The sequence below is a fragment of the Dipteris shenzhenensis genome, chromosome 21, assembly GCF_047967505.1.
Source record: "Dipteris shenzhenensis isolate YYH24624 ecotype China chromosome 21, Dip_SZ_1.0, whole genome shotgun sequence".
NCBI classification, from domain to species: domain Eukaryota; kingdom Viridiplantae; phylum Streptophyta; class Polypodiopsida; order Gleicheniales; family Dipteridaceae; genus Dipteris; species Dipteris shenzhenensis.
This window is the reverse complement of record NC_141616.1, coordinates 46,303,187-46,364,134: the sequence shown is the minus strand read 5'-3', so window position 1 is coordinate 46,364,134 and position 60,948 is coordinate 46,303,187. Positions and strand designations below refer to the sequence as shown.

At 42.9% G+C, this 60,948-nt stretch overlaps 1 protein-coding gene across 3 annotated transcripts; it reads left to right on the top strand.

Moving 5' to 3' along the window:
• The first annotated feature begins 6,820 nt into the window (after positions 1–6,820).
• Positions 6,821–41,371, top strand: LOC147888946 (complex 1 protein, LYR family protein). 3 transcript variants are annotated; one of them, XM_087392793.1, is made up of 5 exons: positions 6,821–6,864; positions 6,938–6,979; positions 33,132–33,366; positions 33,952–34,068; positions 40,705–41,371. In XM_087392793.1, exons 3-5 carry the CDS (start codon positions 33,163–33,165, stop codon positions 40,846–40,848), a joined length of 465 nt encoding a protein of 154 aa, XP_087248919.1. In that variant the 5' UTR covers positions 6,821–6,864; positions 6,938–6,979; positions 33,132–33,162; the 3' UTR covers positions 40,849–41,371. The 3 variants fall into 3 exon arrangements, with proteins under 3 accessions (XP_087248919.1, XP_087248920.1, XP_087248921.1); XM_087392794.1 differs by lacking the exon at positions 6,938–6,979; XM_087392795.1 differs by lacking the exons at positions 6,821–6,864; positions 33,952–34,068 and having other exon boundaries at positions 6,887–6,979.
• Positions 41,372–60,948: the final 19,577 nt, after the last annotated feature.

Below are 60,948 nucleotides of genomic sequence, written 5' to 3'. Positions count from 1 at the left end.
TCTATCCTAGGCAAGATGAAAGGTTAACATTTTTCATACAAACAAAGGTGTGATAGTGGACTTGTCAGAAGTAATTAATTAGCTTGTAGTTTCCACTACTAATGGAAGCTTTTAGTTAGCCAAGCAAGCTCTTCAACCACTTGTTAAAAGTAATTAATAAGCTTGTAGGTAGCCAAGCAAGCTCTTCCACCACTAGTGGACAATCCCATGATTGTGAAAGTAGATGTCCCTATATGTTATTCATTAAGCTTTTTAATCTATCAAAATGACTAAAATGTCCATTACCCCCCCATCTCTAAAAGTGAACCAGTTTTTATATAGAAGGGAGGTCAAGCTTGTCATTAGGGGCTATCAATAAATTTGTGAGAGGTCTTGTTAGAGAAAAGCATTGCAAGCAAGGATTGTCAAATTAGGCATGGATGAGAACCCCTTCAAATGTGAGGTGTTTTCCAAATAAAGAGTACCATTGGGGAGAGTTTGGTAGAGATTTCAAGGGGACATACATCCTTTGATCCTTCTAATGGTTTGATCTTTGATACGAGATGATGCACAATGTACGATGGATTCTAATATGCATCATCAATGTGATAAGTGCATTTAACTTTGGAATCAGTGACAAAGCAAATATACATTGTGTCAAGTCCATTGGCATCATGACTATGACTTTAATGTCTCCCATGATGCTTACCTCTTCCATGGAAATTTCCTCTCTTGTTGTTGCATTGACCTCATTGGTGAGATTGCTTCTTGTGACAATCTCCTTTATAATGTCAAAACTTATGATGATGCTTGGACTATACGTTTGACATGTTACTAGTTACAGTCCCTCTTCATTGAAATCTTCATATATTTGAATGATTTCCTCTTAGATGCACATGCTGATTATTCCCATGATTATGCTGCTAATGTTGATTCCATTGTTGATACTACTTTTGATGCTAATGTTGATGTCCAGTTCTTTGAGATGCTCTACCTCTACCTCTGCCTCTATTTGCGACTACAAATGCTGTATGGGCCTTTTCTTGCTTGAATGGCTTGCATCCTATGCTCCTCACTAAGCAACGTCGATTGTATTTCTTTAAGTGATGGAACTTGCTTTTCAATAGCAATACTCTAAAAAAGATTGTCATATGCATCACCCGACCCCTCGAGGATGACTTGAACCACATCTAATAGTTTCATAGTCTCTCTTGCCGACACATCTAGCATATTTCTTCATCGTAGGAGGGTCTTATAAAGTGGATTGTTAATGTCCTTGATGACAAGGATATAAGTGTGACCAGATCCATTACTATGCAAAAACTCTAATTGATTTGGTTTTTGAGTATCAAAATCCTAGAAGAGTCTTTGCCTAAATAAGAGTTGAGAACATCTCCCATGCTTCATTGGAGGTTGATTTGTTCAATTGTTTAGGCATGATATCTTGAATATTTTGCTTGATCAAGTGATAGGCATACTTGTCTTTCTTATCCCATTTTGCTTATGCTTGTCCAAGAATGGCATCTTGAATGTTTTGCTTGATCAAATGATATGCAACTTGTCTTTCTTATCCCATTTTGCCTATGCTCTAGCAATGGCAGGATCTACTTTACATGTAGGGTCATCAAATGGTATAGGTGTAGACCCATCTACATGCTCCCATTGTCTTTAGAACAAGTAAGGTCTCCATCAAAATACTTCCAAGCAACATACATGAAGTTTATAGCTTGGCACATGGCTCTAGATTGAGGTTTCTAGATGTAGACACGATACACAAAGTGCTCCAAGTGCTTGTGAAAATGTTACTTATGTAAATTGCAATTTGCTCTACTATGGAAAATTTTAACTATAATGTGATCCAATCCATTACAAGGCTTAATATGGGAGAAGATGCTAAGAATATACTAGAAGGCTTTACAAGGCTAAAAATTGTGCACAAAATGCCTAAAGAATAGCCAATAATGCTTAGTGCAAAATGAACAAGGTGCAATTTACCCACTAACATAATGCACTGTCTATAAATTCTTATTGGATCAATTATGGCTGCAAAACTTGATCAAGAAGAAGGGTCAAAATGGATGATGTGGTAATTGATTGCACATGCAGTGTCAACCTATGAAGGGGTGTGCCCATGCAGTATAGCGATGATGTAGCAGGTGTGCACATGTATGTTGCATAGCATGCTTAGCAAGTAGAACATGCATGGGTATCGCATTATATTATGGTAGTCATAATAGGGTCATAGGCTAAGCGTAGAATAATGGGGTACACCCAAGGGATGTGATCCCAAGTGGCATGAGAGGTTGTAACCTCTTGCATCATTTGTGGTATGTTGTGTGACAATTAGCATTCATATGGGATTGTGGCGCAAGGAGCATGTGGAGAAGAGTCTAGCAAAAATATACTCATATGGGTGCTCCTTCCACTCCATTTGTAGGGCCACTCTTTCTCAAATTCTATATCATTATCCACACATGAGCATCCTACGTGTATGGTTGTGACAAAGAGTCCAATAGTATGAACACAAAAATGAGGAAGATAAGCTTGATAATCCAATACCATGAATACAAAATTTGAGAGAGATAAAGTGCAAAACATGAAAGCAAATGTATTCTACATATCATGTTAATGCGACACTACAATCAGCATTGTCAACATCATATTCCATCTTGCACTCCAAAACATGAGATTTTGTGTGATCTATAAAAGTACGATTTGCACAAAGTCATTCATGGTGGTAGGAAACAAGTGTGGCTACTCATGAAGGTTGGGCTATCAATGATACCTAACAAACCTAATGTTGTATGTGTGATAGCAACAAGAGATTTTACTTCTTTATAATGTGACAAAAAACAATGATATCCATGCAAATCACATAGCTAACTTTATAGGTAAATTAGTTAATTCCACCAAGTCAAACTTCTCCACAAACACCTTTGATTTTCTCCACTCATAAAACTTGCATTGCTTCACCCACTTATCTTTTAGAGGGTGCAAGGTATCACCTTGAGAGCAAATGGTTTAGAAGCTATTGGGAATTAAACAACGAGCTCATGCAACATTGATGATCCCATAGTCCATAGCACATATGTACTTGACACCACCAACCTACTAAGTAATGTAAAATCAAGACTAACCTCAACACTAAGGACACCAAATTTTGTCATCATTGCCCATACCATTGACATGAAAGAGTAGACCACAGTCAAATTTAGGAACCACTCCACAAAGCACAGCATATCATGTTCACCAAAAGCTTGAACAACGGACCTTCAATCCCCTTCATCTTTGTATTGAAGCAAGGAGCAAGTCATGAAAACTAATAAAGTAACCTTACCATCTGGAAAGTATGCATATTACATCCCTAGCTAACCTTAGTTAGCTAGGGACTAGCCTATGCGTTGTAGTGGGTGGAGCCAAGCGTTTAGGATGGGTAACCCTAACTAGAGTGATGCATATGCATGATGCCTAACCAACAGGGAAGACATCATGTATGCTAATTATATCAATGGAATATGTCTATATATTGGCATAGGGGGTTCAATGTTAGGGAAAAGGAAATCGATTTAGTACCTAAGCAATGATTCCTACTCGAGACATTGTAGTACCTGACTATCTAGGTCAATGCATACTCAAGAATGGAGGTCAATTGACCTAGGGTTGGGTAGTGTGTTTTTCGTAACTCCTTTGGTGGTCAATAATGAATAAATTTCTTATGGTTCAATGGGATTATGTTTCTTATGGATGCAACATGGCCATTCGAGTAAAGATTGCTCTATGAAGGCCAGAAGACCAATTAGATGATGGAAGTCATCGGTGAGTCGTTGATTTTCTCAATTGAAATATTTAATTTAGAGTCTCCAATGGGACTGCCAAAATGAAGTTCAAAGGAATAAAATATCACCATTAGAAGATGCAATACATTTTGTAAATATTTATGATTATAAAATTGCAACCATCCACAAATCTTTAGATTCCCAATACAAAAAAATAGTAAAGGTTAAAGGAAAAATGAAAATTCTCATCCACATTAAAGAAAGGCAACTTGAACACTATGTGTTTGAAGAAAAAAGCCAATCCTACAAAAACCGACCAAGGCACACAAAGAGGCTTTATGTTTCTCATGTATGCAACTTGGCCATTTGAGTAAAGATGGTATGAAGACCAATAAGACCATTCACATTATGGAAGTCATAGGTGAGTCAATGATCTTGTCACTATAAAATTTTCATTGAGATTCTTCATAGTGTTGTGATCGTTAGCTCAGCTAGTTTCTATTTAAAGCTAATTATCTAATTAAGATGAATGGAGCCATTCTAGTTCATGATGTGTGTATCCTATTTGACCTAGGTCCTCGCATATCTTTATGGATCATAAACTAGTGCAAAGGCTCCAAGTCCTAACTACACCTAGCAATCACTTAGATCAAGTGCTGATGGTGTTGGGAGGAGGATAAATTTTGGATCAAAAGATTTTAAATATTCAGTTGTGATCCAAGATGGAGAAGTTGCCAATCCTTGTAATGATTTTGGATAGGGTAGATCTTATGCCAGGGATAGATAGGTTTCATGATACAACTGAAACTTTTAATATTAATTAGAATAGGCATGTCATTCATTTTCTTTAGAATGGCCATTATTTATTATCTTCAGAGTCATTTTGTTGAGCCATATTTGATTATTATAGATGTTTTATTAATATATAAGGCATGTCATGGTGTAGGTTTTGAAATATTTCAATGTATAGTCATTACCTTTTTAGCATTTTGTTACATCGCATACATAAATAATTATAGATTGTCATGAATGAAAATAATATAGAGTGATTACATGGATGTATCTTTGAATGAATTGCCTCATGGCCTACCACCTACTCAAGTTGTTGACCATAAGATTGAATTAGAAGGAAGAAGACAAGGAAGCTACACGGATTAAAGAATATTTTAGGATGGAATTAGGTAAGTCCACATCGATGTTATTGGTTAATTAAAAATATTGTGGGATAATCATGTGTGCTAATTATAGGAATTGAATAAGTTTACCATAAAGAATAAATATCACATTCCTAGATGATCTCATAGACTGACTATTTAATCCCTCTTAATCTTCTGAGTTAGTTTATAATTCATGAATATGAATTAACCAAGGTGAGATTAAAGTTTTAGTGCCTTGTCCTTCTTTCTTTCTTTTTTTTGGTCAGACCTTGTACTTCTTTCAAGTTGGAAATTGACATGGCATTGACATAATGGATTTGATGAACTTCGAATTATTAATAACTCCCCTACTGATGGTCGGATGATAGTGGGAGATGCTTAGTGGTGGATAGGCATTATTTTAATGACAATGATGGATTAGACAAAATTTGGATCATTACTGGGATATGGCCACAACGTTGCTTAATTGGATTCCTTTTATTCATCGTCTTATGATTTAGCTTGTTCCTAAGCATTGTACTTAATTCATATTTATTAACATTCCTTTACCTTTCCCTTATTGGACTCATGGCTCTACATGGATAATAATTGTGGGTAAGCCTACCTTTCCATTGTTCTAATTCTCATGTTTGGTGGGATGTCGACAGGGGAGTGGACCTACCTTCAAAATCAAGATGGATGAGATTTGCTACCGTAAGAAACTTGGGTTACGACCTGCCCTCATGAAGTGACAATCTTCAAAATGAAACTTGGCAAGTTGAAGTTTGTCGAGTAGCATAAGTAATAATAAACAAGACTTTAAGTTATGCCCCATTTGGTTTATCTGTTTGTTTGAGAGTTAGAGTGGTTGCAAAGAATGCTCTTTATTGAAACAAAGCTCCTTAAAAAAGTGTTTTTTAGGAGAAAGGTCTATAATGGGTTTGTAAGTAATGTTGCTATTAGTGTGATTTTGAGCTATGAAGTTTACACTCACCTAGCTTAGTAAGAGACATGAAGGGATTTGCTTGTGTTAGTGATTATAATAGATAGGCGAGAGAGAGAGAGAGAGAGAGAGAGAGAGAGAGAGAGAGAGAGAGAGAGAGATGGGAAGCCCATCTATTTATGAGGGTACAATTTTACTTTGCCTCTATCACAACATTTTGATGGTAAGACCTAATGGATGTCTTGAGTTCATGTCCCCTCTTTGCATTGAGCACCCCCCTTCATTCTTGATTAACCTTAGCTAAGGTCATCTAATTAATTTATTCGCCTAATTAACCTTCTACATCTGCACTTCGCCCTCCCTCCGCTCCTATCTTTTAGCTCTCCACCCTCCCCACTCTGCTCGGCTCTTGTACTCCCCTCTCTGCTCGGCTCTTCCTCCCCACCCTTCCCTCTCCCTCTCGCTTGACTCCTCCCCTTACCCTTCAACCCTCTCCCTCTCTCTCACTGCTCCCACTCCTTTCCCCTACCTTCCCTTTGTCCCAATGGATGTCTTGAGTTCATGTCCCCTCTTTGCAAATTCAAACTGGGGGGCCCTATTTCGAGATTAAGGGCCATAAGAATCTATGCACGCATCCACTCACACACCTATGGCCAAATGCGAGGGGCCAATGGTTCGTAGCGAAGGCAAAGTAGCACCCAAGGAGGATTTAAACACAGGAGGTGGGCATACTCCTAAATGTTGAGGAGGATTCGAACACAGGAGGTGGGCATACACCCAAACCGCATGAGCTGGCGCTGCTCCGCCAGCCTTTAAAATGAGAGTGTTCACAGACTATGTTCGCCCTTGTGCGTGCATGGTGCATTGCATGGATTTGGGCTGATGTAGGCGGGCGATCTTGCTTGTCCATGATCCCTGGGCAATGCCCATGGTCCATTAGTATGACGTGGATCTAGGCCTAGGGAGACAATACCTTTGCAAAGTTCTCCGAGGAGACCCTTTAGACCCATCCACGTGGCTATCGAGACAGGTATGTAGCATACCCCCGGTCCTTTTCTATACGGTGCTCTCATGTTCGAGCATTTAGCAATGTTACCTTACAGGTGAGAGGAAACGCGACGAGCTGCAGGGGCGGTGCGATAAGGGTTTGTCCCTCTTCCTTCACCCTTATTTCTGTAGGCTCGTGTATCAGATTTCTTGGATGGGCTAAGAGACCCTGTTCTCCGTCCGTTTTAGAAGTATCCGCATAGCTTAGAGCTGCACAGTCCTCTTAGACGTGCATTTCCTTTCGCGTTGCTCTGGGCGGTACAATAAGAGTTTCGCACTCTTTCCCTGAGCTCGTATTTCCATGTCTAAGGCTGTGAACCTTTAAATGATACACATGTCCAAATTGCTTGCATGTTACAACTACTCGAATCGTCACATGCTGCAGTTGGTGTTGGCGAAGTCCTGTTTCTTTTTTTGATTCATGCTCCTGCTTGTGCGCTGTACGCACGCATTGCATTTCCCCTTTGTCCCATTCCGGCGTAGCAAAAGGGCTAGTTTAGTTAGCTGTTTAAATGGCTTTGTAGTTAGTACTGGGCTAGTTTGTATGATTGGACTTATTCTAGTCTTACAAAGGTATATAGTTTAGTTAGCTGTTTAAATGGCTTTGTAGTTAGTACTGTGTACTCCAGGCTGTTTAGGAGATGCCACGTGACAATTTTGGGGTATAAGTTGTAAAACAGCCTGCCTTAATCCTATAAAAGACTCATTTGCACTCAGCGTTTGATCTAAACACTGTTATAATGCAAAATTGGACTTGTACAGTGCAGCTAAGCTGAAATTCAATAAGGAACTAGCATTGACTATCCTTGTGCAGGCCCTTACAAGTCAGTGTTGTAAGTCCAGCCCTTGATTTCTCCCCCAAATCTAAAGGGTACCTTCCTGTTCAATCTTATGAGTGACTATCGTGAGATTGAAATTGCACTATGTTGTGTTTTTAGAGGATGAGTTTGGGAATGTTCCTGGATCCATCTAGGTCTATAGGTACCTTCCTGTTCATTTCGGAACTGTGATTCTAAGTTAATGAATGGAATTGATCTAGCCTTAGGCAATGAACTCTCAGTCTGAATTATTCATTTCTGCTCTAAGAATCAATGAACTCCTAGTCTGAATTATTCATTTCTGCTCTTAAAATTGAAACGGTCTAGACTAGGACCGTACATCCAGCCAGAATTAGTTAGAGCTAGCTAGAGTTAGGGCTAGTTCTGTTTCAGTGGTATCATAGCAATTAATTCATGGGAAAAGGTGGGAAATTCAAAGTTATCAGATTTGAAATTTTATTACATCGTTGTGATCTCCATGATCTCCTACTTAAAAGCCCTAACTTCGATTTTCAAATTCGATTTTTTGGAGATCTGCCCCAAATTCATTTGTGGCGAGTTCGACTGAATTGCAATTGCATCTGGAAGGTTGTGCTAATTATTATTTTAGTTGAATTTGACATGCCCCAATTTTGGAGCACATTCTCTTTCTGCCAGGCACAATTGTCAGTTTCTCCAAATCCCTGCAAATCTCCTACAATATCGGGAATGTACTATTCTATTTTCTGATTATGCTCCACTGAATCCAGTAAATGTTCTAAGAGTGGGGAAATTTTTGAATTCTGGATCAGCACAATGATTTCTCCGCATTCCTAATGCCTTCAAAGAAGCTTGGAAATCAGTTCAGAAAGCAAGTAATGGTGGATTCAGACCCTAGGATGGAGGCAGAAACAATTGAGGACATTACAATTATGGAAATGGACTTAGTAGCAGGAGGGCAGGCTGAGAATTAAATTTGAACTCAAGATCTGTAGGCAAAAATCAAGTTTCTGTGCAGGCTATTCATCATAATCAGATGCAATCAATTCAGGAGCAGTTGATTCACAGTTGTTTGGGCCACATGCTTCAGGGATTCAGAGAATTGACTAATGAAATCAAGCTCAACAATCATCAAAGGCTGCAGAAGTTTATCTGCCACTATGAACAGAGAATTTGATCATCTAAAGAGAAGTCAAGTTCTAGAAGAAAGAGGCCCCTATAAACAGTTTCTGATGCAATCCTTGACTCCCTTGATGACCCTGATCATGTGACATATCGTGAAGGATTTATGGCATCTGCTAGAAAGCCGCACTATAGGTGTGAAGAGGCAGCTACTAGAGCAAAAGACCTTCGACAGGATGAAGCTTAGAATTGATCTCAGGTCAGTCCTTACATTCCAACAATGTGTTCCGACTGGAAGTACCAGTCCAAAAATTTTAGTTTCATGGGAGTGATTTAATGAATAAAAGACCTCCCTGTTGATCTCAGGTCAGTCCTTACATTCCAACAAGGTCTCCCATAAAATTATCCTTTCCAAATTCAAAAGGGAATCAGGTTCCCCCAGTGAGCTAGAAGAGTGGATGGGATGGTCTTTATATCAGATGGATGTAAAGAATGCCTTCTTGCATGGTGATTTGCAAGAAGAGGTCTTTACGGAGCAGCCACCAGGTTATGTTTATGATGTTCATCCTGAGTTTGTTTGCAGGTTGAAGAAACCTTTGTATGGCATATCTTGTCACTATTGGCTTTCAGATTTCCAAGGCAGATTTCTCACTTTATGTGAGAAAAACAGAGAAAGGTATTATGCTGCTTCTCATTTATGTTGATGATTTGATCATCACATGTGATAGTGATGAAGATATCATTCATGTGAAAATGCTATTGAAGCAGAAGTTTGAGATGAAGGATTTGGCAGAGCTGCGTTAGTAAATTGGAAGAGTATTTTTTACTATATCCAATCAGGTAAAAATAAGGTTTGCTGTGCTTTACCTTGAGATTTTGTTCACACGTGGTGGAGACATCTGTGTGGCAATAGAATAGTGGTCGATTACAACCTTTGAAATACAATTCTCACAAATCTTTCTACATTGTGAGTATTTACAGGGCTATTTTTTGCACAAGTCCGAGTACGTTGCTGCAATTTTTCGTCTGGCAGCATCGTGGCGGAGACTCTCACTCCATGATGCTCTCATCTCATCAAGCTCCTCCCCCTTAGCCTCCCCAGTAGCTGGCTTAGATGCATAGAAATCTGTAACACGTGTCTGTGCTTTGTTGATATCGGTGGCTTGTGGCATCGCCTCCTGCTGCTCTTTGGTCTGTTGCATTAATATATCTCTATGTCGTCTCATCTCAATCAGATAGAGTCCAACACAAACCTGGTCGAGAAAATGGATTAACTGTGTAAGCAGACCAAAGCCATGCACCTCCTGAAAGAGGCAATGATATCGCCCTCGGATGTCATAGTAGACTGGGCAGACACATAGAAAGTGTTTCTCTGTCTCGACCTCCCCCATCTGGCATAGTCTACAGATCCTCTGCTTCTTGGGTATGCATGCAGCTCTCCCTGCCTCAATGATCAACTGATGTGATGAGACACACAACCGTTCGATGGCGATCCTCAATGCATGTGAGACTCTCCTATCCTTGAGGTACCGAGGTCTGTTGACGAGACCATACTTCGAGACCCTCAAGAAGTGGTCATGGTAGAATTAGATAACTCCTCTCCCCCCCAAGCCCTAGACGTATGGAGCTGGAGGAGGTCCAACCGTATGATACGGTTGATCTCATCCCGCGGGATCATCTCGGGTGGTACCAATCCATGTGGATACCCGTGCGTACCATGCTGTATCGAGAGAGAGAGAGAGAGAGAGAGAGAGAGAGAGATTATCATCTTAGTGAGGCCTCGTGGGCTTATGAGACAAAGTACAATCACATAATAACTCATACAAGCCACTATGGGCTGAAGGAGAGGGCTCACTAGCCATTTGGTGAGTACTATACTAAACTCAAAGCTCAAGAGACAAAACTAATACTTAATCTCAGAATCAAAATACATGACTAAGTGCCACGGTTGCTCTCCTGTGAGCTGCGAAAATAATGTCTCGTATCTGTGTCTTCTGCGTCATCTCTCTCTGAAGAGGGGGTGTGGTCTCCGTGGTCTCTGTATCCGGTGGGCCATGTCGAGAGTGAAACCAGCCTTCACTAATTAAAGGGTGGTAAGATCTACTTTAACCACAACATACATTGTAAATAGTCAAATTATCAATCACAATAGATTAAATCACAGGGATATATACAATGCTCCTACTCAAAAACAAAGACACCGCCAACTACACCTGCACAGCCAAGTGCCCAACCAGCCAAACACGGCTAAACAGGACCAGCCAAACTTTGGCACAACTAACCAAGAAAACCCCTCCAAAACAGGTCACCCTATTTGTAGACACCCCGGCCATTGCCCAACAGCATGAATCAGCCTTCCTTTGCTTGGAAACAATACCAAACACAATAACCAGCCAACAACCAATCCGAACGCAGTAAAAGCAGGCAAAGACCAGCCTTCCTTTACCCAGAATCCATAGAAATCAGGTCGTTTGAACTGGAAAACCCTGAATCCAGTGAAGAACAGGTGTTTCAGCCTTGACGCAGCTCCAAAACAGGTCATCCCACCTAGAAAAGGTCCCGAAACCAACAGCAATTGAGAGGAATCAGCTAGAAAGCATTTCGCCCCACTTTCTGTGGGGGGTTGTCTACAGCCCGGGAAGCAGCAAGATGAATCGCCTCTCCTTCTGGAGCCGAGAAATTAGTGAAAACGGCATGTAAGAGAAATCACCACACTTGTGGGGCCTAGAAAGAGCAAAAACCAGCCAGTGAAGAAATCACAATTCTTCTTGGTGAGCTTCTAGCAGCAGAAACAACATCCATACCGATCGCCCACCAGCTTGGAGATCACCGACAGCAGCAGAAGTCCAAAATCCAGCCTGAAAACAGGTCTCTCAGCTCTAGGCGGGCTCCCGGGAAAATTGCGATGGATTTTCTCTCTCTTCCTGGCCTGATTTTGGGCTCCTACATGCGAAACAAGTGTCTTGTGCTGATTTTGGAGTCCCATGGTAAAATTAGCAAATTTTAATTGCACCATTCTTGTGCCCCTCTGTTGCACACACTGGTCCTAGGAAATAATTGCCTAGTAATTGCCCTGCACATCACAATTTCCAAGGGCCCATTAGGAATTTTAATTCCCCAAGTCTCGTGCACGTGGCCACAAACTTCCGTGCCCCAGAGACCCAAGGTAGTCACACGTAAATTACGGGAGTCGCAAATCAAAATTCCCATAACTTCACGTCCTCGTGACATACCCCTCTTGAAAGAATGCAAACGTCCTCGATTGCATGCAAACAAAAACAATAGAAAAATAGCAAAAATAAAAGCCAAATTTGAAAGGATAGCCAACAATTTTGCCAACAGATCAACTGAGTCTGAAAGGATAGCCATCCAACAGACCAACAAAATCTGAAAGGACAGCCAACCATGCTGCCTACAAATCAACCAACAATGTATACATATTTGTAGTACACCAATCATAGGGGCCCCATGGCAGAAATAGTGTCAGCAACTAGCTCCTCGGGTGAGAGATACTGTAACATCAAGTAGCTTCTAGATACTCGAGCGTGTCTGTATAGGTGGAGGTGCTACCCCCCCCCCTTGAGCATCAGGCAATGCTCCAGACGCCTGTCGCTCTGCTGAACCTGAATGAGTGCCAACTAAAGTTGGCTCTAATTGGAAAGCCTCAAGGTAAAGCTGCAACACTTGAGGAGTATCTACCAGTTCCTCCTCCAACCACTTCGCATGCAATGATGAATAATTCAGAAAATTTCACCAAGTAGCATCGGGTAACTTTACCTTTCACCTTTGTTTCCTCATGTGCTAGAATCTGCTCGGGTACAAGAATTTCGTCTAATTCTTCCACCTTTGGCTACATCTCCCAAGGCAGTGCCTCAGGCACATCACCCTGAAAAGGCTTGAGAAGACTCACATGGAAAGCATTGTGAATCCTCCAATGATCAGCCAACTGTAAGTGGAATGCTACATCATTAATCCTCTCAGTTACTTTAAAAGGCCCATAATGCCTCATACTCACCTTGGGAAAAAGTCGAGTACGGCCCCGTGTACTTTTCAGCCTTGTCGTCTCTAAACGCAGCAAGGCATAATCACCTTCTTTAATGTCAACTTCTCAACGGTGTTTGTGTGCTGCCCTCTTTTGCTTATCCTGTCACTGCTGAAGTGTTTGCTTCTCCTTTGATAAGCTATATCCAAGCTTTCCACATACTTATCAGCCTGAAAAATCTTATCTTTTGTTTGCAAGATGGGTGGAATCTTACGGCTGCCTTCCACTATCTCAAATGGAGCTTTACCTGTAGAAGAATGTACCGTGTTATTGTATGCATACTCAACCAACGGTAAAAATTTCTCCCATTGTGACTGGTGCTCTGAAACATAGCATTTAAGCAAATCCAAGTGTGTGGAATTAGCCTCCTCCGATTGCCCATCTGTCTGCGGATGAAAAGCAGAAGAAAACTGAAGACTAGTGCCCATATTCTCAAAAAGTCCCCGCCAAAACAAGCTGGTCATGTGAGGGTCTCTATCACTCACGATAGACTTAGGCATGGCATGATATTTAAAAATATTATGTATGAATAACTTCGCCATATGATCTGCCTCAATCTTTGTCCGTACAGGAATGAAACTTGCCTGCTTACTAAATCGATCAATGATCGTCCATATTCCATTATTACTTGCAGGAGTCTTGGGCAAATAAAAAATGAAGTCCATGGCTATGCTTTCCCACGGTCCATCTGGGATGGGCAAAGGATGTAACAATTCAGGAGTCTTCCGACGATCATACTTCACCTTCTGACAGGTCATGCATGTATGAACATATTCTTCAACATCACGACTCGACGTAGGCCAATAAAAGAAATGCTCCATCGCTTTAACTGTAGCATCAATACACGATGTCCTGCATACGGTGGATAATGGCATTCACTCATGACCTTTTGCCTTAACTGCTTATTGATACACAGCCTGCCATGCATCATTATATAACCATCCTTGAGCACATAATGCTCATGTCTCTGCCCATTCACAAGTTGATCATAAATTCCAGCAAATTGCTCATCATCTGAGTATTGATCTTTCATGGCATCAAGCTCATTGTGATAGGCAATTGTCACTGTTGAAACTTGTGGCTTTCGAGAAAAGGCCTCTGCAACCACATTCTTCTTGCCTTAAACAAGTACAATTTGAAAATGAAACATAGACAAGAAGTTTGCCGACCTCATGTGCTTCTCAGACAACTTAGATTGCGTCAAAAGGTAACGCAAAGACGATGATCCGTATGTACCATTAAATCAGCTCCTAGAAGATAATGTTTCGAAGTGGACAATGCATGAAGTACAATTAACATCTCCTTCTCATAAATCTGTGAATGCTTTTCAGTTGGCTGTAATATGCGACTCTCATAGGCTATAGGGTGCCCATCCTATGTCAGAACAGCTCCAATACCATTCTTACCACATGCATTCGCATGTACATGAAAAGATTTTCGCGAACCTCATGCAAGCTCTTAAGTTGTGGCCAACTGGGTATGGTCTCCACTTTAGCCGGATCCATCTGGACTCCTTCCTTGAATCAATATGTCCCATAAATTTTAGCCATGAAAAATTCACTCTTCTTGGGGTTAATGAACAGCCTCTGTTTCCTCAGCTCTTCAAACACAATCGCTTGATGCTCCCGATGCTCCTCTTCATCTTTCGAAAACACAATCATATCATCAAAGAACGTATCATCAAAGTCTTTGTGATTTTTAAAGATCCTGTCCATCATGCGATTGAATGTCGCCATCATGTGATTGAATGTCGTAGGAGCATTAGTGAGTCTGAAAGGTATGACCAAGAACTCATACAACCCAAATGAAGTCCCGAACGCTGTCTTATGTACATCTTCTGGGTAAATGCGAACTTGGTGATACCCATTCTTTAAATCAATGCGGGTGAATACAGCTCCCTCCTTCAACCTATCGAGAATATCATTTATCTTGGGTATTGGGAAGCGATTCTTAATAGTGATCTTGTTCATGGCGCGGTAGTCGATACACATACGCCAGGAACCATCTTTCTTCCGCACTAACAGGGCTGGAGAACAATAAGGTCACGAACTTGGCCAAATCAGCCCCTTCTCCAAAAGTTCATTAACCTGTCTCATGATCTCTTGTTGCGCCGCACTGACCCTGTAGGGTGGTTTATTAGGCGGGACTACTGCCAGGCACAATATCAATCCCATGGTCCTCTAGCCTTTCTGGTGGAAGCTCACTAGGCAATTCATTTGAAAAACAATCCGAAAACTGATTGAAAAAGACAGCTCTTTCTCTATCCAAACGAGAAACAGTATGCTCTTCATTCATTGGAGGAACTTCCCTAGCAAAAGCCATGTCTGAAATGTGACTTGTCATTATGGAATTAATGGTAGAAGCCGTTACAACTGGGGCAGATTCCCCTTTCAATTTAGTATCAAGTACATGGGTCTTCCCTTTATGACAAACTGTAAATTTTCTCCTTTTGGCTTCTATCAGTGCATCCAAGTGGTGCATCAATGGAATTCCTAGCAAAACATCATAATTGGAGAGAGGTATGATATAGAAGTCTTCACTGTCCACCAAAGACTGAATATGTAAGCGAAGCTTCCCTATAATGGGAGTGACATGAGTGCTAAACTCTAGATTAGCCATGCCGGCTTTACAACTCGGTCCCATCTCATCTACACCGATCCCTGCCATATCTGGAGAGATAAAATTAGCCTTCGCGCTAGGATCAAAGAAGGTGAGGGCTGTTTGATCCTGAATCTTATCACAAGCCCTGCATACCTCTGTTTCTTCACCCTGGGGCTGTTCACTGATTACATCTGGCATCAAACCAGCCATGGTCTTCGATTTCTTTTCCTTTTGATCACTCTTATCTGCATCAGCCTTCTCCTCTTTCCACCTTGGGCAATCCCTGGATATGTGTCCTGGTTCCTTGCATTTAAAGCACTTCTTTTCCTCATACAAAGATTTCAGCTCTTCCGGAGATAAATAAGCAGCCGCCTTCTTATTCTTTTGCCGTTGTCCTGCAACAAGCACAGCTTTGTGGCGGTTGGTCTTCTCTATTTTAAAAGGATGAGACCCAAACTTCTTCTCTTGACTTTGTGCTTTTGACCACCCTTGAATCTAGAAGTCTTTCCCTGCATTAAGGCATATGCTGTGCTAGCATTCTCAATCAATTGAGACATGTTAGTAACCTTAGTTTTCGTACAGTAGTGTCTAAGCTCCTTTGGTAAGCCTTCTCTACTTGCTCAGAGTGCCGATAGGAGCTTATAGGCAACAAAGCCGCCCAAAATTTACTATTGTACTCCTTAAGATCTTGGCAGTTGTTTGGATTCAGTTCATTCCAGGCAGTCATGATGTCAACCTCAAAAGTTGTGGTAAGCCACGCAGCTGAAAAGACTTGTTTAAAGCCTATCCAAGTAGTAGGTGTGGTGTTTTGCATAAGCATGGTGGTCCACCATTGGAGAGCATTACCCTTCAAAAAACTTGCAGCCCGACGTATCTTAGATGACTCAGGAAAATTTTATCCAGTGTACGCTGCATCAAACTGTTGGAGAAAGTCAAAGCCTTGAGCTTATCTTGAGTGTGACTAAATGTCTGGAATTTGTTTGACCGCAGCTCTAGCTTCTTTATAGTCTTTCACCTTCCCTTTCGTTGCCAAATTATCATATGCAGTTGTCTGAGCAAAAGGAACAGCAGCACTCATACTATCTCCAGCACCAACACCATGGATGTAGGGAAAAGGTAGAAGAAAGGAGGGAGAGTTTCGAAATTCCTGAAGGGGGCTGAGAGAGAAGGCTGTAGGAAGTAGGAGTGAGAGCAGAGAAGAAGGAAAGAGAGGCAAAGGACCTGACAAGGGCTGCGGGGGAGGCGGAGTTTAGGACGCCAAGGCTGTACGGAAATTCGGTCAGGGCAGGGAGAGGCGAGATGTGCAGGAACAGGGTGTGGCCAGCCTGCGATGAGGGTTGCTTTTTTCGAAAAAAGCACCCCCTCCAAAGCTGGGAGGGTCGGCCTTTTTTGGAAGCAGGGCTTGCTAATTAGGCTGCCTTGCTTCCTATATAGATGGGCAGGGTACCAGCCCATCCATAGCCTTGCAATCCGCCTAGCTGCGCCATCGTGTTGCGTGCCAGCCCTGTGCCAGCCATCCGTATAGTGCATGCGCCAGCCATTCGTACAGTGCCTGCGCCAGCTATCCGTACATCTGTACACCTGCGCCAGCCAGTCGTACTTGCGTCGCCAGCCATTCGTACAGTCGTCGTACAGCCACGTCAGCTGCTGTACGGCTTACGTCAGCCACCGTACGGACTGCGTCAGCAGTTGTACAGCCACGTCAGCAGTCCGTACACTGTAGGATTCCGTACGTTGCATCCGGCAGCGGGTTCAGCTAGATTTCGGGATTCGTGTGCTTCCGGTTTGCCAGTTTCCGGCATCACTTTCCGTCAGCATCTCTTGGGACGGTTTTCCTCTGCTCCATTCTCCTTTTCGCTTCGGTTCAGTCAGTTATTTCTCTCAGTTTATATTCAAATCAGATTTCAGTTATGTCTGATTCTGCAAATCCCGAGTTCACCATGGGAGAGCAGGATTTGGATTACACTCCTGTGGGAGAGGAGGATCAGGGTCTTTATGATGACCTGATTACAAAAAAGGCCTTCACTGAATTTACGACTGCTTTGGATGGAAAATTCGAGCAGGTTAATGCAAATTAGACGGGGTTGACACAGCAACTCCAAGGGATTCAGGCGACTCTCACTCTTCTTGCTAGCACTGTCCAGGGACTCACGCATGTGGATGCCATGGCCTCAGTGCTAGGCCCGAATATAACTCCAGACCCTTTTCTAGGAGATCAAAAGTCTCGAACGAAGGAGGTAGTTGACACTTGGTTACACAAGTGGCAGGTACACTTTCAGTTCCACCCATACCCAGATGAGAAGAAGATCCAGCTTGCAGCGGGTTTCATGTCAGGTAAAGCGTTGCTATGGTGGAAGGAACTCCAGCCTAAGCCCGATACATGGACAGATTTTGAAGGGGTCTTCAGGAAGGAGTTTCTGAAGAAGGAGGATGATTATGATATCGTTGGCAAGCTTAAAGCCCTCGATATGTCAAAGTTAAACTTGACCTTTGAAGTTTATCTTCAAAGATTTCGGGATCTGCAAACCAGGGCCACTAAGATGGATCCAGTGACCTTGTTAGGTTTCTTCATGGATGGTTTGCCAGATTCATACAAGTTGCAGATAAAGAACAACAAATGCACAACGTTGCAGGAGGCCATGAATTATGCGCGCATATATGATGATACCATGGCCGGTGCCAAAGCAACTACAGTTTCCGACACGAGTGGAAAGAACAAACGCAAGTTCTTTCAGCATACGATTGGTACTGGGGAGACGAAGTCTACGGACAACGCCTCTAAGAAAAACTTGACTCAAGCAAAGAATGGTAAAGCCCGTTTCCTTCGTACTTTGAGGCTCAAGAAAGAAGGACGTTGCTTCTATTGCGAGGAGCGGGGCCACACCAAGAATGAGTGTCCAAAGCGCAAGAACCAAAAGTTGGTGCTTGGACCGAAGCTCCAGGCGGGTACTGGTACCAAAGCCAAGGGAGCGAACCAAGTCTCGATGACAAGTATTTCTGTAAATGTCATTACCTGTCCACTCTCTTGTAATTGTACTTTCAATACTTCGTTGTTTGGTTCCCATGATCTTTTCCGAGTTTATGGAGAAGTTATGGACCAACAGGTTCACATTCTCTTTGATCCGGGAAGCTCTCACAACTTTGTTAACTACAAATTTGTGCAGAAGATGGGGCTGTCCACAGTACCTAGCGACCACACCTATGAGGTGCAGCTTCCAGCTGGGAAGCAGTTTTGGGATCGCAAGGTTGAAGCGCTTTCTATTCGGATTCAAGCCTACACAGGGGCTCTTACATGTTATGTTATGCATCTGGAGCATGTAGACTTGTTGATCGGAATAGAGTGGTTTAAAACCCACAATATTCAGATTGGATGGACGGAGCATACGCTTTCTTTTGTAGATAAGGACACCCAATTTTGTATTCAGTGTGATAAAATTCCCTCTTCTCAGGGGCCTATTGTATCTGCGATGCAGCTTCGGAATATATTAAACAATTCTCATTATGATGTCTATGAGTGTGTTTTGATTCCGCTTTCTTCATTTGTTGTTTCTGTAATTAACAAAAATGAATTAAGTGTGTTTGAACACCGTGAATTGAGAATATTGTTGGATAGTTTTAAGGATGTATTTCCTACTCAACTGCCGGAAGGTTTACCTCCAGAACGGGCAGTAGATCATCGCATAGACTTAGTCCCAGGGGCTCAACCTATTAGTATACCACCTTATAGGATGAGCCAGATAGAGGAGGATGAGTTAGCTTTACAGCTTCAGGATTACCTGAATATGGGCTATATACGCCCAAGTAAATCACCTTGGGGTGCACCTGTCCTCCTAAGAAAGAAGAAAGATTCTACATGGAGAATGTGTATAGATTATAAACGATTAAATAAAGTGACAATTAAGAATCGATACCCTCTACCTCGTTCCGATGATTTGATAGACCGTTTGGCCGGAGCGGAAGTATTTCACTAAGATTGATTTGCGTATGGGTTATCACCAAATCCGTATCTATGCTAAACACATAGATAGAACCGCATTCCGAACTAGGTATGGTCATTACGAGTTTCTTGTATTACCTTTCGGTTTGACCAATGCTCCTGCTACTTTTCAGCAGATGATGAACGATTTGTTCAGGGATTTTCTGGGCAAATTTGTTGTAGTGTTCTTAGATGACATCTTCGTATATAGTCGAACGCTTGAGGATCACATAGGACACCTCCGGATTGTCTTAGTTATTCTAACCCGTTCTTGCATTACCCGATCCTACCCGACCTTATGTTTTAGAGGCCGATGCGAGTGATTATGCGATTGGGGCAGCTCTATTCCAAGAGGGCAGACCTGTAGCTTTCGAGAGTAAGAAGCTAGACGACACTCAATATCGTTGGCCCACACTCGAGAAGGAACTTTATGCTGTAGTGTATGCTCTTAAGGTTTGGAGACACTACTTGTATGGTTCAAAGTTCCTTGTATTGACTGATCACCAGTCAATTAAGTATGTGTGTGATGGATCAGAATTGAGGGGAAGGAAAGCTAGATGGGCAGAATTAATGCAAGATTTTGATTTTGAAATACGTTATCGTAAGGGTTCGTTGAATAGTATGGCGGATGCCTTAAGTCGAGTTAAGTTTGTAAATGCTCTGTCATTTACGAAAATATCCTTAGACCTATTTCAATCCTTGAGAGGGCTATACGCAACTGATAGTCATTTCAGTTCTTATTGGCAGAGAGTCCAAGATGGGAGCTCCATGGTTGACCAGGACTCAGGGATTGTGCCACCTAGGATACAGGCGGCGGGAGGTCAGTGGATGATTAGGAACGGCTTGCTGTTCCGGAATGAAAAGATTTGTGTGCCTGATATTCTGGACCTAAAATCCAAGATTCTCTGGGAGTGTCATGATGCTCCTAGTGCGGGACATCCAGGTATACATAGGACTCTGTCTCTTGTGAAGCATACCTTTTATTGGCCTAAGATGCGTGCATTTGTAGAGAACTATGTGGTAGGTTGCCGAGTTTGTCAGGTTACTAAGGCTGAACGCCTTAGGAGCGCGGGCTTATTACAGCCTTTACAGATTCCAGGTAATAAATGGGAGAGTATTTCCATGGATTTTATTACTGGTTTGCCTCGAACGCACAAGGGTCATGACTCTATATGGGTCATAGTCGACCGTTTGACAAAAATGGCTAGATTCTTACCTACAAGAACAACTATTTCAGCTGTTCAGTTAGCTCACGAGTTTGTGGACCACTTGTTCAAGCTGTATGGTTTGCCATCTGACATAGTCAGTGACAGGGACTCAAAGTTTACAAGTAACTTTTGGACACTTGTATTTGAGAAGTTGGAAACTACTCTAAGTATGAGTTCCTCGGATCATGCACAATCCGATGGCAGTACAGAGAAGGTCAACCAGTTGGTTGAAGACATGCTTCGGGCATATGTATCTAAGAGACAGTCTTCATGGGAAGATTACCTACCCATGATTGAATTTGCTTACAACAGTGCAAAGCATTCTAGTACAGGTTATAGTCCTTTTATGCTTATGTACGGGTTTCAACCTAAGTCACCAGTTATGGTAGGATTAAAAGGGATTCAAAATGATGCTGCTAAGAACTTCTTGCAAGACATGCAGGAAATGTTGCAGTTTGCCAAGGAGTCTATTAGAAGTGCCCAAGATCGGGACAGATTTTATGCTAATAGACATCGTTCACCTAGAGAGTTCTCTGAAGGAACGATGGTATATTTGAGAATTCCTAAGGAATCCAAGAGCCTAAGTACTGGTTTGGTTCCGAAATTATCCCCCAGATACTGTGGCCCATTCAAGGTCATTAAAAGAATTGGACTAGTTGCATATCGACTAGAATTGCCTCCTGATGTTAAAGTACATCCAGTCTTTCATGTCAGTAGACTGAAAGAAGTATTGGGTGCAGATGATCAAATTGTTTCTCCTCATGAGATTATAGAAGTTACAGATTTAACTTTTATTCCTCACGAACCTGAATCTATTCTTGAATTCCGTGAAAGACAGATTCGAAATCGTACTATCACGGAATACAAGATTAAGTGGAAGGATCGTGTTGAGGAGGATGCAACATGGGAGACATTACAAAACCTCCAAAGAACATTTCCCGATTTCTTAGCGAACTCAGGAGTGAGTTCTTAGAGGAGGAGGAGTATGTCATGTGCACGGATCGGTATCTGACGTGTACTAGGTACACAGAACTAGCTCAGGTTAGCCTGGGGAGGCTTAGAGCTAGGCAGGCTTGATTCTCGGGTTGAGTGGCAAGGGTACGAACTATTTATAGGTCTTCGCTATTTTTGGCGCTCGGGGCCCGAGTCTATAAAAGGGGCCCAGGGGGTTCAGTTCTCAGTGTGCAGTTGGGAGCAAGTTTCGTTCCCAGGTGCCAGGTCTGTTCCTGGATTGAGTCACGGACGCGCGCCTGCATCTTAGCGTAGCCCAAGGCCCAGTGGCAAATCCAGGGCTTCATAGCGCCACCTGGTGGTATGGAACACCAGGCTGGTTTGGATCTGATTGGGAGTTCGTGCCAGTAGGACATCTCCTGATTCGGGATCACATCCCGTAGATGTCATGGTTGGGTGGTGAGTAGCCTGCTCAGTTTCTCACGTTGTGTGCGTTTGTTTGCAGATCAGAGGTTTCAGGATTGCTGGGATGTGTCAAGGCTGAAACCCCACCATCTGACTTGCAGGCATACCAGCAAATTGTGCTGGAGGGCTGACCATAGCCTGAAAAACTGATCCTCCACCAAAATAACCGTGTTGCACAGGGGGTGCAATAACTCCTTGCTGTCTGGAAACTATGGACTGAAAATTATTTGTCTCACAGGGAAAGATCTCTCACTCTCACGGAAGAGAAAGACAAAGAGAGGATGTCACAGACCCCTATTGATGATCAGGGCGTGAGAGAGGGATCCCAACATGTTGCTAAGCAGCAGGTTGACAACACTGATGAGAAGAACATGGATTTCTTCAAGACACAGTTGCAGAGCTTTATGAGTGCTTTTTCTGAATTCTCACACGACCATCGTCTTCAAAAGATTCTGAATTCTGAAACGCAAGCAAAGAAAAGAAAGTCCAATGATGCGGATAAGGAGTTTGAAGTTAACGAGAGGCCGCATGTGAATTTTCAGGATCAGCCCCCGCAAAACCCTATGGTTTTTGCAGCAATCTAATGTTATTCCGGAGCTGGATCAAGGCTATTTATTGGATTGTATGCTGTATCCTTTGCCTAGACTGCTGGACTTGCACCAAGCCAACCACAGGCTCACCTCTTGAAGAGTTAGTTGGATCCCGGCAATGGAACCATGAAACCAGCCTTCGCTAATTAAAGGGTGGTAAGATCCACTTTAACCATTGCATATACAGTAAATAGTCAAATTATCAATCACCACAGATTAAATCACAGGGAGCTATAGCGTTCCTACTTAGAAACAAAGACACCGATTGGTCCCAAACACTGACGCCCCTTGCGGTATTTCTTTAATATTCATATAAAGCTAAGAGGCTGATTACAAGGTCTCCTGAATGTTGCACCAGAGGCAAACAACTGCCCACAGACTTCCAATATCCAGCACATTGTGCAATTCCTGCTCAACTATATGGCGAATATGCATCCAATCACTAGGCAATCACGCACTCTTCCTTGCGACCAAGCGCGCAAGGTAACCCAAAGGCATAAACTATCTCTCTGCCCACTGCACCTGCACAACCAAGTGCCCAACCAGATAAACACGGCTAAACAGATGCATAAAAGCTAGGACCAGCCAAACTCTGGCAACCAACCAAGAAAACCTCTCCAAAACAGGCCGCCCTATCTGTAGACACCTCGGCCACTGCCCAATAGGATGAATCAGCCTTCCTTTGCCTAGAAACAATACCAAATGCAATAACCAGATAACAACCAATCCCAAAATGGTAAAAGCAGGCAAATACCAGCTGTACTCAACCTAGAATCCACAGATATCAGGTCATTTCAACCTTAAAAACCCTGAATCCAGCGAAGAACAGGTGAATCAGCCCTGGCGCAGCTCCAAAACAGGTCGTCGCACTTGGAAAAGGTCCTAAAACCGACAACAACTGACAGGAATCAGCTAGAAAGCATTTCGCCCCACTTTCTGCAGCCTGTTTGCAGCCCGGGAAGCAACAAGATGAATTGCCTCTCCTTCTGGAGGCCAAAAATTAGTGAAAACAGCCTGTAAGAGAAATTGCCTCACTTCTGGGGCCCAGAAACAGCAAAAACCAGCCTGTGGAGAAATGGCAATTCTTCCTGGTCAACTTCCAGCATCAGAAACAGCGTCCAAACAGGTCGCCCACCAGCCTGGAGATCATCAACTGCAGCAGTAGTCCAAAATCCAGCCTGAAAACTGGTCGCTTAGCTCCAAGCAAGCTCCAAGGAAAATTGCGATGGATTTTCTCTCTCTTTCTGGCCTGATTTTGGGCTCCTACATGCCAAACATGTGTCCTGTGCTGATTTTGGAGTCGCTTGCTAAAAATAGCATTTTTTAATTGCACCACTCTTTTGCTCCTCTGTTGCACACATTGGTCCTAGTAATTGGCCTGCATCTCACTATTTTCAAGGGTCCACTAGTAATTTTAATTCTCGCACACATGGCGAGACGTCCGTGCCTCAGAGGCCCAAGGCAGTCACACATAAATTACGGGTTCGCAAACCAAAATTCCCATAAATTCACGTCCTCGTGACATGCGAGAGTGACGCCTTTGGTCGGACCATCCCGTACGAGTAGAGCTGTGATGGGCTGAACCTCCATCGTGCGTGTCCTAGTCGGTCTCAGCATCGTGTGTGGCTCTAGCTGCATCTCTCCTCGTCGTTGTCTCATCCCACTGACCCACGCAACCCTCATATCATCTATCTCCTCCTCTACTCCGCCATGTCTGAGGGTAGACTTACATGTGTAAAAATCTTTGACATGTCACTGGGCTTAGTCTCATGTGGCATTGTCTCCTCCTGCTCTTTGATCTGGCGCAGCAAGGTCTCTCTATGTTGTTGTATCTTCATCAAATAGAGACCAACGCAACCCTGGTCCTGGAAGTGGATCGACTGGGAGAGAGGCCCAAAACCGTGCCCTTTGGAAATAGGCAATGGTATCATCCTCAGATCCCATAGTAAATGGGGCAAGTATATAGGAAGTGCTGCTCTGGCTCTACCTTCTCTTGCGCATTTGTCCGATGGCGATCCTCAAGGCGTGTTAGACTTGTTTGTCCTGTAGATACTGGGGTTTGATAATGACTCCGTCCAATATTCTCGGAAGTGATCACGGTAGAATTGGATCTTGATGGGGAATTTCTGATGCCCCCAAAGTCCGTGACGTATAGAGCTAGAGTAGGTCCAACTGTATAATATGGGTGATCTCATCCCATGGGAGCAAAGGATTAGGGGCATATAAGCTGTACTGAAAGGGGGAGACGACCCATTTGAATGCTCTGGTTGTGTAACCATTTGGATATGCGTGCGTACCAAGCCATCCTAACCCCACTCTCAGCTAGTCGTATAGACAATTCTAGTGCCAATCTCGGTATTCTTCCTTTAGGTAAGGTCAAGACCATGTGAAGATAAGTGACCGTTTGGAGGATGGCCTCAACTTGGAGTGGTGTCATGTCGAACTCTGCCTACATGATATGGTGGGGGCCGAGGGCTTGCTTCAAATCATCTTGGATTCCGTAGTCACCTGCAACCTCTTGAAGTGCTGCTACTCAGTTTGGTTGATATATCACCTCTAGAAGGGTGTTGCGTGCGTGGCTGTCGGTCTTACTAGTGTGTCAAATAGCCGTCCCTTCATCAAGGGTTCCTAGGAATGTGCATGAAAGCATAACGTGTCTAGTCGAGATAGAGCTCCCTGCCCTCGTGTAGGTCATGCCCTGGTTGAGTGGGTCATCGTGAAGATTGGGCTGTCCCTAGGTAAGTGTATGACTGTACAATCTCCACTGGCTCCCCTTGATAAGTGAAGCTATATCGGTGAAATACTACCCGTGAGGTGTTGAAGATCATAACCTTGGTCTTACCAAGGTTGACTTCCAGGTCTCTCAAGGGCATCATCATTAGGCAGCAATGACAGCCTATGCTTGGGTACGGATGAGAATATAAGTGTAGCTTTGATTGCTAACTTAATTTTTTTAAAAATTCTCTCTCATCCACTCTTTATTTTGCTTAAAGTCAATCACAAATTGCTTCTTTCCTTTGTTCCATCGCTTGTTTTATAAAAAATTTAATTTGTAAGATTGGATATATATGCATATGTATGTATGTATGTATATGGGATATTATACTGCATGTGTTTCATGACATGATGGAGGTTGAAGCTACGCTGAGCAATGACGATACATCTTAGTTTGGTTGACACGACCAATTAACAGATCTACTTGACCAATACCCAAACTTGACATTAATTTTGTCGTGGGATTGATGAGCCCATGTTCATCCAAACGAAAGAAAGAAAGAATTATTAAAGTCTTCGGAAGGCCGATGGGTCTAAGAGATTGTGAAAATCCTGGTACAAACGAGCTGTGGTGGTGGAGCTACTAAACGAGCATCCACACCAATGCAAAATGCAGAAAATGCAGAATGGTAGTACTAAGTACTAAGTGCAACATAGTCATGTCGGTGGTCGACTATATATAAATCATCATCATCATCATCAGGGCATCAGGGTGGATGAGGCAATGAAGGCATGAAATCGGCGATAGAGTGCTATTGGCCACTCACGGGTGTGGCCCTGGTCATAGCTCTGCGCCTAACAAGGGCTACGGTAACCCAGGCTCCGACTCTAAACAGGAAGGGGATATTTCTAAGTATAATCTGTGTGTCCACCCTCTGTTTGAGCTGTCGGGTCACTGGCTCTGGGTACCGGTCATGTCGAGGCCTTGTCTCATGGGGGTCCATGTGATCTGGTTGGAAAAACTCCATGATAGAGCTCTGATAGGGATCAACCAAGGAAGAAGTCTGCTCCTGTCTCCGTGCTTGAAGTATCCTCTCGCGGTGTCTAAGTACCTCATGAACGAAGCCTGCCAAACACCTCTGGTCTGGGTAGGAGAGGAATCGGGCCAAAACCCCATAGCTATCTTTGAAGAGGCAGTAGAAACGTCCTCGGATCTCATAGTAAACAGGACACTTGAAGATGAAGTGCTCCTTTGTCTGTCAACCTCCTGCATGTCACATAATGTGCATATGCGCCTCTCCCTGGGTAGGCGCTCTGCTTTGCCACTCTCGATACGAAGTCTATGTGAAGGGACTCGGAACTGCCCGAGAGAGATCCCCAGTGAGTGAGGTAAGTAGATCTGTGTGTATCTTGGTGGGTCAATGAAATCCTCCTTTGTGATATGTAAGCAGTGATCTCTATAGAAGCTAAGCTTCACTAGGAGTTCACTTGGTCTCAACCAGGTTTGGAATGTGTGTAACTGTAAGAGATTCTCACAGATAACCTGGTCGACCTCGTGTGATAGGAAGGGAGAAAACAGAGCATCCATGTTGTACTGGAAGAGAGGGAGTCTATCCATGTGGAGCCCCAGTCGCTCAAACCATCTCTCTGTGCGTGCATACCGGCATCTCTGGTCCCCTTTTGCTGAAAGTGCCATAGAAGAGGACAATGCTAGCCATGGTAGCTTGCTGCGCCCAGAAGTGTAATCCTCACACTCTCTGACTTGGTACAGATATGTGATGACCTGAAATGCAGCATCTAGCTGTAATGGGGATGATCCAAACTCAGCCTGAATGATCTGGTGAGGAACGGATGGCTTACCACGAATCATCCATGATAACATGATAACCTGTAGCCGCTCCACACGAGCCCACTCTGTATCCGACAAGTTTGCCCCCCAACAAGGGCTGTCGTACATCCCCGCTGGGTGGACCAAGGAGTCAAAAAGCAACCCCTTGGTCCATGGATCCTGAAAGTGCAAGCGGAAGCACTGCCTCTCTAGTCTGGCCAATGAAGCATATCCTCTGCCTAAGCGTGTCTGCATCGCGGGTCTCATAGTGAAGATGGGTCGGGAGAAGACGACCCCAAGATATGTGTATGATGAAACTATCTCAACAGGTGACCCATCAAATGTGAATTGCTCCTTGCTTATGATGGCTCGAGATGTATTGAAATCATAACCGTGGTTTTACCCAGGTTGACCTTTAAATCATGAGACTCACAAAAGAATTGTAGTGCGTCAAGGTGTCTCTAGAGCCCCTCTGCTGAGGAGGACAAAAGAGCCACGTCATCTGCATAAAGCAATATCCGGATCAGCATGCCCGCAAGAGAGCAACCAACACCCCCCGTGTCTGCATCACTGTCTCAAGCTCGTCAATGTAGAGGCCAAACAGGATAGGTGATAATGGACATCCTTGTTTGACCCCAATAGTGCTCATGATCTCATCTGTCCACCCAGATCCTGCTCGGACTCTGCCTGAAACTCTCTCGTAAAGTGCCATGACAGCCCAGATGATCTCCTGGTCATAACCCAAATCCTGTAGGCGTTGTATGAGGCGGGCTCTCGGAACCGTGTCAAATGCCTTGCGAAAATCCACAAAGCAATAGTAAACCCTTTGTTTCCGTACCCTCGTCTCCTCGATGATGCACCTGAGCATGAGAATGTGGTCCACGGTTCCATGATCACGCTGGGATCCAGCCCGTCTTGCTGCTCTAAGTCCTTGATACTACGCAACTTTGCTGACCTCGGAATCAAGCACTGATGCATAAATCTTGGACATGACATGTCCAATCATAATGGTCCTGTAATTCTCCGGGCTCATGGGATCCCCTGCCTTGTTAATGGGTGAGATAGTGTTAATGGTCCAGGTGCATGGAAACCCCAAACAAACAGCTTCATTAAAGAGCTTTGCTAAGATCGGGGCTAGGAGGTTAATCCCATATGCAATGAACTCAGTGCATAGTTCCTCATGATCCTTCGCTCGGCCATTATGAAGTTTCATTGTGGGATCCTTTATCCCTCCCTTAGTGAAGAGGGTGCATGATGTGGGACGTGACATATGTGAGAGGTTAGGGACGGGCTGATTTGGGATGCCATAAAGTGTGCGTGCATAGGTATACCAGACCTGAGTGTCAGTGAGTTGTAAGGGGGACCGTCTCTCTAGAAATCTCTGCCAAAAGTCCTTAGAGTTGTTACTAAACAGAATGTTCAGTAGTTCCTCCTCGTTCCGGCGAACGAAATCTAGTTTCTGTCTATGTACTAGTCGAGGATACTTGCGTAGCGTCGCTGGTTCGCTGGGAACACTGTTTTTGGTTTCGAATCTGAGCTAACGGCATAGAGCCTTACATTCATCATCGTACCCACTATTACAGCGTACGGTCCCAGGGGGTGGTTGGCGGGTGGAGCGGGTGTAGTGAGCGGCAGGGTAGCACGGTCCTCTAATAGGGGTATGAAGTCAATATAGGCGAACAGTATGTACAGGTGGCTAGAGAAAGTAGGTGAGTGGTCACGGTCGAAGCGTATATCATGATAGGTGGAGTAAGAACTCTGTGGGGTGGAGGGTGTTGTGCGACGGGGAGTAGAAATGCTAAAGAAAAGGTTAGGTATGACCAGCCCCTGGAGGGAGAGGTGCTACAATAAAATCAGTGATGCGAGATGTGAAGGCAAGGGATCCCATGATATAATCAACAACGCTAGAACCTCCCCCATGTGGAAAACATGTGAAACCATCTGAGGTAGGCCATCTGTGACCATTATAAATAATGAGATCATGCATTCTGTCGAGGTATAAAAGGGCCTGCTCGTAAGATGTGATCGGACCGCGTTTGTCAGCCGAAACCCGTAGCATACCTGGATCCTCAAGGTCAATGTCTGGCAATAGAATGGAATTACCCTTGAGGTCGAGGAGTGGTACTTGATGGGCGCCTGTCCTCGCGTTGAAGTCCCCAACTAGGAGGACTTCTCTGTGGCTAGAAAAGTCAACAATGGACTGAGAAAGAGCTGCAAATGGAGATGTCTTATCCTCATCTTGAGTATCTCTAGCAAAGTGGGAGGTCTCAGGAGGAAAGTAGCATACTGCAACAAACAGATCCCGGCTGTCCAAGTGAAAGAAACTTAGAATGTGCACCTCTCAGCTCTACTGAAATGGTCCCCAACAGTGTGGATCTGTAAAGGACTGCTGCTCCACCTGACCCTCGCACCCCCCCTGTATCCCTCATCTCATCTCTGTAGGCAAACTCCCATGTGTACCTGCTGACTACTGGTAGTGGGCGCTTTGGACTGTGATGTGTCTCTTTGTAAAAGACTATGTCGTGACCTGTGTAGGATCCCTGGTTCTGATCATAAGGTAACCATTACAATTCGAAATGGTGCAGGATAGGGTCTCGGATATCTGAGTCTCATTGACCCCGCTTCATTTGAAATAGGGAAGGAGGGAGGAAATTCTTACCTATCTTGCATACTAAATATAAGATTTTTGAGGCTAGTAAGGATGTTGAGAGCATGAATGTGGCATATCAGAAGGGGAAGCAAGTTCTCCAAAAGACTCAAGCAAGCAAAGAAGGCAGCTGATCGTCACCACCATGAACTAGTGTTTAATTGGGTTCTTTTGCATTTTGAAAAGGCAAGGCTGAAAAAGAAGGGGGGCAAAGACCGGTTGTGCCTCTAGTTGAGTATGAGATACTATGGGCCTTTCCAAATTTCAGAAAAGATCAGCGATGTAGCTTACAAGTTGGAGCTACCATATCATTGGAGGGTTCACAATGCTTTCCATGTGAATCTCCTTAAGCCTTTTCAGGGGGATGTGCCAAAGGATATGCCTTTTGAGATGCAACTAGAGGTTGAGGAGTTGGATGAGATCCTAGTTTTAGAGTAGATTTTGGCACATATGGAAATGAAAATCAGAGGTAGAGTTTCCCTTTGTTACTTGGTGAAATTTTGGGTGAAATTTCAAAATTCACCATTGCATGTAAAGTGGGTGGAAGAGGATAATCTGGCAGATACACCTAAGTAATTGCAGCTCTACCTGGAAGCATTTCAGCTTGAGCCAACTTCAGTTGTTGCTCCCCTTAGGCTCGGCAAAACGTAGGTCTAGAGCATTGTCTGATGCTCAGGAGAGGGGTAGTACTTCCGTTGCTTTGATACAGACAAGCTCATATTTCTAGAGGTCGCTTGGTGACATTGTATGTTCACTCGAGGTGCTGCTTGCTGATAGTATATCTGCCTTGGGACTTCTATGATCAGTGTACTAGTCACTATGAGATAGTTTCGAAGTGTATATGAATTGCTATCCTAGGCTCTGAACAATCATATATGCTATGTCAATTTTGTAATACATGCTTTTATGATGGTATATTCACATGTATTTCAGTTATTGCATATCCTTGTAACATCCATATGCAATCGAGGTCACTTGCCATGTTTCAAGAGGGGGGAATGTCACGAGGGTGTGAGTTTGAATGTCCCCAAGCCTTGGATGGTTTTGGCAAGGTTGCTAGAGGAAGCACCTGGACCAAATTCACGTAAATGAGGCGTGACAGTTTGGTTGATGGGGCATAAAAGGAAGGAGGCAGTTCACATTGCAGGAGTCGTCATGTACAGACTGGTGGGCTAGAACTAGTATGGATTCCTGCTGTGGTATGGACGCCACTGTACGGGATGAATTTACAGTGTATACGGATTGGTACTGAATAGCAGTACGGAACAGGCTGATACGAGATTGTTGTACAGAGAGGCTGTGTACGGGCTGGATAGGTTACTGCGTATCGATCAGCTGTACAAAGTGTACAACTTGTACGGCTGTTTGCAGTTGTCTTGGGCTGCGTGTACAGGCAGTGAACCAAGGTTGCACGGGCAGCTAGCTGTGTGGCAGTGTGGAAAGAATGCTCTCCAATTGGTATGTCATAGCCTGTGAATGGGCTTAGTTGGATACTCTGAGGTTGTCGGATGGTCGTTTATGCCTTCATCCATGACTTTGTGCACATTAGTGGTTACGTGAGCATTTGTTGGCAGGCAAGGGAATTGTGTGATCCAGAATGGATTGCTAGTAACAGTTCCAGGTTTTTATGCAAGTGCCTGGGACAGGTTTGGATGCTTATTGTATGCCTGCTGAAGGTCCCAGCAGGGCTGAGGCAAAGGGGCATTGATGCCTAATGGAGTGTGGATTGCCCTGAATGCAGGGAGGATTTGTGACTACTGTGTAATCCTTTCAAGTAATAAAGAAATACCGAAAGGGGTGCCAAGGGTTTGAGGCCGATCTGTGTCCTTGTTCTCGAGCAGGAGCACTCTAGCTCTCAATTTGTATTTATAATATATGCTGAGTATTGTTAATGTTGACACATTGGCTGGCTAGTTGTTTATTACCACCCTCTTGTTGGCCTTGAGGCCGGTTTCGCCTATTCAAACACTGACTCGTAAATTGAGCTAGTCTCTCATCGTCTATGGGCATTTGCCTACAATGAAGTCATTGAGAGCATTTTCTAGAATAGATAGGCAGTATCTAGTTGTGAGCCCAATAGGAGGGCTGTGGGTTAATGGACTATGCATAGTAGGACTAGTGCAGGAGGAGATAAGTCTGGATGTATACATTCCCATATGGGTCTGTTTTGGAAACCACAAAGGTTTGTATGACTGGCAGGGGTCCAGTACTTACAGGCACTACAAGGTGCCTGTTTTGGTAGAGATCGTGTGGTCAGACCTAGGTCTGGCCAGGGGGTTGGCTGCCCATTTTGTCGAAGGGTGGGTCAGCTGGCCCTACAGGCTGGCTGATCACTGGGAGGACTGCCTCTCCAGCCCTATACAAGGGGCATTTTCTCCATCCCACTGAAGTCCATTCCAAGGCAATACATCTTGAGTTCACAGGCTTTTCAGCCATCCTTGGCTATTTTAGAGCAGCTTTGCTCCTTCAGCTGACTATTTGTTGGGGCATATTTGATGTTCCTAGGGTGCAAATTTTTTGTTTGTGTATACAGGTATCAGTTTGCCAGTCTTAAACTTGTTTAAGTGAGTTTGAAGAGAGTATGTTCAACATTCGGTTGCAGCCTAGCATTGTATTTGCTAGTCATCCTCTTACAGTGACAGTTCTCATCGGTCAAACTGAGAATGAGTTTCGGTGTTGGCTCTGAAATCGATCAAAATAAGTTTTAGTATCTCTTCTTATGCCTGATTTTTGAGTAAGTATTTGTGTACCAGAGTGAAGGCTAAATTGAGTTTTTAAACTTTTGGAGCATTTTGATGCCTGTGTGAGTTGCCACACTGCTTGCTGAGCTCTCTCCAGACTTTCTTGGTTTAGTCCCCATCTCATTTTTCAAACTGCACTGTATCAGTCAGGATCGCCTTAATTATAATCTAGCATACTGTCTGCATCTTATATCCTTGCTGCATGTTATAGGCTAAGTGTGTTATGTGAATGTATATCCTTAGTGGGCTGGATTTGTATTCAATGTAGTAGCTGCAAAGTACTGCCTGGTGGTATTTACTGCTGTTTTTGGAACACAATTTTTGTGATATTTATTATTTTTCTTATAAAGCTTTTGTTGGAAATCGCATCAAGGTAGTTCGCAGAAATGCATAAAACTGAATTTGTGCATGTTTTTGATAGAGCTCAGCCAATAGCCAGGATTATGGACCACTTAATGTATAAAGACAATCCTCCTCTTGCTCTGGTGTATTGCATTTAATGACATTGAAAGGAAAAATTAGTGTAGGCTAACAAGGCTTTACCAATATCTTTGTATGTGCTTGCAGATTAGTTTTAAGTGAAGAATCATTATACGGAATGCAGACTCTTTCTGTGTACAGAAATCTACTCAAAGCTGTGAAGTCTCATATCACAAAAGATGTCTCCAAATCATCCTTTAAAGATTATGTCGCCCAGGAATTCAGGAACAATGCTGGTTTGACAGACAAATCCCTTGCAAACGAGAAGTTGAAACTAGCAGAAGATTATATTACACTGCTTCAAAGTGTCCATCATCATAAGGTATATGCCATCAGCTTTGAAACCTACAAGTTTACAAGCATGAAATATGAATGTATGTTGAACTTCTAGAAGGAGAAAGTTCAGTACTTTATTGAAAAGGAGAAAATTCTATGCTCTCTTCATAGCTTACATGCTAGTAAATGCCTATCCTGCTGTCGCAAGTGCTGGAATTCAAATAAATGGTCCCTTGGTAGTAAGAATAGCCTAGTTAGAGTTACAGGAAACACCGGTTTCTAGCCTTCAAGTGGGGAACCACATTTTCTATTTCTAAAACAGTATCTTGGCAAGGGAAACACCTTGTCTGGGAAACAGCCAGGAAATGTGTTCTGAATTGTTGAACCCAGCAGCGTTTTGCCCTGGCAGACATTTTGGCGAGTCAATGATTGTTGCTGAGCGGGCTCCCAGCTGTGTATTGTCCTGCTTGGTTAAATACTGTTGTCGATAACCTTTCACAATGCCCTAATTATCTTTGTCGAGTATGCGAACAAACCTTATTGTAATAGCTTGTAAATCTAGAGATTTATGCACAATTTAGGAACGAACACAACTTCTGTTGACATCTTTGTCTTTGTTATGCCAATCAAGAAAGGAATTTCACCTGTCCAATTCACAGGGCATTTGGAGTTGCTCCCCATTGTGACAAGTGACTCACGAGTGCTGTACAAGTCTCTTTTATATCTTGTGCATTGGGCACCACTAAAGGTACCACTCATTGTTTCGCCTTTGATGACTTTGATTTTTTCCTTCCTCTATCGTAATGAATAGCTCATTGACCTTGCCACTGGACGTTGTCTCCTTCCTCTTTGCTGCCTTCTTATCAGTTTTCCTTCTTTTTGCTCTTTGGTGTAATGCCCATTTGTAAGAGTAGAAGCATTTGACTTTCTTACTATCTTCCTTTTGATAGCATCTAGCTTTCCTTTGCGTTTGCTCGTTTCTTTGGCATTGATTTCCTTGTCGTTATTGCACTTGTACTTGTTCAACCCAGCATCATGGCTCTATGCTGCTGAAACGTGTTTGGGCCGCTGCTCCGTCTGGTAATCAGGCCATGACGAATCCTTGGTAACTAGGAGGAATGTTAGACATGCATCAGCTAATCACAGCATTGATTATGGCCATGGGCCTGGAATAGGTGGAGCATCCGTGAGGTTGCTAAGCTCTTGTTGAGCATGCCAAAGTTGTCGTGTTGAGGTCTTTACATATGGATACATTGTATGAATAATAGTGTAGTGTAGCATAACCCCTAGGGGACGTGTCTTGGGTTAAGGAAATGAAAGCAAAGATTGTAGTCACTAGTTAGTAGTGTTGGAGTGACTCGAAGATCTTTGACAACACTCCTCTACCTATGGAAGTGCGAACAAACATATGCAAAGATCTATCCTCATTCTGAATTGTGATAGATTCCATTAGTATTGCCTAGTTAGGATAGTCCCGAGAGTTAGTTTTAGGCCTAGGTCCTAAGTGCTAATAATCATAAATGGACTAGTCCACATTAGGGGTGACAGATTGTGCACCTTAAGGGTTCTAGTAGTGTTCCCCCTGGTGAATTGATGAGGCAGGGTGGTGAATGCTTCCCTATATGCTTGTAATTACCTGTCCCCTATGCTTTTGTGGGTGATCTAAGATTGGCATCTGCGTCGTCCATCAAGCTTGTGAGGTGAATTGGCAAGCGTAGAGGTGAGTGCGCAACATACGATTGTTGACGATTACTTGTTGTGTTGGAAATGGAAGCGAGAGAACGCGAGAGAATGGAGCTGAAGAAAGCTGGAATGAAATTGCAGCAACAACAATGAACTAGAAAGTTAGGGTAGTCAAACCCTAGTAACTAGGGTTAAAAGATGTGTGGTGACTAACTCACACATAAACTCAACCTCTAACTGAGGATAGGGGTAAAAAATCTGAATAAAGAGAAAAAGCTCCCCTAGCCCCCTTATTACAAACATTGGCCACTGCCTTAGGAGATATAAATATTTATAACACTCCCTGCAGTGACAATGTCACAATGTACAATGTAACGTCAATCACCAAATGGATTTAATTTTAAAGCTTTGCGAAAAGCCTCAACTTTGGACGAGGTAATGCTTTGGTGAAGAGATCTACCACATTCTGTTGTGTAGGGTAGAAGACCAAGCTCATGTCCCATGCATGTAGCCGCTCCCTGACATAATGATAAATTTCAATGTGTTTCGTACGAGCATGAAACATAGGATTCCGTGCGAGAGCAATAGCACTCTGACTGTCAGTGAGAATTGGATTAGGATCCTCCAATGATGCATGAGATCACCCAGCAAACGCCTCAGCCAAATACACTCGACTGTGGTCGTGAAGGCTGCCCTGTATTCAACCTCTCATGAAGAGGTAGCCACTGTAGACTGTTTCTTGCTTAACCAAGAAATGCACGAGTGCCCAAGAAAGAAACAATTACCACTAGTGGACTGGCGAGTATCAATATCACCAGCCCAAAATTTGGCTGAATATTTTACTAAGGCATATTAATGAATATATGAATTATTATCACATAAGAGAATTGAGAAAAAGGAATAAAACATATGTTCCAAATATCCCAGCACAAGCAAATAAGAATACAGATGATGGTATGCAATGGAATCATGGATCAATTACTAACCTACATAATGTCATGCAATTGGACAGTATGCCAAATGCCGAAAAATTTGCAAGGCAAATCTTTTGTCTGCAAACGACAATCTAAGAAGTCTTCTCTACAAAAGGCGACTGCAAGCCACAATTGTAGATTGTAAGTGTCGATGTAGATTGCTAATTATTCGCCAATAACAATTCGCTTAATCAGGTAAGCAAACGTCATACAATTAGCACACAATTGTGCCATACAATATACTTTCGCTTGGCTCATGATGAGGATTTATGTAATGTCAAGAACTTGTGTGATTGCCAATTAAGAACCAATTATTTGGTTGTAGATTTTCTAGTAATTTGCACATTCTTTGTTACAAAGTCATTTTGTGATTCTTTGGGCAACTTTTGCCAAAAAGCCCTTTGTTTTTTTATGAATCAAGTTGTTAATTCATTTGTTAGAAGTTTGTTTACGTATTTATTTACTTTTGCATCATGGAATCCTCTCACGTACTTGGTGATGCTACCCTTATCTAATCAGGGGACAAGGATAGCAAGGATAGGAATAAAGACACTCTTTATACCTTCCTTCATTAGTGGCAAGATTTTCATAAGTTGAAATTTACCCCTTATGAGCTGCAAATTACGGAAGCAACTTTGTCTTTAGACATCAAGGTGTATAAATGATGGATGAACTTTGCACGTAAGTAAGCAAGTTCCTAGTATCTGGTTGGAATTCTAGATCTTTTAAAAACAATTCTTTCTAGAAAACGAATAAGAAAATTCCTAGGAAGCATGGGATTATGTAGGTATGGTGAAGTTTCCACTTAGTCAATATATTGCCATGTACCGTGAGGCAATTCTTTAAGCTAGAAGATCTCATTGGGTGAGTTTCATAAGATGAGGGACTCCATAGGTGGCTTGAAAGATGATTCTAAAGTTTAATTTCATGAGAATGCCTCAAAATCTTTCGAAGAAGCCATTAGTAGACTTACTCAAATCTATGTTGGCAAAATCTAAGTCTTGTATTAAAGTCAGATCTTTTAATTGAGTGAAAATTCACAAAAGGGTTTCAATCCTTCGCCAAAAAAGACTATTTCACCATCTCGCTCAACCTTGACTAGATGCATGCTATGCCTCTTACCACAAAGATCAGCATATACTAGCCTAGAAAGCCTTATTTTAGAAAGGCAAATTTAAATCCTTAGGTCCTAAAAAAGGATAGTGACATGTTCCAACACTCCTGAAACCTCTGATCTGCAAGCAAACACAAGAACACACACAACATGAGAAAACTGATTAGGCTGCTCACCACCCAACCATGACATCTACGGGATGTGATCCCGAATCAGGAGATGTCCCCTCCGAGCCACGAGCTGAGCTACTGGCACGAACTCCCAACCAGATCCTAACCAGCCTGGTGTCCCATACCACCAGGTGGCGCTGTGAAGCCTGGAATCTGCTACTGGGCCTTGGGCTACGCTATGATGCAGGCGCGCGTCCGCGACTCAATCCAAGATCAGACCTAGCACCTGGGAACGAAACTTGCTCCCATCGGCTCTCTGAGAACTGAACCCCTGGGCCCCTTATATAGACTCGGGCCCCGAGCGCCAAAAATAGCGAAGACCTCTAACTGGTTCGTACCCTTGCCACTCAACCCGAGAATCAAGCCTGCCTAGCTCTAAGCCTCCCCAGGCTACCTGAGCTAGTCTTGTGTACCTCCCAACTTGGAGGGTGGTGCTTTTTTCGCGCATCAGCCTCCCCGAGCAGCCTGGCCGCACCCTGCTCTAGCCTATGGCGCACCCCCCCTGCCTGGCCGAATTACATTCCAGCCCTAGGCGCACCCTCAGCCTCACCTACTTGCGTCACCTTACCTCTGCGCAGCCCTGACCAAAGCACGGGATCCCCTAGGGTTCCTGTCAACCCTTCGTCTACCCAACAGCCCCTCTCACGCATCTCCTCCAATCCTCTCCTCTCTCTCCTAGCTACACCTCACACCCTCTCTTACCTAAACCCTTCAGCAATCTCGAATTCATCACTCACTCTCTTCTTCCTACCTTCTCCCTAAATCCTGACCACTTTCCATAACTGATGAACCTAACAAAAACTTGCATCACAAATTTAGAAATTAGGGCATACCTGGAGGAACAAATCGTCCAAAATTCTTGGAACAGAAGTTCCTACCTCAGGAGTTGGCTCTGATACCAACTGACATGTCCCAGCACTCTTGAAACCTCTGATCTGCAAGCAAACACTGCAAGCAAACACAAGAACACACACAACGTGAGAAAACTGAGCAGGCTGCTCACCACCCAACCATGACATCTACGGGATGTGATCCCGAATCAGGAGATGTCCCCTCTGAGCCACGAGCTGAGCTACTGGCACGAACTCCCAACCAGATCCTAACTAGCCTCCTAACTAGCCTGGTGTCCCATACCACCAGGTGGCGCTGTGAAGCCTAGGATCTGCTACTGGGCCTTGGGCTATGCTATGATGCAGGCGCGCGTCCGTGACTCAATCCAGGATCAGACCTAGCACCTGGGAACGAAACTTGCTCCCATCGGCTCTCTGAGAACTGAACCCCTAGGTCCCTTGTATAGACTCGGGCCCCAAGCACCAAAAATAGCGAAGACCTCTAACTGGTTCGTACCCTTGCCACTCAACCCAAGAATCAAGCCTGCCTAGCTCTAAGCCTCCCCAAGCTACCTGAGCTAGTCTTGTGTACCCAGTACACGTCAGATACCAATCCGTGCACATGACAGATAGATAGACTCTATGGCTAAGAGAAATTGTTACCTCTTGACAAGTACATGAAAGCCATGAAAGCTTGGAAGGGCTAGTCGGCATTTTCCCTTTAGAGGACCGACAAATTGTATATTATCTGCATTGCACTTTATCTATATGGTCAAAGGAATTTAATGTCAAGGTCATTGGTGAGGGCGATTTGAGTGACTAGGTGGGTCTAAAGGCCTAAGGTCTAGCTTTTCCTAAATGAATTGTGCCTAGGGGCAAATGGTTTAAAGGAATCCCCAAGAAGGGGTAAAAAGAAACATATAAGTGTGGCCTTACAAAATGGACATGTGGCAATCTAGGCCCATCTAGGGAGATTGGGGGCAATATAGAAGAAAAACCACGTGAAACGAAAAGTTAGATGTATTTGTATTCATCATAGTTGACCTGAAACGTAGGAAACGTTTCGAATCTGAAACTTGCATTTGGGAGCACGTAGAAAACCCCCAAATCGTCGAAAACGCCCCAAAATGTTTGTAATCCAAAACGTGCATTTTGGAGCCCTGAAAAAACCCCCAAATTGGAGTACATACCAGCATGATTTCAGCTTTGAAAATTGAACCTCTTGTCATGTGACATGAATCATGATTCATGTATCTTTTTCAGTTCTGAAATATGGCCATTGACTCTTGAATCTTCAATGATGTGTTGTTAATTTTTTGATTCAGGAATTAGTTCTATGTTTCAAATTTCAAGTTCTAATTGACATATCAAATATCTGTGCAGTATGTTTAGTGAGTTTTTTCAAGCATTGGAGTTCAGGCGGTAATAATCTAAAATGTTCTAATCTTTTGGGGGGAAAAAATATATTTAAATACCCTATTATGCATGAAATGTTTTTACAGACGTTTCGGGATGGCCCTGAAATGCATCTGAAACCACGAAACCCATTTCGAAACTTGCCGTTTCGAAACTCCTTGACTATGATGGTCTGAAGGCAGGCTAAATACAAAAGTATAGAATTGCCAATGTGCTCCTCGAAGCCACACTCTCCAGGCTAGAGGTCAGCAGCCTACATACTCGCACATGTAGTGTGGAAAGTATGAGAAGGAGGGGGGTTGCAACCCCTCTTACCCCAGTTGCCCACACTAGCTGTCCAGGGGGTCAAACCTACATGGTTGACCTGTCCCGAGATAGGTGCAAACAAATGCGTGCATGCCTACACTCCATCACCTTGTGCTCCAGCCTCCTTGGCTATATGCGGATCTGTCCACTGCTCCAGCCCACACTGTGTCCACGTTCTATACTCTAGGCCTCTACTAAATCCCAATCCAAGCACATTGCCTTCATTCATCTGTGGCCTTGCTTTTAAAAGATCGTTTAAGGTCGTCTTTGCTTCGCTCGTTCCTCTTTCCTCAACGGTGTTCCTTTTCTCGCTCACTCGCTTGCTCATACATCGGCAGCTCTAGGCTCTATTGGGTAGGAAGTAAATATATTCAAGACCTGCCCGTGCTTACAAGACTGACGCAAGATTGCCATATTCCATAGAAATGAACTCACAACTCCTGCTCCTCTCTCTCTCTCTCCCCCCCTCTCTCGTACTCTTCACCTTTCGCTCAATCTGACTTGTCTACGTAAAACGTGCTACAAACTCATTGTGCATAGCATAATTTCAAAGTAGATAGAATTGACACAATGATGAGCTGAAAGGTAATTGTTTGGATTCCAATTATAAGAAGAATACAATGGGACTTCCCCCACATGCTACATGCACCTCTGTCTCAATTTGGAATGTTATATAAATGTAAAGCTTGCTGTTTTCCTTGTCCATTCTTGTTTGATCCTGGCCCCTCATGCAATCATTTGCAAACTGCAAATGTTTGCTTGATGGCCAAAACAGAGAGAGAGAGAGAGAGAGAGAGAGAGAGAGAGAGAGAGAGAGAGAGAGAGAGAGAAGGTCGGATTAAATGGCTGAGACAACATTCTGATATGCTTTGGAATTGGACTGTTGTACAGGAACTTCTATATTCTTATAATATAGCAGTCGATAGGACAGCGGAGCAGAAAGAGCGAATGAAAAACACTGCCGAAAGAGTTGGGCTTAGCCTTCCAAAAGTGGAATATGAAGACTATGAGGGAGCTTCAGCAAATAGGATTTGAAACGTCCAGCTAGGCCAGGATGTTTGCAGCAAGCTTATACAAAGATTAGGTGGAACGTGTCATTGTTTGGTTGATGTCAGTTGTGGTGTCTTGTTAAGCCTCTTTCTTCTTGCAGATGAGGATTTTGGTCAATCAGGATCTTTAGAGGGAAGGCATAGAGTACCATTTGAATCCTATGTCTGTGCAGGACAGCGGTGTCAGCAAGGGTGCGTTAAATGCTACAGTGTTGGATTGTATTATTTTTGGTGACAGAATGCCCAAGGGAGAACAAGCACAGCAGTGCAGATTGTGTTCCCAAAGGAAAGACAGGGTGCTTACAAGAAGGAGCATGAGGAACTGTCTATAGATCATCTACTGTAACTGTTTAAACATAGTAGCTCCTAGAAATAAAGCTCTATGTTTGCCTTCGTGGTGGGAGCAAAAAAAGAGAGAGAGGGCATGAAGAATATATCATCTATTGTAACTATTTAAACATAGTAGCTCCTAGAAATAAAGCTCTATGTTTGCCTTCGTGGTGGGAGCATAGGCTCCTCGTTGTTCGGAGTGTGTTTAATCTGTATACTAGATCCCTGCTCGAGTGTGCTGCTCACCCTCCCTCCTTCCTTCTCCCTTGCCTTCCCCTCCCACGCCCTTCTTCTGCTCCTATCTCCTCCTTCCCAGCTTGGGAGCTCACAGGATGTCATGGACAGCCTGGTTTCCCTCTCACCCTCCTTGGTTTGCGCCTAGCCCATCTGAGCGTCTCTTCCCCCCTCTTTGTCCTCTTTTGTTCTTTTGGAAGAGAGCGAATAAGTTTTATAGGGAGAATCCAGATACGTTTGAGCCTCAACGGAGGGCAACGAGGATACGCATGGAGACCGTAGGTCCTTCGCACCTCGAGAGTGATTGCAGACTCGGCAACGAGGCAAGGGTGGTAAGTATATATTTATCTTCTACTGAATTTCTAATATGTTCAATCATTCAAATGTCGTCATTCATATCTAACTAATTGAATTTGGATCCATAGGAATCTGTGATTGGAAGGCCTCTAGACAACGACAAGTACAGAAGGGTGTTCAGGATTGAATCCATGGCATGGTTTAAGGAGAAGGAGAGAGAAGGACTTCACATCTCCCTCTTATTTTGGATGTGATAGGTGACCCCCCTTGGGTCTGGCCAGAGGGGGCTTGAATGGCAGCATCCTTGAATCTCCAAATATATCACGTTTGGCTTACAAGAAATAGGGTGGGCAAGCTGTACAAGAGGCAAAGTAGTCATTAGGTACGTCATGGGCCTTACGCCTATTGGACATCAAGTTTGAGATTGGGTATATGTGAGCCTTCCATTAGACGGGGATCAGATCCAAGAGTTGACAATGCACGGATGTGGTGTTTTTGTGATTCAATTATCCACCATTGGGATTGCCTAGACGCTGCAACAAATATCCTTAATTTACTTGGTCTCCAAATACTCTCCCTCACTCCTTATGACTCCACGCCTTGAGTTAGTCCCAAATGTCTAGCCAATTTGTGGCTTTTGCATTTCCTTCCCCGTTCCCTCCCACTCCCCTTGCCTCATCCTCTCTAGCCCCTCCTAGCCGTACCCCTCTTTGGTTTGCTCCCCTCCTGTAGCTCCGTATTCAATGCATCCCATCCTCCCCCATCTATTCCTTCTTGCCTTATGACTTGCTCTCACCACTCCCATCTTTGACCGCTTCGCTCATTCCCCTTCTTTACCAGCCACTCGACCCGGAGAGTTGGGCCTTGGAAATTCATGAATGTCCTGCTCAACTATTTGCACAAGTTGGTCGTCACACTGATTTGCATTCGTCTCGGGAAGGGTGGCTTGCTGGTGCTGTAGGTAGCAAGCCCCATTTAGTATCGGGTGTTCTTTTCGTTGCAATAGGGGATGAGGAGTGGTCATATGTCTTGGATTAAAAAAATTAGGGGTCAAATGTCTTTCATGGAACAATAGATGGGCTTCCGGAGCAGCACTATGGATCATGTATGGGATATTTTGAGACATGAATTCCAGCGAGCCCTCGTTGGGCATTCAGTGTATATATTGATTTTACAAGAGCACATGTTTTCGGCCTCAAAACATTGGGAGTTGCAGCCATCTAGTCTTGGGGTATGATTCAGAGTTTTGGTCCCCGGCTATCAGGAGGTATGCCCAACTTCGAATGCTGGCAGCTCTTAGCCAAATTTTGATTGGGGCAGCCTTGTCTCTTTCCTGCTCTTTGCAGAATGGATCCCCACTTGCTTCTTTCATGTTTCTGTTTGGCCTTGGAATATTTCTTCGATCATAGTGACTGGCCCAGCCAAGATGTGCCTCTTGATTTGGTAACAGGAGGAGCTCTTAGGTTCTAAGCACGCAGATGACACGGTCTTGTATGTGGAGGACTGGGCTAAAGAGGGTGAGATACCCGCTAGAGGTTTACTGCTTTGCCTTGAGGGCCAAGATCAATTGGAACAAATCAGGTGTGTCTTATCAGTTTTTAAAGGAAATTTCTTATATGGAAGGAGGATCTTGGCTTTAGATGGATACCTAGAGGCCAGATGGTGAGATATCTAGGGTGCCAAATTGGGTTGGATATTTGGGCCAAGCTGCAGATTGCCTTTATGCTTGAGAGTGTTTTGCAAGCTCCTTCACTAGAGCTCAGCCAAGGTGTTTTTGGCAAGGAGAGCTTTGGTGGTGAACCAGGTTCTTTTTTGCCACAGCTTGGTGCATTGCATCTTGTTGGTGCTTGAGGCCGTGGCACACAACACCTTGTGGGCAGGGTTAGATGGTGCACAGAAGACTCGAGTGGGCATTTTTGGACTGCTGTCAATGGTTCTTCACAGGCCGGCAGCTGAACAAGCATTTGGAATGAATTTTCGGACTGTTTTTGGTGTAGCTTGACTATTTTCTAAAGGACGCCTCTTGTTTCAGCTTATTGCCTTTGTTTGTGGACCTGTTCTTACATATTACTTCTCAAGGAGGTGTTCTTTTAGTGGCTTGGCCAATTTCAGACCAGATACGCGCTGGTGTAGGTCGATTTTGAGCAAACACAGCTCAAAATCTGTCCAGTCCTGCTCTGTTTGAGCTTGACCAGCTTATCTCGAGACCTTTTTGATTCAGTTCTGGAAACCTCTGTATTGCAAGACAGCTTTCAAATCGACTTGAATTTTGCACGTATAAAGGCCTGCCCTTGATTGAAAGTGTGATTCCCTAAATCCGCATTGGTTTTCCTTGGAAATTAGTTCAACTCAGTCGATGGAGTGCATTCTTTGATTCAGTGGCATTTGTAGATTTTCACCTTCTGTTGCAACTTGCAGTGTTTGGGGCATCTATAGGCATTTGCAGCCTTGGAGATATTATGCTTCAATGTCTCGCAAAATTTTGTTGGGGTGTTGTTTCAGCTTGAGAATCATCTTTGAAGATGGCTTCGAATCAGAACCCGGGAGATGTGTTTGGGGTTTCGGCCTAGGAGGATGATTTGGATGGTACCAATTATTCCCTGTGGAGTATCACGGTGAAGAATCTGTTAGTCTATGGGGCTTTTCACAGGTGACGAGGTGTGCCCAACAGATGCAGTTATTGCTCCTGCACACCTCAATATAGAGGTAATGCATACATGGCAACAAGCCCAGGAGAAGCCAGTTGTGCCTGTTACTTCTACTCGGGATCAGAGGAGATGGGATGCCAGGTTATTTCTGTTAAGAGGCTCATTATACCTCACATCCTTTCCTCCAAGGCCTCCAAGCAAGCGTGGGATAACTTAGAGAATATTTACGAAGCAACGAATGAGGTCATCGATTCTTAGTTAAAAAGACAACTTGATAGTGTTAGGATGCAGAAAAATGATTCAAGGTCAAATCACTTGACGATCCAAGATCGTAGAGAACAGTTGTTGTTGTGTTCACAACACTTAACTCTTTGTTAGAGTCTTATTTGTCTTTTCATACTCTCTAAATCTGTCCATAGTACAGTTCCACTTACGTTCCAGGAGATGGTGGGAGTGTTATTGCAGGAAGAATAGACAAGAAAGAACATGTCTGTTGATGTGCATGATGGGGACCAAGCCTTGTCGCCAAAAGGCAAGGGCAAGCCTCATTTTGGTGTCCATTAGTCCAGGATTGATTCAGCACAACCATTGACGAAAAAATGCGATAATGCCAGTCGGTCCAAAAAGAAGGGTAAGCGTCATTATTGTAAGAACCCTAGACACTATATCAGTGAGTATGCGAATAGGTTAGAGAAAGAAAAGAAAAAGAAGGAAGATGGAATGACAGTTTCAGATTCCAAAACATCAAATGCAAGCTAGGGAAGTACAGCAGCAAACTATGTGGCTGAAGATTGGTCCTTCCTGGCTAGCAGTTATGATGCCAATCATAAGATTACTTCACTTGGTATTAAGTGATGATTCAGTTGCAGTTTAAGCTGAAAGAAATTGCAGCTCATGGATAGTTTTCTGCGTGTCCCATGAGGACACCATCTTTGGGACATCATTGTATTTTGTGACTTCGTAGATGATTTTTTGTGATTATCGTACCCTAATCAGATGTCTTCCAGCGCTTCAAGCAATTTGCGGCTACGGCAAAGTGTAGAACAAACACAGGGGGGGATTACATGTGAAATGCCTTCAAACATTTCTTGAAGGAGAGAAGCATAAAGTATTAGCGCACAGCTTCATTTACACCTCAGCAAAATGGTGTTACTGAGAGGAAAAATAGGTCTTTGATGGAAATGGACAGATTCATGACTAAAGGGAAATTTGCCCCACAGATTTTGGATGGAGGCAATAATGTGTGCAACACACATTTGAATAGATGCCCAGCAAACGGTTACTCCCTTTAAGTCTTGGTATGACAAGAGACCCAAGGTTGACTACCTTAGGGTGTTGGGCTGCACAGCGCTATGCACATGTGCCTAAACAGTTGAGAAGCAAGATGGATGATAAGGCCATGAAGTGCATTTGATTGAGCTTGATAAACAGCTGCATATAGGCTCTCAAGATGTGTTTGAAGAGTTGCTTCCACTGGCTATCAAGGCAGCCAGTAGAAGATCATCATCTACAGCCTGCAGGTGCTGATGCACAGCAGCCTCAAGATGCTCCCAATCAGTTCCATGATCAGCCTATTATTGGAGTTATGAGCATCTCATAGTGAGTGAGGGCTTATTTGTGGGTGTGCTCGCCCTTTTCAGGATAGGATTACTTGTGGTTGGATGTCTATTCCTATGCTGTTGTGGGGGCTCCATGGCTCAGCCTCTAGAGCTAACTGGCCAGGCCCAAACCCTGGTCTTGTACACCAACGCTGGTTGGTTGACTGACCCTGGGTCGGTCTATTTGCTGACCATGGGTTGGCCTATTTGGCAGGCTATAAAGAGCCCTGTTCTCTCCATTGTATGGCACTTCCTGTGGAGCATTTTGGTGTATCCCCTTCTGTATATACAATTTCCATTGCCTCTATCTGTGTCTATTCTCTCTCCCTCTCTGATGTATGCTTCCACACTGCAGCACTCTGACACGGTATCGGAGGGCTAGGTCGGCCGCTGCTGTTGTGTGCTCTGGTGCTGCAACCTACATGCGGGCTGAGGCATTCCAAAGAAGTGGCTGTTGTGTGCAGTCTGCCCCTCTAGTGCTCAGCCACGAGGACAAGCTTGACGGCATGAATTATGCCCAGTGGAGGCTTAACATGAGAATATGATTGCCCATAAAGGCTTGTGGTAGCTTGTACATGGCTATGATCGGTGGCCTGAGCATTCTAAGGGCTCAAATCAATTGAGATGCTGACCGGGAGGATGATTTTCAGTAGGAGCTCAAGGATTTCGAGGTTCAGGATTCAAAGGCTCATTTAGCTTTGGTCAGGACCCATCACCAAGGAGGTTTCTTTGGCCATTTAGACACTAGAGAGTGCATATGAGATTTTGTCTACACCAGAAGACCTCTATGCGAGGGACTTTGCGATGCGTGTTGTCACCTTGCAGGGACAACTGTACAATCTGAGTTTCCCAAAGGGAGTAGTTCTATGCAACCTCTCCATAATCAATTATTGGCTGTGGGTGTTACTTTGACTATCAGTCAGCTGGCGTTGCGATGCTCCCTCCGGATCATGACATCGTTGCCCAAGCGTTGAGGTGCCAGGTCACAACGTCAATTGGACTTTGATGATCTAAGCTCCCTTCTCCTAGAGGAGGAATTTGTTCTTATCTTCCAAGGGAAGCTTAGGATTAGTCCAAGTGTCACTTCAGGTGGAGGAGAAGCACTTGCGACAATGCACAAGAAGATGTGAAGCAAGTGTTACAAATGTGGTAAGCGAGGGCATCTGGCTAGAGTTTATCGGTCCACAGAGTTGGATTCCTTTTCTTAGTTTGGTGGTTCCAAGGCAGTTATTGCCAAGAATACCCTAGCATTCTAGCACTAGTTGTGGGTTCCCCCCCACGGGTCACAGCCAGAGAGGGCTTGTGGGCTGCTATTGGTTCGGATTAGTTGAAATTCTAGAAGGTAGAGTAACAATGTGGAGCTATGAACCAGATGAGTTCGAGGTTGACCGCTTGGTGGCACAGAGACTACAGATCTGGTGTGTACTGGCGTTCGAAGTTTTGAGTTCCATTTGGAGAAACATGCTTGTGCTCTTTTTATGAAATGTAGGCGTGTAAGATTTAGGCCGAGCAGTGTGGGTGAGTTTTTTTTTTTTTTTTTTTTTTTTGGGGGGGGGGAACTAAAAAGCAACATGGGAGGAATGGTGGACTTGGGGTTTTGTGGATGGGTAGGATATGAGCAAGCCATACGGGTGAGTTATGAAGAAAAGAAAAGAAAAACAAAGGAATTATGAAGGGCATGGGAGGACTTGGGTTATATGAGTGGATTAAAAGTGAGTTATGGGATGGTGGACGTTGTAGAAATTTCAAGGATGTCCTATGTGATTGAGCTAAAGGGCGAGGAGTCTCATAAATGGTAATCATGGAAGTTGTAACTTCTTTCTTTGTTCAACAATGAATGCTCTCTGCAGAGTCAAGGCATTGTATTGTCCTTCCAAAAGACTCTTCTTAGAGAAAGAGAGAGTAATTGTAGCATTTTAGAAAGAATGTTGTTGGCTTGAACACAAGTTAGGTCTTGTAGGCCTTATAGCATCCTCTTGCTGGTTTTTTTCCCTTAACGTCTTGGTGCTAGCAAAAAATTGGAAAGCCTTGGACAAGGGTTAAAATGGTGTGAAGTAAAAATCTCAAAACAATAGATTTAAGAAGCAAAAAAGAGTCGATATATTCAACTATGAATAAAGGAGCTATGGGACCATTTTTGTGAAAATAAACGTCTTATCTAGCTACCACCTTTTTTGTTACATTGCCCCTTGATAATTGAAGAGTAGAGGGGGAAGGAGAATAGAAGATATCGAGGTGAATTTCAAGTCACAAAGTAAGTAGATTCTATGTATATTTCAAAGTATGAGTTTACACTCTTTAAGGAGAGGTTGGATCATTGTTTTGAAAATAAGTGCTCTATGTAGCTACCATCTTTTCTTTCACATTGCTTCTATTGAATAATTGGTGTTTTTTAATGGTATCTTTTTAGTATGTTCCATACAACACAAAGAAGATACCAATAAATAGGACATGTTTTGTAGATTCCTAAGAGGATGTAAAATTCTTTTGCTAAGGATAATTGTAACTATTGTAAGAGAAGGATACGCTTAGATTTAGGATAAAGGTGGAGAACGCAAAGATAAGATTGAGAGAGGAAAGCATGGGAAAATTCTCCATGGTTGCCAGTCTCACGTATAACACTTTTTCTTAGAATTATGGTTGCCTTGTTCAAGATATGATCTTGATTAAAAACATCGAGAACATGCTATAAATCATGTGGCACAACAAGAGACCTCTTTGAAGCATTTGGTGTAACTCTGTTACTTATCTACATACGAGTGAAGCTAGTGTTACGCCAGCCATAAACACGGTGTAATTATGGAGAGGTGGGAAACCAAGAGGGCTCAACAACACTTGTAGATAGTGGGGCTTCGAGGACTTGAGTTTAGGAACGATCCTAGGCCTAGGCATTAAAGAACTGGTGCAGAAGAGAGCCCAACGAGAAGGCTTTAATGGAAAGGCTCTCAGGGACACATGGCACCATCAGATGAAGCCAATTGGCAAGTGTTGGGCTAGGGGGAGGGTTTAGAGAGAACTCCAAGGTGAAGGAGAGAAAAGACAAGACAAGACAAGACAAGAAAAGAGTTTACTCTCACACAATAAGAGTAAGGGGGTTCTCTCAGTGAGAGTAAGGGGGTTCTCTCAGAGCTCGTGGTTGGGTGGTGCTCCTATATTAAAGGTAGTGGATTCCAATGAACCATTCGTGGTTGAAACAAGCGCCAATGATTTTCTTTTGGAGCGGTACTTTTATAAAAGGATCGACCAGTGGCTTTTGAAAGCAAAAAGTTAGACCGCGTCTAACATAATTACTCGGCATATGAGAAGGGATTGTATGCTATGGAATATGCTTTGAAGAAACGGAGGCACTATTTGTATGGTGTCACGTTCGAGATAATTTATGATCAAGAAAGCATTAAGTGGATTTGCAATCAGCCAAAGCTTAAATAAAGAAAAGCTAGGTGGGTTGAAAATAATGTAAGACTTTGATATCCAAATTGATATATCGGAAGGGAAAGTAGATTTCTTAAGTCGCACACCAATAGTTAGTGAATTGAGTTTTACTCAATTTCATAATGGTTTTCTAGACTCCTTGAAACGAAGATGCAAGTTTGATTCTCACTTTTTGGAAAGCAATGATGAGGAGGGATCTAAATAATCGAGGATCTTTCTTTGAGGAGTCACATGGAAACGGTGACACACCACAGGTTGGTGATAAAGGACTTAAATGAATAAAATATACTATTGAAGTTGGCCATTTGCTCTACAAGGGTTGAGTATGTGTCTTAGATAATCAAGTGTCTTGATAGTTCGAGTGCTGGACATCGGGAGTTTAGAAGACGTAAGCGCTTTTAAAGAGGCAACTATTTTGGCCCGGAATAGATAAGAGGAGTCAAGATTATGTATTGAAGTGCTAAAAATGCCAAGTCAATAAGGCTGAACGCCTTAAGGTATGAGGTCTCCTAATTTGGCAAATGGGAAAGTATCTCCTTGGATTTTATTGTTGGATTATCTAGAACATAGAGGGGGCATGACTATGTGTGGGTAATTGTGGATTGGTTGACCAAGATGGCTCACTTTATTTGAGCTAGGCTATTTATGGAGCATATCTATAGATTATATGGGCTACTAGTCGAAATTGTTACTGATCGGGATAGCAAATTCAAACTGAAAGGGTCAATTAGGTCACTAAGGATATGCTTCAAGCATATGTAAGTAGAGGATAAACCAAGTGAAAACAATATTTGCATATAACAGTGTCAACTATTCGGCAATAGGTTTTAGTCCATTCATGATGGTGGATGGATTTCAATGTGTAGTCCCAATGGCCGTGGGACTCGAAAGAAGAGAATATTCAAGTAGCTAAAGACTTTTTTGAGGATATGAATCAAATGCTTAAATTGGCTAAAGATAGCATCTTGAAAGGATTCAGGATAGAGCAATAAGTTATGTAAACCCTGTGGGGGTTAAAGGTCACTGTGCCTTTACCCAGGTTATGTACAATACTCACACATATATAAATGAATGAAAAAGAAGATTAGGGTGGTTTTGCACCCACCAAAACTTGTGTGGCTCTCTGTTTCTCTCTCTCCTTCTTCCGTTCTTGCTTTCGTTGAGAGCACTCTCAACTGGTATCAGAGTCCGGGTGATCTAGCTGAGCCTGCGTGAATGCTTGAAGCTCAGCAGCTCTGTGAGAGGAAGGAGAAGTTCCGTGGGAAGCTTTGTGGGTGACTTTACTTGCATCCGAGTGTGTAGAGATCTTGGAGGAACCTTTGGAAAAGTCACTTTGGTTTTGCGAAGTGGTTTTGAGAGCCTGTTAAGTGTTTTCAAAGAAAAAGTCATTTTTTTGAGCTTTTTCCTGTTCCATTCGATGACAGAGACTCCGTATTGACTTGTAGAGGCAACTATTGCTTGCTTTTAGTGTCCACTTTACTTCAAGAGCTTGGAAACACCTTTATTCTTGAATCTGGGATCATTTCATTGGATTTTTGACTCACTGTGTCAGTTTCTGCGTTTTTCTGTCCGGGTGTTGGAACTCAAGTTTGGAGTAACCTTTTGTAGATCTGTCAAATCCGGTGGACTCAGGAGATCCTAAAACTTCTATGTTGCTCATCATTTGCACTCCGGTGGAGTTTACAAATAGCTCTGTTTTCAACAACGTTTTTCAGTTCGTGTATTGAACCCAGTGATTGAGACCACGATTTTCAAAACCATCTGTCCCATTGCGTTTCGGACACCCAAAAATCCCTACCTGTCAGTTCTTACGCGATTCAGTGGAGGATTTTCAGAGTTATAGATCTCTGTGTATTCGATTTCATCTCTCTGTTATGCATTTTTCATTCTAAGGTTTTGAAACCTTAGATTTATACCACATGGCAATGGATAAGTGTTGACTCCCATTTCTTACTCATCGGTTGGGATTTTGGAGTTTCGACAGAAGAGAGATGTTTCGACAGAAGAGAGATATTTGCAGATTTTCTTGCTGAGTTTGATTATACAATGGCGCCTATGTTTTGAGGCATCTCAAGTTCTATTTTCAGAAGCGGTCATTACCGTGGGACTATGATTTCTTGAGCATACCTTATGCAGATCACTCTGGTTGCAGTTTGAGCAGTGTGTGCGCTCAGTCGTGGTGTACATTGGATTGCAGTGGATGATTTATAGGCCATTTGGATGCATTGCGGTCCTTATTGGATGCGCTGATAGGCCCAAATTGCCTTGTGGGATGCTATTTTTATGGACGCTTTGCACATGGATGCTATTTTATGCTGAGGGACAGCTTTGACACATTGCAGGTGATGCACTGATAGTGCTATGCTCTCTTGGATGAGAGATTATTAATGCATATGCCAATGGACGGTGTTTATGCTTGAGTCATTTAGCACTTATTGGCATTTTAGATTGCCATTGCAGTTGGCATTTTCTTTTGGGCCAGATTTACTCATATGGATGCATAGTATATGCACATGAGTCAGATGCTTTGAGACATGAGTTTTGGTGATATTTCACTCTATTGTGGCATACACATTTGGGTGCACCTGGTATTTGGTGTGATTCTCTCTTGTAGGCACTAGCATTTGGGATTTTTGCTTCATTTGCATCATGGCATCCTCTTCCATGTCTAAAAAGGAGTTTTTTAGCATTAAAAAGTTTGATGGGACAAACTTTTCTTTGTGGAAAGAACAAATAAGGGATGTGCTTATTCAAAAGAAGCAGATTAAACCCTTGGCAGGGACCTTGGCAGGGATTGAAGCTAAGCCTGTAAATATGTCTGAGAATGATTAGAATGAGTTGGATGCATTAGCAAAATCTACTATTAGACTTCATCTTGCAGAGTCAGTTTATTTCACAATAGTAAATGAGCAGACTACGGAAGATTTGTGGAAGAAATTGTGTGCCACTTATGAAAAGGAAACTGCCTCTAATAAAGTTTACCTCATGAAGAGGTTGTTTGAGCTGTAGATAAAGGAAGGGGTCTCCATTGCTTCTCACTTGAATGAATTCAATATTATTTTCAGCCAGCTTCAGGCTCAGAAGATGAATTTTGATGCGGAGACTAAGGCAATATTTCTCTTATGTTCATTGCCATCCTTATGGGATACCTTCCGTACAGCTGTCAGTAACTCTGCACCTGGTGGAGTGCTGAGATTTAATGATGTTATAGGTAGCTTGTTGGCCGAGGAGATTAGACGGAAGTCTATGGATGGGAAGAAGCAGGATGCAGCCTTAAATGTGCAAAGGGACAGATCACAGTTCAGGGGGAAGTCCCAAGAAAGAGGGAAGTCTCGTAGCAAATCCAGGGCATGGAACATTGAGTGTTACCACTGTGGCAAGAAGGGCCATATGAAAAAGGATTGCTACAAGTTGAAAAGAGAGCAAAAGGATAAGAAAAAGAATGCAAATTGGGGTGCAAATCAAAAGAAAGAGAGTCCAAGGGAGGAAAAAGGAAAGGTGAAGATCGAGGAGATCAATGCAGTCACACATGATAGTGACAATGACGTTCTCTTCATGTCCAGTTTATCTGCAGAGTTGCTTATCACTTCAGATGATGCATATTCCCAGGATTGGATTTTGGATTGTAGTGCTTCATTCCATGTTACTCCCCATAGGGAATGGTTCTCCACTTATGACAGTGGAAAGACAGGTTGTGTGCATCTTGGAAATGACTATGCATGTGACATAGTGGGAGTAGGTGACATGAAGTTTTCTTTTGTAAATGGGTTTGCATTTATTTTAAAACATGTGAGACATGTGCCTAAGTTGACCAAGAGTCTTATTTCAGTGGGTCGGCTAGATGATGCTGGTTTTCACACCACTTTTGGCTTTCAGAGTTGGAAAATTCAGAAGGGCTCTATGCTTTTGACCAGGGGTGCCAAGTGTGGGACTTTGTATCCCTTACATGTATCAGGGGTATTTAATCATGTTGTTGCAATAACCGAGCAGCCAAGCACTTCTTTGTGGCATTGCAGGTTGGGGCACATGAGCCAGAATGGAATGAAACTCTTATGCCGTTTGGGTTATGTACCGCATTTGAGTTTCTCTGATTTTGAATTTTGTGAGCACTCTCTATGGGAAGCAGACTAAATCAGCCCATAAAAGAAGGGGAAAGAAAGAGTTTGAAAAGCTTAATTTAGTACATTCAGATGTATGTGGTCCCATGCCTACACGGTCATTAGGCAGGGCTGAATACTATGTGACATTCATTGATGATGCAACTAGGAAAGTGTGGGCTTATGCTATAGCTCAGAAGAGTGATGTGTTCGAGGTATTTCAGAAATAGCTGGCCTTGGTTGAGAATCAGTCAGGTAGAACGCTTAAATGCCTACGGATTGATAATGGTGGAGAGTATCTCTCTCATGACTTTCAGCATTTCTGTGATACACGTAGGATTAAGAGGGAGCTCACATCCCCTCGTACTCCAGAGCAAAATCCAGTTGCAGAAAAGATGAACTGTACCATTCAAGAAAGGTTGCAATGCATGCTTTCCAATGCAAGTCTTTCTGGTGGTTTTCGGGTTGAGGCAATGAAGACTGCAGTGCATGTGATCAATAGATCACCTAGTAAGAGTTTGGATGGTGGTATTTCTGAAGAGGCATGGAGTGGCAAGAAGCCCTCTTACTCTCATTTGCGTATATTTGGGTGTGAGGCATATGCACATGTGCTAAAAGAGCTTCGAAAGAAGCTAGATCCTAAGTCTAGGAAATGCATCTTTCTGGGTTATGGTGAAAGTGGAGAGATGGGCTATCGTCTCTGGGATCCAAAAGCAAAGAAGATCATACGCAGCCATGATGTAGTCTTCAATGAGAAGAAGATGCATAAGGCACCCATGTGGAAATGAGGAGAATCACTTTTCAGGATGTGAATCCACCTGCATATGTTGATAGACAGCAAGCTGTCCATGCACCAAATGTGCAAGAAATGGTACCACCAAGTACTCCCACATGTATACAATCAAGGGTAGATGATGGATCATCTATTGGTGAAAATGATGAGCCAAATGTGGCTGATATGCAGGTGGGAAAGCATGTTGAAATGCCCTTGAGAAGATCATCTAGAGTGTCTAGACCGCCTGATAGGTTTGTTCCAGGGGTAGTCTATGTGATGCTTACAGATTGCAGGGAGCCTTCTTGCTACAGAAAGGCTATGATGCACGAGGATCAACACAAGTGGGAGTATGCTATGCAATCAGAGATGACTTCACTTATGAAGAATAAGACTTGGAACTTGGTTTCTTTGCCACATGGAAAGAAAGCATTGCCATGTAAATGGGTCTACAAAATGGTCGTCACAGGTGATGATGTGCCTAGATACAAGGCCCGTTTGGTCGCTAAAGGATTCAAGCAAGAGAAGGGTGTGGACTTTGATGAGATATTCTCTCCGGTTGTGAAGATAACAACACTTAGATGCATGCTTGGACTAATGGCATCAGAGGATATGGAGCTTATGCAGATGGATGTCAAGACAGCTTTCTTGCATGGGGATTTGCATGAGGAAATTTACATGATGCAGCCGGAAGGCTTTGAAGAAAAGGGCAAAGAGTATTTAGTTTGGAAACTAAAGAAGAGTCTCTATGGTCTTACGCAAGCGCCTAGAGAATGGTATCAAAAGTTTGATGCTTTCATTCGGTCCCAGGGTTTTAGAAGGAGTGAAATTGATCACTGCCTCTACACTAAAAGGGCTAAGAATAATAGCCTGATACTTCTGACACTATATGTGGATGATATGCTATTGGCTAGCAAGAATACTTATGAGCTAAATGCATTAAAGGCCAAGTTGCATGAGGCCTTTGATATGAAGGATTTGGGACTTGCAGGTCATATTCTTGGTATGCGCATCACGCGTGATCGGAGTAGGAAACTCCTTTGGCTTTCACAAAAAGAGTATGTTACAAAAGTATTGCAGCGTTTCAATATGGAGGGGGGGAAGGCAGTGAGTACTCCATTGCCTCCATATGTGAAACTAAGTCATACGGATAGTCCCAAATCAGATGAGGAAAGGGCCATGATGGCCAAGGTTCCTTATGCGTCAGGAGTTGGGAGTCTCATGTATGCTATGATAGCTACTAGACCAGACATTGCATTTGCAGTGGGAGTTGTTAGCCGGTATATGGCTAATCCAGGAAAGAGGCATTGGGAGGCAGTTAAGTGCATCATGAGGTACATGAAGGGTACCAAGGAGATGTGCATCTGCTTTGGTAGAGGAGACATGCGTGTACTTAGGTACACAGATTCAGACTATGCAGGGCATGTGGATAGTAGGAGATCCACTTCTGGTTATGTGTTCACCTTTGCAGGTGGTGCAGTGTCGTGGATGTCTCGCGCACAAAAGTGCGTTGCTTTGTCTACCACAGAGGCTAAATATGTTTTGCAGCCACAGAGGGTTGCAAGGAGGCTATATGGCTTGATCGGCTAGTGGGAGATTTGGGAATTCATACAGGTGTACCCACATTGCATAGTGATTCCATGAGTGCTATATTCAGCTAGCACGGAATCCGGTCTTTCATGCAAAGACCAAACACATTGAGGTCAAGTACCATTTCATCAGAAAGGTACTTGAGGACAAGCGCATAGAGCTTGTCAAGGTTCATACAGATGATAACCCTGCAGATATGCTGTCGAAGAGTCTACCTAGTCAGCGGTTTGAGTATTGTCGTGTATTGATGGGCATTGGATAGTATGCTCACTGGTTGTTCTCCCTTATTGTGCCTTTACCCCGGTTATGTACAATACTCAAACCCATATATAAATGAATGAAAAAGAAGATTAGGGTGGTTCTGCACCCACCAAAACTTGTGTGGCTCTCTGTTTCTCTCTCTCCTTCTTCCGTTCTTACTTCAATGGAGAGCACTCTCAAACCCCCACCATGAAGGTTGGAGTTTGAAGAAAATGAGAAAGTTTGTCTCAGCGTACTTGAATCTTCAAAATCCCTAAAGACATGTAAATGTTCAAAGTTGTCTCCTAGGTGTTGTGGGCCATCCATAATACTTAAAGAATTGAAGAACTTGCTTACAAATTCGCCTTACCATAGGGATGTAGAGTACATTCCGTTTTTCATGTAAGGATGCTAAAAGGAAAGTTAGGAGACAATGATAATCTCATTCGAAATGAAGTCCCAATTGAATACATTGAATCTGCTACTTTACCACATGAACCATAAAGAATTTTGGATAGACAATAAAAAAGAACAAGACATACAATATATCAAGGATGTTTGGTTAAGTGGAAAGACAAACATGAACATGGAAAAGGATAAGCAATCTCTAGAGGAGGTTTCCCAATGTTGTTTTCAAGGATGTAAACCATTCTTAAGAAAAAGGGAACATTACGTCAGCCATAAACACGGTGTGGTTATAGAGAGGTGGGAAAACCAAGAGTGTTCAACAAGACTTGTAGATAGTGGGGCTTCGAGGGCGTGGGCTTTAGGAATGTTCCTAGGTCCCGGCATTGAAGAAGAGATGCATAAGAGAGCCCAATGAGAGGGCTTTAATGAAAATGTCCCTTGGGATGAAGCCAATTGGCAATTGTTGGGCTAGGGGGAGAATTCTAGAGAGAACTCCAAGTTAAGGAGAGAAAAGACAAGAAAAGAAAGAGTTCTCTCTCACACAATAAGAGTAAGGCGGTTCTCTCAGAGCTTGTGGCTAGGTGGTCATAGAGCCTAGAGCCCTCTTTGCTTGTTCGATGTATCAGCTAGGCGCTAACTGTTGTACAAATGAACCTCCATGTTCAACTTCAGAGTCGATATAGTGAACACATCTTGGTTTTTTCATATCTCAAAAACCATGGATGTACAACTCTTGACCTAGAACTTTATTTACTGGTGAGTCATCCTCTTTCTAGTACATTCAAAAGATCCTTTGTCTTAAGAAACGTTCCACATTGGCTATCCTTGTATGCTTTTCCACTTCAAATTGGGTTATAGTGTTACACACATCTAGAAAGCCTATGGAGATGTAATCATATATATATAAACATATATATATATGTGTGTGTGTGTGTGTGTGTGTGTATATGTGTGTATATGTATATATATGTATATACATATATATATATATATATATATGTATATGTATATGTATATGTGTACACACACACACACACACACACACACACACATATACAAAGGGATGAATCTAATTCACACAAATTCGTTCCCAAGGCAAAGATAATCCATATGTTCAATACAGTAATTAAAAGGCCTAAAATTTAGAGGTGTATGGCTTGGCCAATGAGATCTTTAAATTTTAAGTTAAAGGATTCTTTTTTTTTTTGAAGAGGGGAAAGTTTGCTTCAACTCTTTGCATAGCAAGAGAAGCTAAGTGAGCAATGTAGTTCATTATTTCGTTTGTATAAGTTTTAATTTAGTAGTGTTATCTTTTTATCTTTTTTGCTTTTTGGGTTTAACTTTAGAAAATTGTTTCTAGATTTTTTATTCTATATGTTATACTTATTTAACATCTTTCATGGATCAAGAAGGTGAAATAGATAGTGTTAAAGAGATTGATGTGAATTCTTTTAATAAGGATCCTTCGGTTGAGGATGTTGATCTTTCATCATTAGTATTGTATATTGGAGCATTTGAGCAGAGGTGAAAGACAAATTGGATCATATAGTTCATGGGAATGCCTACAGGCTTAAACACTAAGGAAGCATTACAAATGTAACAATAGCATTAAAGTGAATCCTTGAAGATAATGCATTGTCATAGTCTCATCTTCAACGAATAATACTCTATGGAAGTCTAGTATGCCAACATCATCTTTCCCTAGGAACGATAAACAAGATTCTGCTAAACATCGGTTATTAAACTTTACAATACAAAAGAAATCATAGTTTAAGATTAACCTTATATGAAATTTGTCATCAATAATTTTGCAATGTCATGCTAGCATCAAAGCCAAGGATGTCGAAATACAAGATTTGTTATGAATCAAAAAACGCCATTGACATTAGTATATTTGAGAGGCTTCTACGAGGGTATATCAAATGGCAGGTAATTCATTTACATCATATGCATGATGCTAGAATGTTGTATGCTTATTAGAAGAAGAAATCTATTAAAAAAATGAATAAGTCCTTGTGCATCACCATTGGTGCCATGGATCAAAACATAAAAACATTGCTAAGGTACAAGGGCATGGAGGGTAAACATGGACTAAAGGTCACTTGTGTAGAGTATTAGTACATGACTATTGAGTATTTTGTGATATGGGTTGATATCTTGCTAAAAATACAATAGTAATCAAGTGGCAACATCCATCGTGAAGGTAATATACAAGATCGAAAATGCATATGGAAGCATACCTAATATCTTGCACATATGGACTAATAATTGCTTGAGAGAAAACAAGAACAAATATATATTTGGTTTGTGCTCTATGCTAGTTGGTTTTGAAATATTTGAAGACGTTAAAAGTGTTTTTTATCTTGCACACAAATGGACATACATAAGAATTAGTTTATCTCTAGAGAGTTAGAGTCGAGGAATGTTTTGACTATGGAGAGGATGTTAGATCAAATTGGAAAGAAATGTGGAGATTCTCGAAAGCAAGAAATAAAAAATGGCAATATTAGAGAGGGTAGTAGATTGGAGAGCATTCATAGTAGATTTGGAGATTCTTGAAATAAAGAATAAAAAATGGCTATCTTAGAGAGGATGATAGATAATAGAACATTTACAGAACAAGATAAAATGAGGAGATGATGCAATAATATACCACACAAATACACACTACTTCATGTTTAGCATCCATGGCGACACCATAATGATGCAATAGAAGAACCACTTAGTGGATAGAGATCATTTATGGAGTGAGAGATATGTTGTATCAAAATGAGTACCTCCATTGGAAGAAAAACCCTTTGAATTTAAAAAATAAAGCACTTGACATGGATAACTTCACTTCACATGTTAGAAGGATAATGCAAAATAGTCACTTTCACATGCTTCTTTAGTGTTGAGTGTAAAAATATGATATAGAGTTATAATTATGATAGTAATTGAAGAGTTTATTGGATTCAACATATAGGTGGTGTAGAAATATATCATTTTTGGAAACAATGTTAGATATCAATGCTCCACTCTCGTGTAGCTACGCGGGAACCAGCTAACTCTACTTGTAAGCCCCCCATATGAGGAGAAGGCATTTTGAGTAGCTCGATTATCCGGTAGGTCTTGGTTTGGACACTAGATGGGGGCCATGTATGGCCTAATGGCTGGACGGCTTCAAATAGAGTTGGCACACTACCAACTAGACTACATGTAAGTGTGGGAAGGCATCCCATGACTGACCGCACTGAGGGTAGACGGAGCATTTCTTGGGGTAGCCCACTCTCAGGTTGCGGGGCCTGTTTAGAGTCCCAGATGATCCCGAATGGCTTTGGGCCAAACGAAACCATAGGTTAGTTGCTCTATTTCGTGCCACGATTCTATCGTGTGGTCGGTGGCCTATTTTAGGACCGACCTCCAGTTGACCGTTTTGGGCAGATTGGGTCAGTCTCCCAATTGGGTCTAACCGACTCTACGACTGGTGGCTATATAAGAGCAAGCCCGTGAAGCTCATATTAATCACGGCTAGGAGACAACGCCATCTGTTATATCAGTTTTACAGTAATAAAATTTTTGATTCTCCATACTATGAGCTTTTCTCTCTTACATACGAGATCCTGTTATCTGTTGAGCACAAACGTTATATTGTTTTCTTACATGGTATCAGAGCTTGGGCTCTAGCAAGAAGATTTGGTAGTGTGTTTCTGTTTGCGAGCAGATTGTGAGAGATGGCCCAGCTCACAAGACTACGAATCCCACCGTTTGGTGAAAACGGAAAGTTGGATGACTCTAACTGTCCACTCTGGAAGTTCAAGATGAATACCACCATCCTAAGCACATATGAGCTTTGGGATACTGCTACTGGGATGGACCTGAAGCCGGTTCCGAGATCGAATCCGACCAATGCAACACAATAGATAGTACCAACTGCGGATGAGATTCTCGCGTGGACAAGAAGAAATACAGATGCACAGTGTTCTATTGTCTACAGTGTAAGTGATTCTATCATGATGTTAATTCAATATGTCACCATAGCAGAGGAGGCATGGACGGTCTTGAAAAATCAGTAAGAGACCACGAATTACATGTGGATTCAGAATCTGGAGACTCAACTCGCGAACGAGAAATTGTCTGAGTCTAAAATGGCAGAGAAGTTCATCACCAGCGTTTCATGACGCTGATTGATGACTACAGTAGAAGGATATGGATATACTTCCTGAAGACTAAAGGTGAGGCTTTTAGTAAGTTCAAAGAATGGCATGTATTGGTCGAGAAAAAAACGGGGAGGAAGGTGAAGAAGTTGAGATCAGATGGAGGTGGTGAGATCACATCAAGTGAATTCGAAAGTTACTGCAAAGTCATGGGATCAAGAGGTAGAAACCCCCGCCACATACACCACAGCAAAATGGAGTAGCAGAGTGCAAGATGCACGTCATCTGCGAAATGGACAGGAGT

Bases quoted from the DNA above. Each gene is read 5' to 3' on its own strand.
- LOC147888946 (XM_087392794.1), top strand. From the start codon at position 33,163: ATGCAGACTCTTTCTGTGTACAGAAATCTACTCAAAGCTGTGAAGTCT. The intron at 33,367-33,951 runs GTATATGCCATC...ATGCCAATCAAG, and splicing joins AAAGTGTCCATCATCATAAG to AAAGGAATTTCACCTGTCCA. The intron at 34,069-40,704 runs GTACCACTCATT...ACTGTTGTACAG, and splicing joins TGCATTGGGCACCACTAAAG to GAACTTCTATATTCTTATAA.